The sequence below is a fragment of the Lutjanus erythropterus genome, chromosome 1 (genome assembly GCF_056507025.1).
Source record: "Lutjanus erythropterus isolate fLutEry1 chromosome 1, fLutEry1.hap2, whole genome shotgun sequence".
In the NCBI taxonomy this organism is placed as follows: domain Eukaryota; kingdom Metazoa; phylum Chordata; class Actinopteri; order Lutjaniformes; family Lutjanidae; genus Lutjanus; species Lutjanus erythropterus.
In genome coordinates, this window is record NC_139317.1 from 8,293,373 (window position 1) to 8,354,320 (window position 60,948).

Genomic DNA, 60,948 nt, shown 5'->3' on the forward strand with positions numbered 1-60,948 from the left:
AGTGCTTTAAATGCTCAGATTTTTAGTCTCTTGTCAGGCCTGCAGGTTGAGGCATTTACCTTCCAGTGGCAGGCAGGCTGTACATTTCAGAGCATGCTGCCATTTGATTAACATGTAGATGAATGTGCCTGTTGTCTCTTCTCTTCTAAGCAGTCCCAGACATTATTAAAAGCCAATCATGCCAAAAGCCCAGGAAGTCAAGATCTCCATTCACTCAACCTTGGATTTGGTAATTAAGGGGAAGCACACCAGAGCGCGGAGGCAAAGGATGCAATACGTCTGGGCTCACTGTGACTGGCAGGACACAAAGACTGTGTGCTGTGTTGATTTGATGGGGGGGAGAATTATCACATTTACATTTCCTAGTTGAAAAGCAGGAAGTAGAAAAGGTTATTTGTCACTAAGGCAAAAAGAGGATGAGAGACTATGCAAAAGGGAAAAACAAAGCAGTGGCTTTTGTCCGTCATCACAAATGTTCCCTCTTCAGAGGCAAACCTGGCAAGCCAGTGGGAGTGCTATCTGAATGGAATTATAATTTGTTTACAGCACTTGTACGATCACACTATCGATAGATGTTCTTTGTAGGTATTATTCTAATCTCTTTGAAACCAGATTCTACAGAAACACAAAATCTCTGATGAATACACGGCTGTCATGTACATACAAAGAGCTGTTTCACTCTGTACGGTAAAAAGTGGGTTTTATATGAAGGCAAAACAATTCACACTGTCACATGATGTATACAAAACAGTGATGACTGACAGGGAAATGTGTAAGATGATGCTTAACACAAACGCACACCCTATTTAAAATGGTTATGTAATGATAAAGCTAATAAAAATAGCTGCTCAGGTTTGGGATCACTCTTTCATATTTCAAACAAAGTTGCAAAAGTAGTTGGAATAAACAAAATATGTAGTTCAGTTTAAAATAGAAATGTAATTGCCCCACAGGGAATGTATTATAAAAAAAAAAACTCGAGAAAACAAGATGACAAGACAGAAAACATGAAGAAAATGTGCATACTGTTTGCATGCCATGAAAACACAACTAAGGAGAATGCTATATTGGATGTCATGAGAAAATACTCTAAGCATAAATGCGATCAGCTATACTGCTCACAAAACCACTTATCTGACTGACACAGTTTATTTTCTTTTCCAACATACAGATACATTCAAATTATGCAATTTATCTTTGCTACCAAATAGGAGGAATAAAATAAAAAAAAAAAAAAGCTGTTGTGCGGTTTCTTGCCAAGTCTAGAGCTGGCATGTTGTGTGATTCATATCAGTGTGGCAGGTGGACAACCATCTACTCTGCAGCATATCTTTATGTAATCACTACAATCATGGCGAGGGGGCTTGCATTAATATACATCTGACTGAATCATAATGTACATAATGCTTTTTTTTCCTTTTAGTATATGTAAACCGTCTAAGAAGTGACTGTTCTCACAAGAAAAATTACAGCATTTGTTGTTTGCTCCAATGCCTCTAACAACCTATGTATGTTTACCTAGCAACAACCATGACTGTGTACCATCAAGAACAAAGGCAGAAATAGCACAATGCTGTTATCACTGCCTCACAACCTTTTACACCATGTACAGGACATGTTCCGCTATTTGGCAGGAACATTCACACACTGTATCGCATCTTTATTGTTGACACAGTCCCTGCCATCAGAACATTGTAGTGGAGCAATTTGCTTGATGGAACTGGACAGATCCACCAAAACAACATGGAGGAAAGCCTTACATCAGGTTACCCTGCCTTTTAGGCCAAACAGCAGACACTTATTGCAGCTAAATTGTGAAGATTGTTTTGAGGAGCGTGGTTTTCATTAGCAAAACTAGAGATGCACAATAATAAAGTCACTTCATCATAAAGGATGAGCTTAAAATGACATGCTGGAATGGACCTGAAATTAACATTTTTGCAGATTAGATGATGATTTAATCATGTGCACAAGATGCAAATATGTCTGCAGTGTGGATGTTTTTTGAAGTATCTTAAACAGATAGCAATTCGGAATGATTGCTAAATCGATTTGCGTTTATATAGTGCTTTTCTACTCTATCAACTGGTTACAACTACCAACTACCACCCATTTGCTCACACAATCACTGCCAGGGATTGAACCGCCAATCTTCCGTATAGTGGACGTCCTGCTCTACCACCTCAGCCACACAGGCTGACAGAGTCAGGAGGAGCAGCCAAATCACACTACTTCAACACTAGAAATGTGCACATCGTAAGAGCTGTCACCCCAGTCATTATGACAAATCTGTGAAGAAAAAGAGAAACAGGCAATAGCAAAAAAACAACAGTAGTTTTCTTATTTTTTCCCAGTGAATGTATACATTTTGAAAACAGTGTTTCCTCTACCATTGTTTTGAGAGGGCAAGCCACCCCTTGAACAAGACCCCTTGCCACCAGTGAAAGAAACAAAATATTTTATTTATTTTGCATGGTGAGTTTTTCATATTCAGACTTTTATATTCAGAGTAGGCCAGGGTGATACAGCTGAAAAACCTATCACAATAATCAAGTTTCATATCAGTCAGTAATTTTTGATCATGTAAGTTGTGACAGACTAAATGTATATTCCAACAGGTGGAAGCGTCTAAGGTGACGAAATGAGTAAAAGTATTGTTGATCAAATATCTTGATATTAGGACAATATTGGAGGGATGACTACTGGTGCTTTCACTAAATTTCAACTCACTGAGATGTTTTGAATAATTTCTAACTATTATGACTTAATGGGTGAAGGCAAATAATAGAACAGCTAGAACTGTCTGGTAAGTTCAGAAAATTACTTTACTATCACTTATCACTTAAATGTAATGCAGGCTTTAAAACAAGAAAAGACCATACTTAAGCCATATCATGATATAGCAATATCCAAAATCTATCACATCTAGACTTACATCATGATACAATATAATTCTGATAAATTGCCCAACCGTAGTTCAGAGATTTTTATTTTGAATCTTTACTTTAAAATTACACAAGTGTTTCCGCTTCCTTGTCTCTCTACTCATTCTCTGCTGTTTCTGCTGTCATTAGAAGTCAGTGACGATGTCTTGTCAAGTTCATGTTGCCTCACCAAGTGTTCAGCTTACTTGCTAGCCCAACTAGTTTGCCCTTATTATTTCAAACGTTCACATGGTCAGTGCAACAGTTGTATTCACACAGTCACACAGAGAGCATGCTTAGCTCATTTTGCAGTCTTTAAATGCACAATCTTCTCCTAGCCTTCCCCACATACTCATGCTAACCAAAACCACAATCATTTTATGAGCTTAATAAAATATTTTTGTGCATAAGCTTATTTAACATTAACCATAGCATTTGGCAGATCACAAAATTGTCTTATGAATGATTTTGTTATGATTATTTGTAACAGTTTTGGAAGGCTGTGGCAAATACAGACATCCTGCTGATAGAGGCATCAGATCAGAAAATGCTCATATGGGTTGTTTTGCAAGGCAAAAAATTATTTTCGCATTTTGGTGCAGGTCAAATAGACCATAGACAGGGCCCCAAGTGTCCCAATTCCAAATGTTTAAAAGTAATCAAAGGGCACTTTGAGAAATATCATTTGTCCAGCCAACGAGCTGAGACCACTTTACCTTGGTTGGCCCAATCAGATGTTTGTGCACACAACAACAATCCTTTTAGAGTCACTGAGGCACACAAACCCATCCAGCAGAATGAGACTGCAATTTGTTGCAATGCTATTTTCATTTGAACAAAAAGCTACTTTGATGATGCATAGATCAAGATAAAACACTTTGAAGGGGACCATTCGAAGCTGTGTAAGAGTATATGGTTGTCAAACGTATCGAAATATCAATACCACATGATATAAAACAATACAATATCAGTTACTTATAGTATTAAAAGTACCATATTTATTTAAAAAATGAACTAAATGCTCATTGGGGACATTTTTCTCACAGCAACAAAACCAGGCAGTGTTCAGCAACTTTTCCTATTTATCTTATTTTTTGTGCCTTTGACTTTTTTTTCCCTTTTTGCTGTGGTATCAAAACAGGTATCCAACATTGTTTTGTCTACACTAGTATTGTATTGAAATTTAAAATCCTGGTAAAATTCTGTAATAACTAGGGGGTCTTTTAAATGTTACACCAAATTTCATCTAAAAGTTAGCTGAAACAGACTCTGATGCAGCAATAAGCAGGATACAACACACACTGAATTCAAACTGCAAAATTGTAATCATCAAAATTTTAACTACTGCATATAGCACATAATGACCATACTTTATCTGGCAAAGTATGACAGGGTTGATCAGCATCAATGACTCAATAGATACTTTCCCAGAAGCTGAGATTTTTGGCTTTTAAAGATCCATTTTCAACCTGTACCACATTTAGTTCAAATAAAACTACTGATCGCTGAGGGGTACAAAGGTTGTTAAAATTACAAAACTATAGTGTGGCTAAGGGAATAGAGTCAGAAAGCCACTAGTGGAAAGTAAAACAGTACACTATAGCAAGATGAGTGAAGAAATGTACTATTTCACCATGTTAAAAGATGGGAAAACAATTTTTTCTCATGATAAACACAGTGAAAAGAAAAGGGACAACAATAATAAGTAGCACTGTTTACTAATAAGGCAAACAAGAATTACTAGAGGTGAACTGCAGATAGTGTGAATGCATAAATAAATAGTCTTATCAGTGCACTGTCATTAAGGCACATTGGGTATAGTATTTTATTGGTACAGCACTGTGTCATCACTTTGAAGCTGTAAAGATTTTCTATTTACAAAGTTGGCTCTGTGCTGAGGTAATGGAAATGTTTGCAATCTATTGCTTCAATTTCTCCTGGGAACCCAATGAATGAGTCTCAGCCCACTCAATATGCACCAGTCACTTTCATTCATTACTGGTAACTATAGTAAACTAATGTAAGTTAGCTGCTATTTTCTTTAATATCTCTTTCATGGCCAAATATGGGAAACAGCCTGGAAACACTATAAAGATATATTAGCCCATCTCTCTGATGTAAGAGATATATCACTATATGAGGAAAAGTGACTCTCTAAACAGTACTGCATTCCTTCTCATTTTCTGTAAATTCAACAATGGCTGGGGGGAAGGTTTTTATACTACTTATATGATTCCTTTGACGAAAATGTTTCAAAATTAAGATGTTGCAGTAAAGGCAAAGGTAGGCCTGTATAAGGTAATCCTCTGAGAACAATGACAACATTTGTGGTGATAACGCCAGCTTTTTGGATCATTCCAATGTAGGAATGTTCCTGGCAACGAATCTCCCTGATGATTAAACATAATATTTAATTGAGACTAGTCGACTATTCTAACAGTAAATAAAAACAAGTACAAGTTATTTATTGATAATGTTAAACGCTGTACAAAAATACTGTCTATTAAGAGTCATTTGAAGCCATTAAAGTCTTCAATCGCCAAACTGAATTTTAAATTCTGCTGTAACGTGCCACTTTGCACTGTGCAATAAAAACAATGCACATTAACCTACAAAACATGACAACACACTAAATGCTTCACATTTTTTGACCAAAGAGGATCATAGTGTCTGCGGGTAAACAACCCGGAGCTGCTGCCAGCCTGCCACACAGTGGGGCTAATGTTAGCAGTGCTAGCAGCCACAGCTGCTCTGCTTGAAGGTTAATGTCCGTGTCTGTGCTTAATGTGGGTACACATTGCTCCAGTCGAGTGGTTACATTTATTCTGTTGCAGTCTACATTCAATGTTAATTCATTTTCTAGACTAAAACACTGTCGGACCACGCTGGATTTATGAGCTGTCATCTGTCCAAGTTTGCTGGTAAAATCTGGCATTGCAGGGGCCATCGGGGCATATGCGCTTACAGCATACAGCGAGAGGGGCTTCCATCTGATGTGGCCACAGCCACAACTAATGTCAGGCCGCTGCATAAGTTAACTGACATTGTGCATGAGTAAAATATTGATAGACTAACCCACTAGTATTTCCAGTGCTGACTAGCAAGGGTGGCAATGTTTCATCATGCAGTTGACTAATCATGCACATCCCTATTTCAATGCATCTTGGGGCATGTTAAAATCATTATAGGTTACTTTAACAATGTGCTTAACTCGTTATATCAGTAATATCAAAAATTCAATGGACAAAGACATTTTTTCAATTGGACTTAATGACTCCTTATATGCAGGAAGAGAGTGGCATTTTTTCAATTAATTGATTCATTTATTTTATTTCCTGCAACCATTGTTACTCTCAGTGAAACTGGGAATCTCATATTGAAATTTCAGGCCATCATTACAGATATACTTGCAGCTCACATCATACAAACAGCAGGAGATTGGTGTGTTATGAAATGCAACCTTCACTAAAGCTGCACAGGAACTTTCCCCAGGGAGTAGGAACCTTTGGATGAACTCAGGGTGTTCCCACCAGAGGAACCAGGGTCTATATTAAGTTCTAGCGACATTATTCTACCCCTTAAAAAGTTCTTACTCAGGGGTAATGTTTTCCAAATGTAAAAGCACTTTGGAGGTAGGGCTTGCAGCAGTGAACATTTCTAATTGGTTTAATATTCATTAGGGGTGGGAGAAGTGTGGCATTGTATAGTCCTGCAAAAAAATGACAAGTAAAAAATAAACAATGCTTTTTCATACATCAGAGGACTAATTTGCCTAATCTTTGTGGGTCTTTAGTAAGGTTGCCAAAAGTATCAAATTTTTCAAGACCACGTGTTTAAAAACAATGTAATACTTACTTTTCAAAGTGTCAAGAGTATCAAATCTATAAAAAAAATTATCTAAGTGCTAACCCTCAGACCTCAGACTAGACCTCAGTTGGCTTGGTGTTTGTTGTCTTGCCTGAAATCTGGCTTGCAGCAGCAAAACCAGGCAGCATTCACTGTTTTTTCTTGTACCAGCACTGTGTGCAGGTTGTTTTCTTTTCCTTTTGACATAGTAACAAAAGAGGTATTAAGTATCATTTCTTTTACACTAGTATTGTATCAATATCATTAAAATTCTGGTATCATGACAACTCTAATCGTTAGACTGTGGCAGAAACTCAGACAACAAATGCAGCTCTAGTTAAACCTCCATAACATTCGCTCTGTCTGATTGCAGTCATTGATGCAGACAACAGTAAGCTCCTGAAACAAGTCCAGCTGTGCAATAAAACCTTAAACAACTCAATGCAGACTCTCTTATCAAACCAGCTTCAGGCCAGTGTCTGACCAGCAGTGCAGCAGTGACTTATTCCTCTCACATGAATGAGCCTTTTTTCTCTACTTTCCCACCACGTAAAAACCCTGATGGTTTTCTCTTTCAATCAGTGTCACCTGCTGAGCTGAATCAGACAGTTCCTCCTGACGCATCTCGTCTCATGATCAATTTAGTGACTAGATGATGGTCTACACAGTCTGTTCACTCCTTAAATACGTGGCCTTTGCTGTGTGAACAAGCATCTCTGCCTCTTTTACCTGAAGCTGAATATTTTTTTGAAGCAGTGGAGTGTTATACTATGAAATGCTGCAGGAAATTTAGTTTTTAAAATTTTTTAAAATGAAACGTGTTAAATGATATAGACTCACAACAGGCATCAAAAAACAAGGACTGCCCTTTAAGACTAAATGAACCCACTAATCTGGCTCAATCAGACACAGCTCTGTGGACACTATTTTAACATCTAGTAAGACAAATGAAATAAATCGCAAAACAAATATATTTTATTACAATCTGACAGTTTTTATTGGCCTGATATTGGCATATCACAGCTCTATATCAGTCTTTATCAGTATCGGCGTGTATGTATCTTTTAAAAAAAAAAAAAAAAAAAAACGTGAAATACACTGTAACATATCCTACCATTACATATATCTTTCTCACAAGTGTTAATTTTTTTTTCATCATTAATAAAATTAAATTCCTAGTAGTTATAAAATGGTTACTAATTAATCATTAACATCTGTATTCTGTTCATATTCTGTATAAAGAATATTGCCCAATATATTGATATTAGCCAATACATTGATATCAGGAATTTTTACTCCATCATATTGGTATCAGCATTGGCCCCTAAAATTCAGTATCAGTCAGGCCTTATTTTTTTATCATCTCATTATGAATAACAATGCATTACAGTATTTTTTTCCGGAAATACAACAAATGTTCCTTGTTATGCCTATTCAAGCGAAAGTCTAATTTGCTCTTACATTTTATTTTTAGGAAGAAATTACTCAATTTTGCATTGTCGACACTTAAAAGCACTGTTACAAAATACAAAACATCACAGGAGACTCTTTGATATGTGAACAGAAAAACGATAGTATTAACTAGTAATATGTGACTTCAAAGCAATGTTTCTCGAAGTCTCAAACATTGTTAAAACTTCTGTTCCTTTAAAAATAAATTCCTTTTCAGTTTTTGTTTTTGTTCCACTTACAAGTCTTATAGTCCTATTAGATTGCTTGCCTCTCTCATCTCATCCAGCAAAAAAGAATGGCTGATTGCTTTGGGGCGGACAAAGTCCCACAGAGTAGCTCAATTATTGACTTTGCTAAGTCAACCTTTAACGTACAAATCCTGCTCAGACTCTTGTCCTTGTGGTGGCCGAGGGCCCACTGAAGGCACGCATTCAGCTCACAGTCCAGCAGACATTAATTCCTCTCAATCTTCACACTCAATTTAGTCTTGAATGTTCCTGCCAATATGGCTGAGCCTTGGAATTAGAAGTGGTAAATTATACAAATAACCCCTTAATAGCATGCCGTGCCTGAATGAAGTGAACCCGCCAACGTGGCAGCGATTTGCAGCGTGGCAAGTGAAATGGAAGGGCAAGTCCAATCATGTACGTACATGTGCTCAGTGAGCAGACTATGGTGGGATAATGAGGATTGGTGCCCATAATACCCAAGTATCCACACTGTCTATTTGTTTGTCATTATTTTAGGCTTTTCATCCTCACAAAGCAACACCAAATGTGTCTGTGGCGATGAAAATCAATTCAGCACTTCTGTTTGACCCCATGACTGTGTCAAGAAATAAGAAATATTGTAGTGTGAGAAGACAGATTTTCAAAAGGAAAATAAAATGAGGGTCAAGGTTATACCATTAAGTTGCTATGAATACATAAGAGCAAGTGCATTACAGCACCAGTCAGGGCATCACCAGAATGGCATGCATGAATCAGAAATTTGAGCAGTTGTTGCTTCTGTCATTTTGATTATCCTTCCAATTTGCTAAAGAGGTTTTAAAGGGTCATATGTATTCATTTTTCTAGATATATAACTTTTTCAAGCAGCCAATTCTCATAGAACGGATTTACTACGTGAGTAAAGAGTATGTTCAGAGTTGATATTTGGTGTCAGACTCTAAGCTTGCTATTCCCTGCAAGCAAACACCAACCTAAGCTCAGCAGCAACTGGGGAGTCACGATAATAAACTCCCCTCAGGGGAACTTAGACTGAGTCAGAGCCCACAGGTGGATGCTGGGGTGAAGGTGGGGTTTATGAAATGCTACAAAAGAACAGCAGTTGCAGCAGCGAGGTTTTTGCAGCAGTGTTACAGCAGAGTTACAGTAACGCTGCTGTGAAACTTGCTGCAGTGTCTTTTACTCACTGAAATTTAAATATAGGAGCAAAGTTGACTTTCTAACAGATGTCTGTATTTCAAGAAACTTAAGGTAATGCATAATTGTACATAACGGGATAAAACAAAATATTTGCTCATAAAATATCCTCTCAAAAGTCTCACTGCATCTCACTCTCCAACAGTTTCAGGGAAGAGTTAGTGGATGGAGTTGAAAAATATTACTGCTACATTACTTAACTTTGTTTTACTTTTCTATTACTTGTTACATAAGTTATCAAAAGAATATCACAGAAATGACCCAATGTGTGTGACTTGCTTAAAGAGATAGTTCAGAGATATAGTTTGGGGGAATTTTACTGTTTTCACACTTTCCCAGATGCAGAAACAAAAAAAATGCCTTCGGACATACAATTTTTTTTTGTATACTCTAAAGTAATATCATTTTTTCTACCAGCTAATTTTAGCCTTTCACAGACCAACTCTGCTGTGAAAGGTACAGAAAGATGCTGTATTAACGTTACATAAACAGGGACTTCGTTTTTTTTCTTTGCCAGCAATCACAACACACAACCTTTCAGTAACCATTATATTACAATCTGAGCTGATGCACACACTTTATGGCTGACTGAGGTAAAGTAACTGCCCCTCAGCAGGGACTAGTGGAAACACTGAAAACTCGAATATGACAATATGGTCATCTGCTATGTCGATATATCAGCCCTCAGAGAGAGGCACCTTTTTCTAAGCTTTGCCTGAGGGAGACCCACAGTCTCAGACTTTGAAAATCTCTGTTCTACAGAGTAGTGTCACCTGATCAAAGTGGCAAGTGGCAATGTTTTTAGCCTAGTCACAGAAGAGCAACAAAAGACACACCTATATTCCTATAATATTTCACTCAGGAGCACCTGCGCTTAAATACACCTTCAGACCAATGGAGGTTAGGGCTAACCCTCCCATTTAGCCACCCCGAGTTAAAAATAAACAAATCACCTGATGGTGCTACATCACATATTTCAAAATTAAAAACCACAGAACCAGAACCAAATCGCAACTTTTTTAGAAAGGAAAAATGTATGAGAAAACAGTCTAATGTGGCACTGTAGTGCTAGATAGGTGACCTGACCTAAAATTCTTGTGCTCCTCAAGACCTCAATAAATATCACATCAACGTGATTTTAATAGTTTCTTTTTCAGTGACCATGAAAATGTTGCAAAACTGATCATTTCCACTAATCATATCACATATTGCTATCACAATGTCAGTCAAAATAATCGCAATATGACTTTTTTACCAAATCATGCAGCCTTATTGTCTATCCAGTTGCTATTAGACACATTTTCATCCGTGCCCCTTGGAAATCAAAAATGAAATGAGAGATCCCAGACTAATTCACATTTGTGCATTTTGTGAATTAGTCTGGAAATGCTGAGGTCTGTCCTGTATCTGACTGAACAAATGATGCAGACGTTTCCATGTAAAAAAAAAACAAAACAAAAAAAAAAAAGTTTCCTGCAGCTGAATTTCTCCTGAAATAACAAGCGCCTTCACTGATGTCAGAAAAGATATGTATCTTTATGAAATATATTTAGATTCAGGAAAAACTGGCAGACATGCTAGTTCACACAGAAAAGGTCATGTACTGAAGGACCGAATGTTTAGACTATCACCGAGTAACTAAATTGATCGAGAAAAGATGCGTCCACCTGAGAGCTCAAGGAAAATATACTTTTTAGTGAATGCAGATGTATTTATAAATCAGCAATCTACCGGATATTCTGCAGCAGGCTGAGACACATCAGCTATGCAGCAGATAATTATGAACTTATACATATTAAAATCACAAGACCTCAGGCTTGGAGCAGACAATCTCCTCATATTAAACACAGCGATAAGGAGCAAAATGACCATCAGTACATGGATATAAGGCTGACAATGAGTGTGACTGAATGAAGCAGCAGTGTGTGACATAGAACTGGGGCTCAGCAGTTTAGATGTAATTATGATATGAAGAATAGTACTGGCATTTGTCACGTGAACCCTTTTTACTGAGTTTAAATACTTCTATACTGGTCGCTGAATATGAAATGTGTGGGTAAATTATGAATGACTAGCTAATTTGTGTTTGTGATAAATGCACATTCAGTTTCCCATGAAGCAAATATTAATTATAATAATGAGGTTTGGCTAAGACAACCTTTATAGGTGCATCCTTAAAACCAATGTACAATATTTCTCTCTGTACAGTATCACAGACGTGTGTGGTAAACAAATACACCCTTCAAAAAAAAGGCATTTAGTTGAATTTATTAAATTATATGCCTGATTTTCAATTAGAGCCTAGGTCTTAAAAAATGCAGAGTCTTAATTACTATAAAATATTTTGCAAAGACATGAATACTTCTATTTTTAAATTAATCATCCACTGACTTTTAAGCTGTTAAACTGTCTTGAATCACATATCAGCATTCTTACAATTAGAGACTTGGTTAATTAGAGAAACCCTAAGAAAAGATAACTGGTGACATATTTTTCAAGAACTTCTCCTTATTTTCTTACTTTTAAAGAAGTGATCAATAATGGATATGATTTTTTTCTGACCTTGAGTAAGTACACCATAAATTCTGGAAATATTAAGTTATTACTTAAAATTCTGTCACAAGGGATGTTAATGATCAATCATTAATAGATTAACCACTGTTAAGAATTAAACAGATTGAAAATGTATTAATTGATAATTAATTGCAGTAAAAAATTTGCACCTCATTTGACATTACTTCATCTGGGGGAGGAATTTGTTGAATAAGAAACGATAAAATTAAAACTGTGGGGGGGAAAAAAAGAGAAGAATATGAGAATAAGATAAAGAGATATTATTAAGCGGTTGTTAGCATTTTCAACTATTGGTTAAGGAAAATGTACAAAATCCAACCCTATCTGTCACTGTTTATGTTTTTTTTGCTTTGTGTTTTATATACACATTTATAAACACACATTATGTTCAAAATAAATAAATCAAATCAAATATTTGTTCTGTTGTTATTTTTGTGCTGTTTTGTTTGTTCATTTGCTTTTTTTGCTTGCAATTCTCATGCCAAGCAACAACCAAATGAAAAATAAGCTCAACAACAAGAAATTCCACAATTAAAACCAGAACAAAAGGCTTGCAACAGACAGGTAGCAAAAGAGCTAGCAGATGAAGTGAACTGTGTGAACTGTGATGGAGCCTCCATCAAACCTTTACTAACCAAACGATTCTAGCATTAATGTTAACAAGCACAAAAAAACACACTCGATGTCAGCACAAAAAGACAAACTTACCTTGCAACCCTGAACGCCTGTTCTTGAAGAGCTGTTGCTGATATAAACTCCACAGGATGTAAAGAAAAAAAAACTCCTCTTCAGATTGAAAATTCCGTTAAAACCGACAGTTGACATGACAAACAGCAAGCTACCGGTTGATATCACCAATATAACGGACACCATAAAGAACGTGCAGATTACTGGACGGTTACTAGATTAGTTTGTTTATGAAATGCCACACGAACGACAGCGGTGAGGAACTTTACAGCAGAGCTGACAAGAGCAGCAGGTAGAGGCGGCGCCATGACAGATTAAAAAGCCCGCCATATTGAAAAGGGCCGTTCGATATCTGGCTGCTCATGGTGCATTCAGGTGCTCCTCGGATGGTTCGTTTAGGAGGTCGTCATTCAGATGTTGGTGTGTTCATTAGCTTTTAAATCGTAAAGTGGAAACAACATGGATGCTATTAATAGCAGGGGGTCCCAATCAAGAGTAGGGGACTTGTTAGGGTTAATGTCAATAAATTATATTTCTAATTAATCTTGGTGGACAGCAACTTACGGTCACAAGTTAATACTATATTTCAAAGTACATGTGACCAAAAATGTTATACAATACATGGATTTAAAAAAAAGTTATCAATCAAACATTTACTCTCGTCCACTATATTTCTACATATATGACGTCAACAGACAAGAACTAAGCAACTCCTGTAAAATTTTTTCTCCAACCTTCGAAGTTATTGTTCAGACTTGAGGGGGCATGCACATGAATTTTCACAGTTGAGAATTCATTTTTCCTATTATCTCAAGACCACTGAATGTACATGTAATACCAGCAGGGTAGGCCATCAGGTAAGTGACTAAAAGTTATTTATTAACTCTTCAGAATCATTTATTTAATGAATATTAGGGGAACACAGGGTGACTTGAGCCAGTGGGGAAGTTGTGCCACCCTTTGTTTCTAGGCAACCATGGATAAAATTGGTCATGTGACCTCACATTTTCAAAGCGTCATCAATTTAACTCACCCTGTGATGAAGACAGGCCTGTGGAATAAGCGATAAGCACATGTAAAAAAATATTTTTTTAAAGCCATTCAGAATGACTTTTTTATGTTCAAGGAGTCATGCATGACTTTAGCTTTAAACTGCTTGATGATACAGGTTTGTTGAAATGGCAGTGGTGGGGTAATTTGAGCCAAAAATGCCTTGGGGAAGTTGAGCCAGAGGCAAAGCTGATCCCCACTTATGATTATTATTGAAGTATCATTTTGCTGTAATCCTACATTGCATTCTTAGATTTTACCAAAATTATGTGACATTTTGAATTTTAGCCCAGAGACCAGGACGTGCAAATCAAGTCTGCAATGAAAAAACTGAGACAGAGGTTGCAGAATGAAAAAAATGAATAATATTAATAGCTATTTTCTCAGGAAATGGCCACCATCACCTTTTGGCTAAGCATCCATATGGCTGAACTCACCGGTTATCTGGGAAAAGCTGAGCCAAGAGACCACTTTTTTTTGGAAAGTCATAATTTGAAAACTTTTTAATTCAGATCCAAAGTGGTTATTCCCAGGGATGTATTACAGCCTTAAATATATGCATGTAGTTGGAGACATTACTGTCATGTTTGTCTCAACTCACCACACTCCCCCTACATATGTATATAGTTTAATTGGCTTGTGAGACAAACAGATTGTTTTTTTGTGATGAGTTATTAAATGAAACAGAGACATTATTTGTTATAGGCCAGAGGTTTTCAAAAGGGACACTCAGTGAATGAAAATGAAATAAATTACATCTTATACTACATTAGTTATCAAAAAGAAATCACATAAGAGTCTAGATGTGTGTAATTTGGTTAAAGAGATAGTTTCCCACTTTGCCAGAATCAGGAACTAATGAAAATAACAAAAAGTAAATGAGTCTATCTTGGCTCAGTTGTTGAGTGTCTATGGGATAAAATAACAATGCTTTGTCTAAGGGGAGGCCTACAGTCTCAGACTTTGAAAACCCCTGTTACAGGCTATTGTTTGTTACTTTATGCAACTGAATGTATGCACTCTTCATAGGACTCTTTCCAAAAAAATAAAATTGTCATCCACAGCACAGAGAAAGCACTGTGTCCTAAGCTGCACTCTCACCAATGTAAAATCTGATCCTCTCGTGTCCTTTTTTGTTGCAAAACAATATACCTCAGTGGCCTGGTAGCTCAGCTGGTAGTGTTTTCCCCGTGTACTGAGGCTCTGAGTCCTCTGCAGTGACCAAGGTTTCAACTTCCGCCTGCGTCCCTTTGCTGCATGTCATCCCCCAACTCTCTCTCCCCCTTTCCTGTCCTTGCTTCAGCTGTCCAATCAAATTAAAGGAATAAAAAACAGAAGAAAAATACATTAAAAAAAAAACAATATGCCTGTGACTTTGTGCCCTGTAACTGACACTCTGACAGATTGTTGCCATAGCATCAAAGCTCCCAGCATAGGCTTTTGCCAGGAGAAGAGGCGGCTAACTTTCCTATCTAAAATTAAGTCAGTCTTAATATTTAAGCATCAGTCTTAATTAGTCTAATTAACTGCATGCTACAAACTATGTCTCCAAAGAACAGAAAAAAAACAGACAATTAAGTTTCCTGCCTGGGTCTGGACCTTTGAATCCACCCACACCACTTAGCTGACAGATGGAAACAAAGTGCAACAAGCTGACAGTTCTGTCTGATGTCATGCAAAGCTTATAGACGTGATGTACTGTAAAAACACTAAAACCTTTTGTTGCAATGTCCACACGATAACAAACAGGACATTTGAGGGAATTTCTTCAGACTTTGTACAAACATCCAGTTGGACTCAAAGATGGACTGCTTAGATTTTGGTCGTCAAAGGTCACTGCAACCTCACAAAACGTATAACTCAAGAATTTATATGTTAATCATGACGGAATTTCACACAAATGTCTAATAGGATATGAGCAGTGCTGGGGTATACTTACATGTAACTAGTTACATGTAATTAAATTACAAAAAAAAAATGTAATTGTAATGCATTAATGTAATTAATTTACATTCACTAATCAAAATGTTGGTGATTACAATGTGGGTTAGATCCAAATATTCTTTTTGGTGTTAACTGGAGACCTGCAGTCCACTGAGTGCTCTCTTGTAGTTTCAAACGTTATTTCATGAAATACATACAGAATTTGCATGGGCTGCTAAGCACACTGACACAGTAATATAATAGGTCTGTACCGTTTAAAGATGGACCAGTTGACATTTACAGTCAAAACGACAAAGACAAAGACAAATCATTGTTTGCATGCAACAAACTCTGTTTCTAAAGAACAGAAAAAAAGAAATAATGATTGACACATACAGAGAATATAGTTGCCTGTCTGGGTCCAGACCTTTGAATCCGCCCACTTCACTGAGTTGGCAGATGGAAACAGGGTGTAATGAGTTGACAGCTCTGTCTGATATCAGGCAAAGACTATAACCATGTGACATACTGTAGAGCTAAAACACTAACATCTTTTTCACATAATGTCTGTGCTTGTCATGTCTTTAAACAAATAACTACAAATTTTAAAATCCTATGAAATAGACTTTTCTCAGATTATGACAGTATAAAACAAAGTCCATTTAATTAGTTCTTTTCAGCTCATATAACCTTTTTCTTTATTAACATGTGACTTAAACAACTAAGGGCACGATATGTAAATTCTGCCATTAGGGGTCTCTCTCATATTGAAACAATAGCAAAATACATAGTTTGATGACACTGCAAAGTAGAGTGGGATCACTGCAGTTCTCTGATATGTCTGATGTATTCCATGTTTTCTGTGTTTTTAGCAGTTTGTAGGAAATGCGCTGTAACCTTGAATAAAATGAAGGATTTCTTTGGGGCTGAACATTGTTGGAAGCATTCGGAATCATGCAAACACACAACTCAACAAAATATGTAACATCGGTCTAACGTTTTTAGACATTTTAATTAAAAAATGTTACATATTATCTGTATTACTAGCTTTAGATATTGCATTTTATAGTGATCCTAGTTTGATCTTTGATTGACTGTCAAGATCTCATTATCTTCAAACCAAAATCTAGTACAATTCGGGACAAATATTTGACAAAATCCAGTAAAATCGGGGGGTCTGGGTCCTTGACACGAATAAAATTGGGAACCTCTGTTCTAGCAAGTAGTTAAATTCTGTTAAATAATCATTTTCTCAAAACCTGACAATTGAAAACAAAGCACATATTTTCTTTTTTCTCACATAGTCTTACTCACAAGTGACTTAAATCATTAAATGTGGGAGTAGTTTGCCTACAAAGTGCTATAACAGAGGTCACAAATGTTAGTTTAGAGTATGTTGCTGTTGTTTTTGCTTTCTTGATGAGCAATTATCTCAGAAAATGTAGAAAAACTAGAACATCTGTTACGTTTAGAAAATGACCTGTTTAAGACAGCACAATCATCCCACAGAGCTTCACGGTAAGAGGGATATCCTTGATCAAAAATGAGGTTTTAGCAGTTTTCTAACAGTGCACTAATCTAGGACAGAAAGTTCAAGAAACAGGTTAGTGTGTTTGCAGCTGCAGTGTGTGTGTGTGTGTGTGTGTGTGTGTTTGGGTGCAGTATGCTTCAACTGACAAGTGGAGATTTTGGGTGGCAGGACATCTCAGGACACTGAACAAAAATTCCTCAAGAAATTCTTCAATAAAATCAATATTAGTTTTGTCGCTTTCTAACAAGACTGTCCTGAATTTAAATTCAGCAGCCGCCTCGCGGTGCAGAGTTTGCATGTTCTCTCTGTATTTGTGTGGGTTTCCTCCTCCAACAGGCCAAATAAATGCAGGTCAGCAACTCTAAATTGCCTACAGTTGTCAGTGTAAGTGTGGTTGTCTGTCTGTGTTAGACCTGTAACAGACTGGTGACCTGTCCTGGAACAGACTCCAGCAGCATCATGCTCCTGAATAGAAATATGTGAGTGCAGAGTAGGATGTTTAGAATTGGTGAAAAAATACCACTGCAAGTTATACATAACAAAAAAAACTCTATGACAAACTGAAGGTTACTTGAGGAGATTGTTTCAAATAACTTTTATCTGTGCATCATTGCTTAAACGTTTAGAGGCAGTAACTGTGGTGGAAGAATCCAGGCTTTGGCTTTCAGTAAATATTAACCAAAAGTCTCTTGACTAATTAGTTAAAACGTTATGTAATCTTGTTGAGCAAATATGATTTGTAGAAAAAGTAGGTTTGTTCATTAGTTAATCAAATTTTAATAAGGTGTTTATAAATGATTAAACAAATAGTGGACTGGAGTCTGTTGGACCACACCGAGCTTTGGCAAGAGAAAAACAGCATCAGACTGCAGTGATCAGTGAATTAACTGACGAAAAAACCGAAATGAAAGAGCTGTTGTCTTGCATGCACGTTTTTTTTGAAAAGGCTCCCTCGCAAAGATGCAGATATTTACATAACAACCAAAAATTACACAGGCTGCAGCTGGCATACAGTATCTGTGATTGAATTCATTTATGAAGCAGACATCTGCAGAGCACATTTTTCAAAAATATTTTTGGCTCTTTTCTGAAAATCAGCAAGAAACTGAGAACAAGTAAACCAATACATCCATTCAAGCGAGTGATCTTTTATATCATTGTGGCTGCTTCATGATTGTTTGTTTTTGGCTGGTTCCCAGTAAAGCAAAGTACGCAGCAGGCAATTTTGCATGTAAAAGACATCCGACATCTGTCTTTATGAAAACCTGACTAAAACACAGCTAAATTTTGGCGGTCAGTGAAAGTTTAGTAGATGTCTAAAAGTATAATCTAGCCATCAGTTAGACGGCAACTCCATATATCCCAGTGATACTCAACTTGAGGCCCTGATAGAGTACCGGTTGGCCCTCTGACCAGTTTCCACTTCACAAATAATATAACCTGATTCACACTTTTTTTCTATAAGGAAGGAGCAAAAGACATGCTAGTTTTCTATGAAGGGTTAAATTAGGCTGTTAGTAACAGAGAAGGCTCTTTTTGTGCAGAAGGATCAGGCAGTGAGATGTGCAGGGGAAGACAACCATTAGCTGAAGAGGAGCAGAAGTTACACAGAAATGAGATGAATTCTGATCCCATAACTGTCTATTTCATTCTGCAAGAGCTTAAATATGCTCTTCATTCTGTTCCTGGTAGGAGCAGTTTCCAGCTATATTTAAAGGAACACCTCTGCCCAAAATCAAAAGTACACAATTTTCACCTGTCCTATAGTGCTGTTTAGCCATCTAGATTTTTTTTTTTTTGTGTGTGTGTGAGTTGTAGAGTTTTGGAGATATTGGGCGTACAGATGTCTGCCTTCTCTCAATATAATGGGACTAAATGGCACTAGGCCTGTGGTACTCAAAGTACCAAAAAAACAAACAAAAAACATTTGAACAACTGAAAATCATTGTGTCTTTTTTTAAAAATCATCACCTGGTTACTCAAGATAATCCACAGACCTTGTCATAAGTGGTTTCATGTAGGGTTAGGGTTTCTGTTAGAAAGAAAGTAGTTCCAGTACGTTCTAAAATAGTCCCAGCAGATTCTGCTGTGGAGAGAAAGTAGTTCCTACATGAAAGTGCTCACAACAAGGTCTGTGAATTATCTTGAGTAATGCAGTCATGCAATTTTGAATTTTTCGTATTTTTGGTTCTTTGAGCACCACAAGCCAAGGGCCATTTAGTCTCATTGCATTGGAGTGAAGGCAGACATCCCAACAGCTGATATCTCCAAATCTCTGCTACGCACACCAGAACAGTTTAGATGGATAAATATCACTGCAACCCTGAGGAAAAATATGTTTGTTTTGCTTTTATTTTGGGGTAAATTGTTCCTTTAATGTTGTAAATAAAAATCCAAAGTAGCAGCTTGCAGAACTCACAATCTTAATTAATAAAGTCTACTGGGTGCATGATCATAGCAAGGTTCAAAAACATAGAAAATACTGGCACTTACAGATAAATAGTTTTATTGTTTATTATGGGGGAAAAAATGGCTGTGTTTCAGCTCTAAGCTATCAAACAACACAACTATTAATCAGTTAGTGCTGGTATTTTGTATGCTTTAAATGTTGTATACACTCTTTTAAATGTTACCAGAGCATTAACTAAAATGCTGTTGCAGTTATTAAACACATTAAATATCTTATTCATCTGTTCATACCTGCACCAAGTTAATTGCATTAAGTTAAGTTAATAAGTACATTAATTTAAAAATAAAGAATATCAAACACAGATGAGTTATGGGTCTATTCATGTTTATTTGTTTTATCTAATAAATATTGTTATTATTAATGTTTGTTTATTAACTGGCCCCTGCCGTCCTGTCAGTTTGCAAAAGTGTCCCCTGGGCAAAGGAAGTTGAGTATTTCTGCTCTACAGTGTGTAAATAATGGCCTTTCGTCCCTTTGGACCCTCACTAAGAAACCCAGGGCTCAACCACAAGGACTGCCGGCTTGCCAGGGGCAAGTAAAATGCTGAACTAATGAATAAATATAGCAAATAATTCGGTTGACCGGGCAAGTGGTAAAAAAATATTGAACTACTAAACTATTTTGATTAATGATTAATGGTTTAAGTAACTTTTCATGCAAAAAAGCTGTTTTCAGCCTCTCGAATATGGAGATCGGACATTTTTCTTTATTTCTTAATTTTTCCTTTTCATTTCTTATCAAAATAAACTGAATATCTTTAGTCATGAACTGACAAAAGGCATTCACAGACATGATTTTAGACTTCAACTATTCAATGAGAGACTAGTTTGTCCAGAAATTGTCACAAATGTTAGCTTAAGCTTTCTTAATGACCAGTTATCTCAGGAAATGTAGAGTAACTATAGAATTATTTATGTTTATAGAATGATCTGTTGTAAACAGCACAGAGCTTCACGGTAAGAGGGATATCCTTAATCAAAAATGAGGTTTTAGCAGTTTTCTAACAGTACCTTTATCTGGGACAGAAAGTTCAAGAATCGGGTTAGTGTGTTTTCAGCTGCAGTGTGTGTGTGTGTGTGTGTGTGTGTGTGTGTGTGTGTGTGTGTGTGTGTGTCTGTGCGCAGTGTGCTTCTACTCTCTTAAGAGGAGATTTTGTGTAGCAGGACATCTCAGGACACTGAACAAAGACTCTTTGACAAAAATATAACAACTAACTTGACCAGGCAAGTGGTAAAAAAGAATTTCGCCTCAAAGCTATTTTGATTAGCACAGTAATCAATATTGTCCCTCTTTCAACCTACAAGTGAACTAGTTATGAAAATTATTTAACAAATTTGTGTTTTGTGAAATGCTGCCACATTTTAGCTGGTTGAAAACGGGGTGAAAAATTATCTTAGACTGACCAGTTTTTCAACTAGAAATCAATGTTAAAATCCCAGTCTGTGCTTACTGGGATATTTCAAGACCATTTGGGCTACTGCCTGCTGGGAACAGATTTTAAAATACTGCTTATTAGTTTTTAATCTGTTAATGTGAATACACATTGGATAGATCCCTTAAAAAGTCTCCTCACCATACCTAGAATAAATTCTAAATCACTCTAAACACACACACACATATATGTATGTATGTATGTATGTATGTATGTATGTATTTATGTATATATCATCAGTCAAGCACACATCACCCACATGTCACTCATTAATGGTGGAAACCAGATCTCTCTCACTTTCCCAATCAGCAGAAATTTACTTGCCAAAAGCCACTTTTTACATGCCCCTGTACAAATTGTTTTATTTATTACTGCTTATTCAATAAAAAGAAAGGCTAAAGTTTATTGTCATGTTTAATCCAAGGCTGTGATGTCTGTAAAAGGACAGAAAATTATGAAATATGTCCACCCTAGCTTTTTAAAGTCCAAGGTGGTGTCTTTAAATGTCTTATTTTGTCAGTCTTTTGGACTTCAGATAATCAACTTAATATGATAATAAATGGAGAAATGCAGGAAATTTCTGTGTTTTAGAGGCTAAAAACAGCATTTTTGCAATGGAAGTCTGAAGTTAATCTTATTATTTTGTTGTTATTAGTTTTTATTAGGACTATATTATATTTTATATTATTCATATTTTATATACATTTTATGTTGTTTTTATTTTTATTTTTTACATTGTATCTTATTTAAGATCATCTGAATCTGCATTTCTATTTTATGTGCACTAAGAGTGAAAGATACTCTCTTGTGTGTGTATTCTATAGTTTGTTAACATGGTCCGAATATTTTTTATTACATCTCTAATACATTTCTCTTATGTTGCTCTTTCACATAACTAAATAGAAGTGTAAAAAGACATCCAGGAGGGGTCTCAGTATATTTTCTACCTTGTAAGGAGAGAACCTCTGTGTTTTATAGATATAAAGCACTGTAGCTATAGAGCTTGACTGCAATGATACACAGGGTGACAATTAATTGGCTACAGAAAGACTGATTCAGTAAAAAAGAATAGGAGGCGGGGAAGACTCTGGGTAAAGGGTGAGAGTTTTGTTTGTGTTGCAGGGCCCAGGGAGGGCACTGCACGAGCTGGGGGGATTAATGTGTTGTTGTCGTGTGTTGTGGCCCCATGAGTCATGACTGAATGTGTCTTTTGTTTGTTTTCTCCAAAACAATGCAAGATTCATGGTTCAATTATGTCAGAAATATCAGGGGTAATTTACAGATTGCAGGTGTTAATGTGCAGTTAGGCTGTGTTGAGAAGGAGGGATTGTTGTGTAGTACAGTACAGTTTGTGCTATTTAGCTCAAAAAAGTGTATCAATAGTGCCACCACATGGAAAGGCCTGAAAGATTCTAATGGCTTTCTGTAAGGCAACATTTCCCCTTAAAAACACAGCTTCTAGTGTCAGATTTCAGGCAACATTAACAGGAGCCTTGATGCATAAAGTGTGTTTAAGTTCTCAGCATTAAATTTAACAGATTTTACCTTGATAATAAAGAAGACAGACCACAGAATAAATGTTAGAATATCAGCTTTATATATTAAATTTAAAATCTTTGTAGTAGGCAATATGAACAAGAGAAAGCAATCATGTAAATAATACAACTTGACAAGGTTAAAGTAATGCTTTGCAGAAATTCACTTCACAACAAAGCATATTTACTTTTAAAATATAGATAAAATATGCAAAACAGTGGTTTCCAGCACGTTTTGACTAGCTCTTTGGAGAAGCGCTCCATCATAGTTCTTTAGTCTTGGCTCAGTGCAGACTCATCCGTTGCCATATATGGTGTCCACCAAAATATCACCGCAGACAGTGGTTTTAAGTCAGCACAGTCTGTATCCGTAATACCATTGACATCTGTTGGTCTTCAGACTGGTGGCACTGAAGCCAAATAGGTCAAACACGTCACAGTCACGCTAGAACTTCCTCTGGAGGAGCTCATCTGGTGCTCCTCCTCAGGCTCTCCACGGTCTGCAGGAAGGACCGCTGGGCTTGGTCCTCCTCCAGGGTGGAGCAGTCCTCCTCCTCCTCCTCGATGATGCCACACTGCACGCAGCGGAGGCGGGGCTCGCGCTGTCCCGCCCTGCAGACGCAAGCTGTGGCCAGAGACTGGGGGAACTCCTCCATCACCAAAGGCAGCAGATGGGCAGGGAGCGTGTCCATGCTGGTCGCCATGGTGAACGGTGGCCCAAATGTGAGGATGACGAGCCGCAGAGAGTGGAGCTCTAGAGATGTGGCGTAGGATGGAGGATTTTAAGCCTTTTGTTGGAAATTCTGGTGTGTCTGATCTGCTCTCCACAAGTTGATGCAAAAAAAATGGCAAAGATTTGTCAAAAATATGAACAATACTCAATCAGTGAGAGCTGTTTAATATTCAGTCCTGAGGGCTCTGCTTGATGAGAGTTGATTTGAGAGATCCTGTTTTGCTCTTTTTCCAATCTGCTCTCCGCTCTGAAACTCTGCTGTGAAACCACAGAGTGGGTCTGTGTGTGTGTGTGAGCCTGAGCGAGCCGGTGTGGACTCTGAGCACCAGCAAGCTCCTCTTTATATACATCCCAGCAGCCCACTCGTTTCTTCCTTTGGGCATCCCTCCACACACAGAGCTCCTCTCCCCTCCTACATTCTCAGTGATGACACATTTCCGCAGCTTCCATACCAGTGCACCGGAATAATCTCCCAGAAACTGTTGGCATGGGAACCGGCCGGTGATGTTTGGGAGGGAAGAAGAGGCAGAACATGAAAAAGCAACACTTTAGTGTGGACTGTGAATATGATGAGTAATTGTAAAAATCACCCGGGGATGTTATATGAGCTGACTGATAGGTTGTAAAACAATATAAAATATGGGTATATAGTTTTGTGGACTTTTTACAGTGAATGTTTGGGTGTGATGGTGTCTGACAGAGAGAGGTGAGAGATGTTATTTGCCATATAAAGTGATTTACAGACACAATAATCTTTTTATATGTGATATATTACTCCAGTCTCACTCAAGTTAGAGCTGCAATGATGAGTCAATTAACTGTTTATTTGGCTGAAAGAAGATTAGTTGCCAACTATTTTGCTAATAGATTAATCGTTTGAGTAATTTTTCAAGCAAAAATATCAAACATTTGCTGGTTCCAGCTTCTTAAATGTGAGGATTTGCTTCTTTTGTCTGGGTTTTGGACTGTTTGAATTTGAAGATATCACTTTGGCTCTGGGAAATTGTGATGAGCATTTTTCACTATTTTATTGGGACATTTTGCCAACTAAAAATTGTTTAATCATAAAAACTGTCTGATGATTAATCGATAACGAATCATAACAAATAAACAACAAAAGATTTTAATGATCAACAACCTGCAAACACCGCTATTGCAGAAAACGTCACTGAATACTGTCTGGTGTCGCTATACTGCAAGACAAATTTGAGGCAGGACAATGAAGACAGAGCTGAACTAAGGTCTTCAGGGAGCACTTCAATAATTTTTTTAGTAGTGTCAGTAAATTTGATACTATCAAATGTATTGTTTTTAAATGTGGTTTTTAAAAGTATTGATACTTCAATACTTTTGACGACCTTAGTTGCAGCCCTTATGCATGTTTTATCAAATTACAAAGCTCAGTAAGAAATTTGGACTAGGAAACTTAATGCACTAAGCCAGGCCTATTCAACTCGTAGATGCAGATTCAGCAGAGTTAGATGCAGCCCTTTTAAATTTTAATAGAGGCTGGCTGCAAATCAGGTTGGCATGCGTGTGATATGAAAATAAAACTACTTTAGGACAACTGAACCACACACCGTATGATCTGAACCAATATGATAGTAGTTACATCTTCTTAAAACACCCATATATTGTGGTTGCTGCAATAAGATTATACCTGTTGCACATCAGGCATTTTCTCAGTCAATCCCATTTACAAATATTAGAAATGAGACATGAGAGCTCCCCAAAAGTGAAGCCCAAGTGTCTTGATCGCCCCCTGGTGGTTGGCTGCAGTATAGATAATAAATCCTGCTTCCTAATGTTCATAGATAGGAGGAGGGCCAAACTAAAACATGAAAGTGCACGTTAAATAAATTTTTCCTAACAATGATTTCGGTCATAGTTCTTATCATGCTGATGTTTGTTCAAGTGTTCATTTTCTGATAAGTTTGGCTTTAATTAGTTAGGTTTCATGCCATAATTGACAGCTGAGCTCTCCTCGTGATTGAGTCGGCCGCCTGTGTGGACGGGAACTCAAAAGCACTGCTCCAACCCTGATCACTACTGTGCAGACTCGGGCTCAAAAAGACAACATCACCTTCGCTTGTATCCCCTTTATTTTAATTTCAGTTTTGCACAGTGGGAGGAAGTGGAGACACGACAGCCATCTTCATTTACAGTCATTGGTCAATCTTCATGTTGCGCTCCAGGCTGGTCAACTGCAGAGAAACTCTTGTTGGCTAAGTTAACAACAACCTTCAAAATGTCTCTCTTGAAGCTAAAGAGACATAAAGTTGATTGTGCAAATTGCCAATTCCATAGCAAATGGACTGGCAAGTATTTCTTACTTTCCCAGCTGTAACAAGTAATAAACCGGTGTGTTTATTGTGTATTGAATGCATTTCTGTGATGAAAGAATACAACATGAAGAGGCACTAAAAATCCAATCATGGCCAGTTTTCTGCCAGTTTTCCTGAGGGCTCAGGGGAATGTATCTATTACATTATGCTCTAAGAGTTATTTGTGGCCATTAATTGAAAATATTCTGTGAGGCCCAAGAACCCCCAGTGATTTTCCTATTTAAGTTGTATAGCCCTGCTCTAAATCTTACAGCCAAAACACAAGTGACAAGAAAAGTGAAACTAAGTGGAAGAAGTCAAAGAAGACAGTGACTGGATGAAGTTAGTTGAAATGATATTTATTGATGGCTGAAAGGACAAATGCAATGTAGTTTTCTACAGTTGTTATGTTCTAATGGTATCCAGGTATTCTGGTTTGCTCTGCATTCGTCCCAGACAACATACATCCCAGGTATCAGGAACACATCTAATAACCAGTGCCATTACCCTTGAGAAAAAAAACACTAGCCTTAAGAAGTGAAGTTGGTCCCCGGCTGCTTAACCTCAACAGTCAGTTTGAGTGAAACCAGGTACTTTAATACAGTGTAACTTGAAACTTATAGGCATGGAAGTCCATTTCCGTGAATTTGATGAAAAAAAAGGATCCTATTAAGTCATTATAATTAGAAACATTCTCGAAATAATGACTTAGTCTTGCAAAATAATGGTGTAGTATTGACAAATAATGAAAAGCTTTTTCTAAGTAATGACTTAAAGGATCTTTTTTTTCATCTCATTGGCAGAAATGGGCTTCCATAGATATTTGAGCCAAGACAAGTAGAAGACTACCGCTGACATCCTCTATAAACACATAAACTCAACACACATGGAGTTTTCAAAAGAAAAAAATCGCAGAAATGTACGAGATTTTACACTAGTTCATTGGTCGGTTTCATCTGTACATTTGGTTTGGTTTAACATTTCAGTAAAACTAACAAAACAGGTGAAAACATCAAGATTAATGTCGATTTGACACACTTACTGTTGCACGCAAAAACCAAAGAAACTAAAAATGAGAGAGGGGTCATTACGTACATTGCTAACAAAAACTCCCGCTTTGGTTGGTGCCAGACTTTAGTGGCAGTTCTGCTGAAGCTTATTGGAGATGCATGGAGAAGCATACTGAAACCCGACAACCTCTGATGAAGAAATGCCTCTAAAAGCTGCAAAAATGACGAAACACACTTCAGAGAATAACATGCAGACAGAATTTGTTTATCTGCTGTAATAATAAGCTTCAACAAGGCTGGCACCAAAGTCTGGAGCACAGAAAGTTCATTAGTGATGTAACGACCCTTCCTCCTTTTTTAATTTCACACAAACAAACCACCCTTTCATTAGCTATGCTGGGATTAAAGTTATCTCGAAAGAATTTTCTGGAATTTCACAAGTTATGAAATAGAAAGCTGTGCCAAACAGTAACACCAGTTGTAAGACAGAACTTGAAAATCAATTTAGTCTGTAAACAAAACACACATTTTAATAATCTACCTCACCTTTCCCTCTGTGTTGGATTTTCATCTTAAGAGCCTCCTCTGATTTTTTTTTCTTTAAAGATGAAACATACTTAAGCTAAATTATACATGCGGCCCCTTCACCACCACATCAAACATGTTGAGAAAATCTTAAAATTAAAAAATGAAACAAGTAATCTTTAATGATTTTGAGTTGGCGATCACGAAGAAAAGGTGTAAATCTAAGTGCTTTGAAACTTCTGATATTAAATGAAAACTAAAATCCAAAGAAATGAGGATTTAAGGAAGCCATTATCAGAAAAAAAAAACAATTTTAGCCTTTTAAATCTTGATAACACGTTGTTTAAGTGCTCTAGACAGTGTTAGCAGTAAGGAAGTACCACCTCCAGTGTTCTACTAAATAGCTTTGAGCTAGTTCACATAGCTCAAAGCTGGTCACATACTCACAGGAGGTTCAAACATACAAGAAGCCTCAAACACATCCAAATGATCTATATTCTTCCCGCGACATGCAGATGGATCGTTCAGGGAATTGTTTTTACTTTCCGTGTTAGTGTTCCATTCATTAAAGCTGATCGCTCGATGAAGAGCTCCACTTTGTTCGGTATTTTTCACACAACTGTTTGGATTGATTACATGTAACAGCATCTGTGGCGAGATGCTGCCTCGCTTCATCTACGACTGGGAGTATCAGAGGGAGGGAAACTGAGAGATGTTGCCCAGAAACTGTCACTTTTTCCTCTTCTTGGTCCACGATGATGGTAGTCGGACGAGTCGTTAGCACAGCTGGTCCCCTCTGTCTGTCGCCGCCGCTCCCAGCCGCTGCCGATCTATCCTACCCCTGCTTCTGCTTCTTGAGGTAACGAGCGCGCTGGGACAAACCCATCCCCATCACGTAGCTGTTGAGGATCTTGGCAGGGAGCAGAGCTGTAGTCACCCAGCCCTACAGAGGGAAATTACATGGTCAGCTGGTGGCATTTACAAATAACAGATTAGCATTCATTATTAATTTCCAACCCACAGGAGCAACAGCAACAACTGTGGCAAGCAAGTTTGTGCAAAGGAAAATTCAGGCAATTGTGCTGGTTTAATGTCTGTGCTCTTCTCAAATAATGCCTAAATTACAGCCATTTTGCTCTAAACAGTAGCTGCATATCTCATATATAAATAATAACAAACTTAAATTTCCAGTTCCTGATTTTATCAAAAGCTACAAAGACAATATCTTAGTTTTTTGTAAAAACCTAAAGCTACTACAAGGAGTTTTTCACTGGTTTTTAACTGAAAGTCTCTATTTATTACTGATGTCTCTGTATAACCTTTATTAACAAGACCATCCACAAGAGGATCGGCTATTTCTAGTTATTCTTAATGGTTGCCACAGTGTCGGATCCTTCTTGAAATAGGATGAAACAAGCTTGTGTACTTTTTTTCCACACAGAGTCGCAGTGAGTCATATATTAACCGGTTAAAAAGAAGCAGGAAGAGGTTTTTACTCAGATAATTTTATTTTTTGACTCGATATTCTGTGTTTATTGCAGGGGAAACACGACTGCTTTTGTCCAGGGGGACCTCTAAAAATCATCAAAATGTGAAAGTTCTTTGTAGTAATTTTAAGCCTAGTTCACACTGGACTGGTATTACCTGGGGAGCCCTACAAATTTATAATAATTGCAGAGGTCATCTGTAAGCAATTTGTAAAGTAAAAATTTTACCAGAACACAGAGGTCCTGTGATAATATTAGTCTTGTGTAAATCGGCGTCTTTGTGATTTGGGGTCATTCTTTTAACATCTGTTGTACATCACACAACTGAACAAGTATAAAATCTGATTGTTAATATTTTGTTTAACAGCAGTCAATAGCTGTGCTGTGAGATCAGCTATATTGACATTTATGATGAGTGACGACAGCAGAGAAGGTTAGCTATTTACACTTGTAATAAATGCAGAAAGTGGGTAAAACCACTCTAAACTACATTAATAATGTGGCTACTGAAGTTCAGATGCAAATTGGCATCTCAGTGATTTGGTTGAAATGTTTGTTTTCTGATGTCAAACAACTGAACAAGTACGACATTTGATCGCAGCTCATAATATGTTGAAAAGCAACACCTTTGCTGTGAGATCGGCCATATTGTTGTTTACAATGAGTGATGATGACAGAGAAGGTTAGCTGCAAATATGTGTTTATGCTTGAAATTAATGCAGAATGTGGGCAAAACAACTCTAATCTATGCTATTAATGTGGCTACTGAAGATCAGACGCCCAAGTTCTGAAACGTTGGTGCAGTGCAGAGCCTTGACATCATATCTGGCAGGGAATTTTCCCATTTTTGGTATAAGACCTTGGAGTCATTGAGAGGTCCACACTGACATACTGTCTTCTAGACAGTAGATGCAGCTGTCTTCACCTTTCAGATAAACAAGGGAACAATTTGATAGCAGTGATGTGCCGGCTAAGCTCGGAGAGGTGTTTGTCTTTAGTTTCAGAACAGAGCAGAGACAGCTGTTATCATATCACTGACCCTGCGAGAAATGGGAGGAAAGGGTGCTTAACTGTGGTCTCAGACCTTGAACATTCATACTTTCTGTGTTTGGATTTGCAGACCATTAGGGTAATTCTGTACGCTGTAGATGTGTTGGGTCCTACCTTATTTGGCCATGAGTTCATCACGACCTTATCTGTGAATGTTTAAAGACTATCCCGCAGGACCGAAACTGCAGAACTGAAGGGAACATCAGGGCAGAGCATGTACTGATTATTTCTTCATTCTCCTTGGCCAAGTATTATTAACCCAGTTTCAGCGTAAGACATATTTCTTTTTTGATGTATGGACAAAAGATAAAATTTACAGTATCTGCTAGACAATGTCAGTAATTCTGACTAATAGAGACTTTGCTTATCCTGTGCAAATGTGCTGCACAAAACACAGACTTGGGGGGGTGATATCTAAATCATGACTACCCTTGGTAATACTAGTCCTGTGTTAAAACGGCTAAAGAAAATTGTCATCTCAGTCATTTGGGGTTAAAATTTTTGTTTTCTGATGTCAGACAATTGAACAAGTATGAAACTCTGTTGAAAGGCAGTCAACACCTTTGTTGTGAGATCAGCTATATTGGTATTTACAATTGGCATTTGCAAATGTGTGTTTATGCTCAAACTTAAAGCAAAATGTGGGCAAAACAACTGTAAATTATATTATAAATGTGGCTACTGAAGATAATTAACCCCATGAGAATCTGCCATGTCTCTAATTTGTTAAACAGAAACTCCAGTGCAAATTGCTTACCATATTTTGCCGAGAACAGAGGTCATGTAATAATATCAGTTCTGTGATTTTGGGTTGTGTTGTTCCTTTTTGTTTTCTCTGCACCTTTTTTTCTGCCTCGTTCCCAGCTGAGATTTATGGAGGCTGTGTCGGCAATTATAAATGAAAGTTCAGACAGAACTTTGGGTGCGAATTCAGGGAGCTCATCTCACTACACAGCATGGAGACCCATTTGCAGAAAGGGAAAGCTCAAATTCATCACAAGAGTGAAATCTCAAAAGATGAGATGGATGACATGCGTGCAGGCAGCATGTGGTAGGAACATTTTTCGATCTTTCTTCAGGCTCGACATCATGTCTGGGGGATAATGTCAGTAAATTTGAGTAAAATACAGACTTCGTTCAGGCTGTATGAATGTGCCGCATGAAACACCGAGGTGCTGGGTGGGGTAATTTCTAAATTACATGAGGTCCAAAAGTAATACAAGTACTGTGCAAATAGGGCTTTATTAAAAAGGGACAATCCAATTAATGAACATTGAAATGAATGTAAATGCAACAGAGTTAGCTAAAGGCTAGTTTTCATCTGTAGTCCCTTTATTATGGTAAACTTGTCTCACCGGACAAATTCACCAAGTTTGCATCTGATTTTTATATACTGAGCATTAACAGACAGTTCAGGTTACAGTAATCTGTGTATCTACAGCAGTCTTTCTGCTTTACCGATAATGTCAGGTTTAACTTAACAGACAACAGCATGGTGGTTGGCACCCTACTGTTTTTAATCCTTTATTTTTTAAACTACGGAGAAGTTTTATGAAGCATCAGAAATTGTTCTTTAATTGCCTTACTTACCACATTCAGTGAATTACCTATAGATTTCCTCTTGACTGTACTCTTCATTTCTCAAACCAATTTACTTTACGTCTGAATTTTCTTGTTTTTATAAATGATATATGATTAAGCTGGAGTAGGGTATAATAATGGATAATGAATTTGAATTATGGGTTGAGTTGAAACACTTAAAAAGGGAACATTGACTGTGGTAGAGACGCTCTCCAGACTCTGACGATGATAATGTGATGATGTTCAACTTCATCACTTCATATAATGTTTATGAAAGCTGGTTGGTCAATCTCATTTTCATAGAAGAACATTAATGAATGAAATTTCAAACTAACTTTGTTTGAACTTTTGTTTGAAATGTTTAAAACAGTTAAAACTTAATTGGATTTGAGCTTGCAGTCCAAATCAATTTAGTTTCATTATTGTGGGTTATTTATCATTCCATAGCTTTCCAGAAGCGTTCTTTACGTATTTAAATCTGAATATTGAAATTTTGGTTGAAGTATGAATGTTTTAAGGGTCTAAAGACTGATGTAGGTTTGTGCATGATGACTTCTCAACATATAAACCCTCTAGGCTGAGGGAGCAGAGTGAAGGGCATAAGTGTTCTAACCTTCGTCACTGCTTTTTACTAACAGCTGAATAGGTGTTTCCAATAAAAAAAGAAAAAATAGAAAAGAACACAGATGGAGTTGCCGTTTCATTGTCCATCCATCCGTTTTCTTCCGCATATCTGGGTTTGGGTCTGGTGGCAGCAGGCTGAACAGAGCATTCCAGATATCCCTCTCCCCAAGGTTTCCAGCTCCTCCAGGGGAATCCCTGGGCGTTCTCAGGCCAGATGAGATATGTAATCCCTCCAGCGAGTACTAGGGCTTCCCCTGGAGTTTCCTCCCAGTGGGACGAGCCCGGAAAACCTCCGTAAGGGAGGTTGTCCAGGAGGCCATCCTAATCAGATGCCCAAACCACCTCAGCTGGCTCCTTTAAGTGCCACCCTATGAAGAAAACTCATTTCGGCTGCTTGTGTCCGCAATCTCATTTTTTTTGGTGGAGACTGACTGGTAATTTGAAAGCTTTGCCTCCCAGTTCAACTTCCGCTTCACCATGATGACTCAGCACAAAGCCTACACTACTGCTGATATCGCACCAATCAGCCTGTCGATCCCACACTGCATTTTACTGACAGTTGTGAATACGGACCCAGAGATACTTGAACTCCTTTGCTTGGGGCAGTAACTCATGTTTAATTGTGCACCAAAAATATAAATGAACTATTAAAGAAGGAATCTCTGTCCATATGTACATATGTCCTGTTCAAGAACACTTACTGTGTGTATTACGTAACTGTAGTGTCGAATTTGGTGCAATTTGGTTAGATGGTGGCCAAAGTCCAAAGAAACAAAGTTTTTTTTTCCATGGATTCTCTGAGTCCAGATGAAGCTGTCCATATAAGCCACAGCCATTTGTGTCTGGACTGATTTTCTGCCATTTTGAATTTTGTCCAAATCTGTTTTATAGCCACTCCTCCAACAAATTTTGACCATCTGTCACCAAATTTGGTGCAGAACATCTCTGGACTAAGCAAAGGGTTTCTTTTTCAGACTTTTGATATATAAAGTGTTGTGGAACACTCTGTGACCACATTAGGCAGACATGCGTAGATATGGTCTCTCTCTCATAAGTGACCATGGCAAATTTGATGCCATTTAGCCAATAGATGGTACTGTAACAGCACCATCTAACTATAAAGGAAGAAATCTTGGTCTGTCTGCTGACTGTCCTTCGCATATCTTGATAACTATACATCTAACTGACTTCACATCTGCTAAGAATTCTGCTGTGTCGATCAGATGAGCGATTTTCAACAACACTGTAAGCAGCAACTCTGGGAGCCAAGCAATTGCTCCACTCTAAGTGGGTATGCACTCTGAACGGGGTCTTTGCACAAGTATTAACAAATGAACTATCGCAAAGATGTTTGTGAACATGTATTAGGTTGCAGACTGTAGCTTTATAACAGCCTTGATTATCTACGGGTGAACTGTGGATTATTACTGAGAGATGGACAGAGCTGCACAATTGAAGGGAGAGGGATTATCAGATAATCAGGACAAACACTACTTGTCTGCAGCTTGTGGTTTAGTGACACATAGGGGCCGATGCCAGGAAAGATCCGTGCTGCAGTTATGTTATCTGCACAAAAACACAGCACAGGATCAACAAAGGCTCGTCAATGCTGAATATGATTTATTGAACACCTGTGTCCTGCAATGGACGGTGTTGTTATTTATATGTACATCAATAAACATGATCATTGATATTCAGGTCACCTAGTTCAACAGTATCCAACACGAGATGGAGGAACTGGAAGGTGAAAATGACAGCTGCCCTCTGCAACCTCTGCTAAAAATGAAGACACCGCCTGAGAAATCTGAAGTAAATTTGTGTTTCCGTTTCATTGGTGATGCTCGCGTCTCCACAGAGTAATTACAGCGTTAGGATGCAGACAGTGGAGCATCCCACTCCATTATTTCAGAGGATGTTTACCTTTTGACAGATGCTTTAGCAACTGTTGACACAATATTAATTTAGTGAATGGAGATGAGCAGGTAGGCAGCTCTTTTGTACAAAGTGAAATTGCAGCCTGATGAGGTTTCAGTCCTGTTGCTATGAGAGACCTTGACTATCTTTATCATGACTCTCAGTTTTATTTAATGAGCGTTACACTGTGCCAAATGTTTTATTTCTACAGAGAAACCAGGTCTCTTATCAGTTGTTTTACTCTCATGCGCTCCAGCTGTGTTCACCTACCTGCCAGATACTCAAGGTACATTACGATTGTTCAGCCTGGTTATATAAATGGCCCACAGTATGCGGAGGAAGATTTGGCCTGCGGAGTGATTTTAAGTTCCAACTGGCTGAAGCACTTTCAGCAGATCTTGAGTCATCCTGAGTGGTCAGTGTCGTGTACACGCAGATGACAAAACAGTGAAGGTTTTCACTTACCATCCAATGCAGCCTCCATAACATACAAACATTGTTACTTACTGCCAGGCAGTGAATAAAAAGCCACAACTTCTAGAAAGATAGTAACGTAACTGTACTTGTCTCTCTTCAGCAGCCTGAAATGTGTTTCACTTTGTCTTACAACTAACATATAAGATAGATTGTGGTTCCTTTTAAATTAATTTTAGGTTCAAAGGAAAATTCACCACTTTTTACTTAGATGTCCAGCCACTATTGATTGCAAATGTAGTCAACTGAAGAAACCTCACACTGTGTCCTAACTAGGGCTGCACGTTAGGGGTAAAAGAGTCATACTGCAATTATTTTGACTGAAATTGCAATTGCGATATACAATACAATTATTGGAAGTGATCATTTTTGTATAACAAGTTTTATTTTATTTAAAAAGGAAATATTTTTACTTAAAAAAAACATATATTAAAATCATAACGATGAGAAATTTGTTGGGGACTGTAACAAACAAACATTTCATCTTTCATGTGGAGAACAGGATTTTTAGGCCAAGCTATCTATGCAGCACGATAATACTTTATAAAGCATTATAATACTTTTTTCCACACATTTTTGCTCCTTCAAAAAAAATGGGAGTTTGTTCTGGTTCTACGATTTCGATAATGCACTTAACAACATTGCAATTTTTTTGTGCAGCCCTAGTCCTAACTAAGACTGTCAATTTTTATTTGAAATTCAAATATTTGTTCAAACATGAGGAAAAAAGTTGAGTCAAGTTCAAATTCAAAATTTACAGTCTTTAAGCGGATCGTTTGAGGTAATTTGTCTCACTGTTGGTCTGCTGTATCTATTTATCACTACACCAAGGAAGTTATGTTGTTTGCTACAAAAGTGGAGGACACTAGCAATGAAAGCCTGTCTTGAGCGGACATTTGCGACACCAAAGCAGCTAAGAAACAGGGCAGAAGTAGTTTTAAGTATATAACTAACAAAGCAGTTGCATGACTTTGTACAAAGCAGCTGTTTTACTCCACAACAATAACAAATCTAGTCTCTAGATAGCTTGCCACCCATGTAATGTTAGATATTGTTGGATCAGTGTAACAAGGTTAATAAAAAAAAGAAAATAATGTTTTCAACAGCATTCAAATTAATTTGAAATTCCATTCCTAACTGAATGCAACACAAGCCAGCTGGACTTTTGTCAGAAGCAATATTTCTACGTAGTCCTGCTGCTCTTGTTGTGAGTGCTGCAAAATGGTTCCTTCGTGAAATTAAAATGAGGAGTTATCTGTATGATACCTCCTCATTTAACTACAAAAACTTAGATAAGATGGCAGCCGGCTGAAGGGAGATAGCTTATCAAGATAAATGACTATCAGTAATACCCCCCTTAGCTCTATTGTAAGTCATTGCCAGTAAAGAAACATCTAAATATCATGATATAAAATGTATGTTTCCTGTTTTAAAAGTACAGACGTAGGAAGATATCAAATACTCGCCCATCTTTCACTTTAGAGGTTATATCTCTAGTCTGATCTTAAGCACGCAGTTAATCGGTATATAGTTTGACTAGATAAATGTATTTAACAGATTCAGTGTTGACACAGAGCGTTCAATGGTACGCAGTGCAACACAACAGCCGGACACTCGCACTCAGTTAGGATACGGTGTTCGTGCTGCGATGTTGACAGAGGAAGTTGAGCTCTCCTGCTGCAGAATCTGTTGTTTGTTTTGGATCCAGTGATGTCACAGTGATGTTGCTGGTCTCATGGAGGAACTACAGGCTATTTCAGCTTGGTAGTAAGTATAGCTATAGGGTTGGGTAAGGATACACAGCAACTTGGGCATCAGAGGCTTGTGCGCACTGTTCAAACCAGCTTTGCTTTTTTAAGTCAGCAGCTGTTTTTTTTGTGAACACCTTTACATACTCAGACTCACCATGATGGCGTGGGGCAGGTAACCGTTGGTTTGGGTCTGTAGCCCCACAGTGTTGAGCTCAGCTGCAACGTAGCGCTCTGGACTGGGCTTGTCCAGCGTAGCCCGCCGGATTTTACTGAGCTTGGTTGCAACAAAAAATGGCAGAACGCTCTAAGAAAAGAGAGGGAAACATATTGAGTGTAGAACATTGATGTGTCAACTCTCATAGCTTGTTTTTGTTGCTGTTGTTTTTATTACATTTTTTTTCTTAAATTGGAGACATTACAGTTAAATAGGGCAAAAATAAAAACTATCCCCAATAAATATCATGATGACACTTCCCAACTTCATTACTTACATTAATTTATTTAATTTTTTGTTTTACAACTTCTCTGAAATGATTTGCTTAGAAATGCAAACAAGGTATAATTTAATTAAAGATGTGGTAATTTGCATACATTTCCAGAACAGAAATCTGGACATCATTGGATAAAGCCAGACTCAAAATTCTTGTTTCATTTTGAGTATTAGAGTCGGAGTTTTGTACAGAGTGAGTTTCTGATTTTTCTTTTTATCACTTCATAAATCATAAAATACTGTCAACAGCCATAAAAAAATGTTTTGAGGAATAAAATGTTATGTAAATCAGGTTATGAATGATATATGAACAAATCCCTCTGTAAAAAACCCCTCAGAATACAGATCAAAATAACACTGCAAAGTTTGGTGTGTAAGTGCTAGTGAAGTGGAGACTTTTGGCTCAGAATAGGAGTCATTTTTTAAAAAAATGGCCCTTAGAGATATGCATGATAAAATTCCTTAATTTTGCAAGAAACTACAGGTTATTATGGTTATAAAAACTTCCCCAGTTGATAGACAAAGTTTAATAAACACCTGAATGTGTATTTTGGACGTTTTCTTTCCACTAACTTGAACTAAGACACATTACTGTAGCACAATAGACCAATATCCTGTGGTGTCCTACAAAAGCATTTTTGTTTAAACTGTATTTTTAACTATAGGTATAGGTATTGGTTCATGATTTACCTGGATGATGATGCCTTTGGCCTTGTATTCAGCTTGCAGCCCTCGTGAAAAGAAGTCCACAAACGCCTATATAAGATAAAGGCAGTCAAAACCACAGTTCCAATAAGAAAAGTAATTGCACCAAACATGAAGAAGCCATGAGATTTTGAAAAAAAAAAAAATCTGTCATGCACAAACTAGCGAAGAAGAAATATGTGCACAAACTTCACGTACAATGAATTTTAACAATATTAATGGCTGTTGTAATGAACTGAGATGATCGTTAAATTGAGCATTAAACTAAAGATTCACCCTGGATGGATTTTTAGATTTATCACTTTTAAACATGCATTGCAGAAACCAGGATTTAGTAGATAAACATGACCCAGTATTTAGACACCAGCAAATTAATCAGCTGAAACTGTGAACAGCAGGCTGTTTTTAAGCTAACAAACACACATGAGACGGTTATAAAACATTATGACGCCACATGCTCCTATAAACATTTTTAATTGGTACACTACCTCGGGACCTGAGTTAGTCAGCGACTTATTTATATTCAACAATTAAAACAGCAAATGTGAAAAAAGGCGATCCCTCCCTTTATCCCTGCATCCAAACAAGTGTTAAACCAACAGCTATCGTCATCAGCAGATACATTTTGCCCTAATGTACGATGGTACATTACACAGAATAATTCATAACATGAGAACAAAGAAGGATTTGTCCTCGTGGACCACAGCATATGGAGAGATGTAAACTGTTTATGATGCTGGGATGTCTTTATAGATAACACTCCAGTTAACACTTGAAGAAAAGGTCATAAACCACGTATTCAATTACCTTGGAGGCAGAGTAGACGGTAAGGAGAGGAACAGGGTACATCCCACTGGCAGAGGAGATGTTGAGGATGGCCCCCTTCTTCCTGGAATCACAGCAATATAAGTAAAGGCTATTTTATGCTGAAAAGAAACAGGGAATATAACAGAAAGGGGTGACATGCAATAAACACTTCAAGCTGAGATCAATCCTAGAATGATAAGAGAACATGAAGAACTACGTGTGCTCGCAAGCGGAACCAAAACTGCCTGTTGTACATCAAAGAAGAGCTGTAGATAATGATGATGATGATCAAAGCTACAGTAACATCAGCACCTAAATGTTTACAGCCGGATGATATTTCAGCTCCATCCTGTGCTGCTCTCACAACATAATTAATCTGAACTAGAAATCGAGAATGTTTTGAGACAGAAAAGAAATGTATTTGTATATGATGGCCAACTGAGTGAAGGCTTTCAGACTTCAGACAACATTACCACCAACAGAGGACCATTTGTTAATGTTTAACAGGTGGGAAGGACCTCGTTCATTTCATTCACTAGCAACTAGCTAACTGACTCATAAACGATTCTTTTGGTCCCTTAGATATATTCGATCCAAAAAAAACCCTCCAAACTCCAAAAAAAGTGGTCATATCACATCTATAAATCCGTCTTCTACCTCAGCACCACGGACAGTATTAGTCAAAGCTGCTGATATTTCAGAGCCATGGTCGGGGCTATAGATTCTAACTTGAGGAAACCTCAGTCAGACGGGGATGGAGAAGTGGGACGGCATGTTAACAACGGGGACAGCATCCCCCCCCATCCCTCCTCAAATCACCTACTGACGACCAAAATGACAGATCAGGGTTGTTGCGATATATTGGTATTGACGATGAGTCAAATTAATATCATGTTAATTATACATATGATAATGTAATTGCAAAAAGTAAGAATCCTATCAATTAAAACAATTCGCTAGAACAAAACATATTTAAAATTCAAATAATAATAATTTATACATTTGATGCCACATATTTCAGTGTGATTTGCATATAAGCTTAGCTTGTTTTTAGTTTTTTTTTCCTCTAAACTGGTCAGCTCCTTTACAATCAACTGCTGCTGTGACTGCCAATATGCATTTAATTGCATGCATATAATTAAATCAGGGGTTTTCAAAGTCTGAGACTGCAGGCCTCCCCTCAGGCAAAACTTGGAAATAGGCATCCCCCTCAGTTTATTTGCTTAGTTTTACTCGACTCCTGGATATCTCTGGAATCATGATGGTATTTTATCCCACAGACACCAAACGGTTGAGCCAATATCGCCTAATATTGCTTTGGATAACTCTTGGCAACACCAAACACATGAAAGAGATCTGTCCAAAGGCATTTATTGGTTTCTGACTCTGAGAAAGTGGGGAAAAAAAACAAACATTCCCCAAACTACATCTCTGAACCATCTCTTCAACCAAATCACACACATTTAGGCTTTTTCGATGTGATCTCCTTTGATAACTAATTTAAAGCTGCTAGAAGAAACTTTCATATTGTGTTGATTCTGGAGGCCCCTGTGGACAAATGCAGTAGTGTTTCCACCATAATAACCACAAAATATAATCTCAATAGAAAGCTCCTCTTGCTACTACTCACTGTAACATTGGCTGGAAAAATTCCATTGCTTCAGCAATAACTGCTTCATAATCAGTTAAAAACTTAGTTTACAATAAAAGGGTCAAAATGAGTGTAATTAAAAAAAAATAGTTTCAAATGCCGGGAAACAGTATTATTTGCTTCTTCTGTTCCAGGGAATTACGACTACAGGTACAGAATAACACCCAAAACCACAAGGTATTGTCATTATACTTCTGTTTTTGTGTGAATGAAACAAACAAAATATGTGTTGATCAGCTGGTTAATTAGTTAGTTTTAGTGTGTTGGTACACAGATTTTTTTTTTAAACAACTTGGAGTTAGGGAACCAGGCTAGCTGTTTCCCCTGTTTCCAGTCTTGTGCTGAGCGAAGTGTTTCCCGGCTTCAGTTTCATATTTAAAACACAGATATGACAGCAGAATCAATTTTCTCATCAAACTCTCGAGGACGAAGGATGAGGATGAATCAGCGCATTTCCCAAAATTTCGAACACTTCCTTTAAACATTTTTTTTTTTATTCATTTGCTTTCGATTACATGAAATGCTTCACACATAAAATTAAATTAAAATTTAGACCAGAAGTGGGAGGCAGGCCACTCCAGGGAGGCCTCAAATAGTTTCAGGGGAGGCTCAGTTAATGGAAATGAAAAAATAACATTAGTTATTACATTATTTATCAAAAAGAGATCACACAGAAAAGCCTAAATGTGTGTGATTTGATTAGAGAGATATTTTGGAGATACAGTTTGGGGGGATTTTACTGTTCTTCCCAGAGTCAGAAACAAATAAATGTCTCAGGACAGACCTTTTTATGTATTTTGTGAAGTTTTGCAGGGGGAAAAAAACTGTGGGAAAAAAATCTGTCTGGAGCCACAACTGTAAAATTCTCTATTTTCCTATTTTATTTTTATTTTTGCAGGGGATTTGGCATCCATACTCAGCCTCGGGCAACTTGTGACTAGCCACTGGTAAAATTCAAAGAAAAAGATGGTGAACTGTAGATGTAGGCTATGATGCACCTTTAGTTAAAGAAACATTTTAACATTTCTTTTTATTTAGTGTATAGACTACACATTTTACAATTGGAGATTGTAAGAATCACTTTAGGCAAACAACGATGATAAATGAATATGTTAAAAAAAAAAAAAACATATAGTTTTGTGACAGAGCCACAGGGAACCACTGGAGAGGGGCAAAAGAGCCGCTTGCAGCTCCGGAGCCGCAGGTTGCAGAACCCTGGGATCAAATAACACGATCATGACACAGACATCCAGGAACTGAGCAAAACAAGCAAGTAAATAAAAAGGGGGGCATCTTTTATCAAGCTTTGTTTGAGGCGAGGCTCACAGTCTCAGACTTGGTAAAACCCAATTTAAATCAATGTCGCAGTATTCTTTTTTGTCAAAATTGGTGTATATCAAAATATGGTAAATTTTAAAAAATAATATAGTTAAAGACATAGTTTGACAACTTGGAAAGTGTGCTTATTTCAGGAAGTGACTGCACCCTGTGCAGAAAAAACATCAAACCCAAAGAATGTTATTATACTTATAATATACTATACTTAAGTTGAATAGAGCCAGGCCAGCTGTTTCCCCCAGTTTCCAGTCTTTGTGAGCGTCTCCTGGCTCCAGTTTCATTTTTAACAGACAGATATGACAGCAGCAGCAATTTTCTCATCCAACTCTTGGCCAGATAGTGAATAAGCATATTTCCCAAAATACTGAACTGTTTTCGACCATCATGCATTGCATTACATGAAATTCTTCACGTGTAAAATGAAAGAATTATTAAGATTAGCAGGGAGTTATTCACTTAGACAACACAATTTTATAAAACACTGACATGATATAATCACAATACTATTTCAACTCATTATCACTTATTTATTATCCAGGCACCCTGCCTGCTGCTTAATGCATCTGAGCTGATTCACAGACATCAGTCATGTATTAAATCACTCACCTCTCCACCATTTGAGGCAAAACAAGACGTGTCATCTGGAGAAAACAAAGCAAAGAAACAGAGAGGAGGTGACAAGTGTGAGAAACAGCAAAAGCATCAGACAGACAAAAAGTCTATAAATGTGTGTGGGCTGTGGACGAGTGTGTGAAGAGGTGTGCATCCACATTTGTAAACGTGTGTGTGGGCTGTGTGTGGAGAGGTGATCGGGGAGGGAAGACAGAGAGAAAGGAAATGATAATGATAGCAGAGGGAGCAGTTTAAAGAAATATTGAATGACATAAATTAAGTGCTAAGAGAGTGGGTGGACTTTAGCTGCTGCTGTGGGAACTGACGAACATGGAGACTGGCAACGGAAGTGCCTTACTATGGTTTATGCCACTGAGTTGTGTTTGTGTGGGAGAGTGTGTGGGTGGGTGTTTTTACTGGTCTGTGGGACTGCTGGACAGTGGAACTCAAACTGCATCTGCCATTTGACTCTACTTCGAGTTCCATTTAAGAACTCAAAGGAAACCCAGACGTCATAGGGAGACACACATGTCCACGTCTACAGACTCCCTGTCTGCCTGGTGTCTCCAAATTGACGTCATTTGAAAGCATTTCATCCTTTAAATGTTGCAATTTTAAATTATTGTGAAATTGAGCAGCTTTTAAAGGCAAATTTAATAAACCCGCAGTGCTCATAAGTGCAAAGCAGATCCATCATCTACATCGACACGAGGCTGCAATCACTGCCAAAGGTTCCTCGACTCAATATCAACTTGAAGGGGAAATACTTAAGCAATTATTAAGTTTGATTTGTTTTCTCTTTGACATTAAAACGGTCAGTTTCTGTTGATCAGAGTCAAAAAGCCTTAATCATGTCAATGTTTTAAAATACCGACACTCACCTGGCACACTGACATAATGTTAATGTTGACCATGGTATCGATGAACTGAAACAAGAAGAACAGCAGCATAAGTGCAACTTGAATCGTGTGTTTGCTTGGCCTGGGTGATATGGACAAAATCAAATACCACAATATTTTGTACAAAACACCTTGATATCAATATTGCAGAGGTGACTAATGGTGGTTTCATCAAATATTATCGCAATGGGATTTTTGATAAATAATCACCGGTATTGTGGATTTAATGACTAAGAGGGTAAGGGAAAAAAGTAGAATAGCTAGAAAACAAAAACAACATTTGCACCAGATATTCAAGTCTCATCTGCAGATATTAAGTACGTTATCTTTGGATTTGTTAAAGCATAAGATATTTGCTGAAATGCCAAAGGCTGTTCACCTTAAAGCAAAAATATGCGACTTTTGAAAGATGAAATAGCGCATATTCTTTTACAAACGAAAACGTGAAGTCTTATGTCACCATTAGCTCAAACAAAGCCCAATTAAGTTTTGCTGCTACAGCCTCACTTGGTCTGTTATGACCAGCAGAGTCCTGCACGAGATCGTGTCATGGGTCGCCGGTAACCCGCAAAAAAATGTGCAACAGGCAAAAAAGATATTTCTATAAATTCATGGGTACGGGTGTGGGTAAAAATAAACCAATGGTGGGCGGGCAGCAGATGAGAACAGTATTATAGAACGGAACAGAAATGACTGACAAGTGAGACTTTGTATGTGTTTAATTGTGGGTTTGGGCCGGGTCGCAGGAGTTATATTAGCAGGTCCAGGCGGGTTCAAATTTGACAAGATAATTGTGTGTAATGGTTCGGTTCTGATACTCAGCTTTGTGGGTGCAGACAGATTTCTAAAACTGGACCTGTGCATGACTCAGGCTTATGGTGGCTAATGTGAGGAAACTTAAGTAGATATTGCTGTGCTGCTGTCAGAGAATTAATGAGTAAAGACAACTATTATTAACTTTTATAAGTGTCTGATATATAATTATGCCTGACATATGTTGACCTGTTTCATGTTTTGTGTGTCAGCTGGTCCAGCACACAGATATCTCAGGCCTTGGATAAAGTCTGAACAGCTTCACATTGTTTATATTATCTGGTGCCCTTCTGTCTGGTGTCATAATGATATGTGATTCTGTATAACATGATACATACTGAATAAGTGAGTGTTTTTTATTGTATCTTTAGGTTGGTATTAACTGTGCCCATGTGTACACATCACTTCCTAACTGGAGGCGGTGCAAACTAGCGAGCAATCAGCTGATTGCTTTAGTTTTCCTAAATGAGGACGTCCTAACCTGCTCCGTGTGTCAGCGAACAGGCTGAGTGACGTGTAGCTTGCTTGAAAAATCATTCGCCCTGACTCTCTTTCAGCAAAGTTTCATGCACCTCTGAACTATTTTATCTGCGTAAAATCGATGTGACATCCTTGACGTGTCTGTTTCCCCTCATCAAAGCAGTCAAAAGGGAGGATGAGAGACTAATTAATGAGGTTGAGAAGAAGCAGCACCTTTTATATGATACACAGCAGCCTTTTTATAGGAACATCCTCAAAAAGGACTGGGTGTGGAAGGAAACAAATTTAACTTTTGGGAGTTACAATTAAGTATACTGACCTCACAAAGCTGGCTCATCTACAGGAGGAGGAATCTCAAGTGCCCTGCTGCAACACTGCTCGCATTATATGTGGACAGTTGTTCACCTGCATCGCTTCTAGCTAGGAAGCAGTGTTACTCGTTATCAACTGTGGCAAGCCAGCCGATTTTGGTTGTAAAAGAGACTAGAATTATTCCTCATCATGACAACAGTAAGCTCTTGCTTCATAACTTTCGATTGTGAGTGCAAAACTTTCACCAAAAAAAAATCTATGAATGCTTTTGTTTCATATTGTTTAAAAATCACCATGGCATAAGTGGGATAATAAATTGTAGGTGTGCGTTAAGCAGTTTGAAGTCACTTTACACACGCTCCTCAAATTATTCTTTTGTTCATCAAAGTGAAGACTGACCAGAAGTAACAGAACTTTTCTTAATCAGTAGCAGACATCACTGAGTCAGTTTGCTGCCTTAATGACTCTCTGCTCTCTTCTTGTGCTACTGTTACAATAAATCTTAACTGTGTAACATTTGATGAGATCTTGATATACTTGATACACTGTATGATATAATCATTTATACATTCATGGAAATTATTAGAATAATAAAATTTTGACTTACAGTGTCGAGGTTGGGGACGTTGAGGAAGAACTCAGGGTAAGAATAGGATATTCCAACATTGTTCACTGTTAAGAGGAGAAAAATAACAGCACTGCGACATTCAAAACACTCCATAATGTTGACAAACTGATGAAGAAAAGAAGGTTACATTTCTGTATTATGGAGTTCAGGGTGTGATTCCTGTTTCCAATCTTAGGAGGGCAGCAAAGGGCTGAAGAAGCCTGGATAAATTAACCTTTATGATTATTTATCATAGTGGATTATACAGCATTCCTGATGTCTGCAGGCCATGATTCAGATTGAATTTGCCATCTCATCTGACCGACTAATTAAATTTTATGAAAAGTGAGGTGGCCTAAGCACCTGCTGTAGTCTTACCCAAAACTCCAATCTCTAGTCCTGCGAGTCCTTCTTCAATCTTCGGGTAGATATCTACAGCACTGAAGTCTGCTGCGATCGTCTTGGTCTCCACGCCACATTTACTCGCTGAGGGCACAAATATAAACATTCAGTTTTATACATATTCATGATTAAGCAGTTAAAGACACCAGGAAAGCATTCATGAATGACCACACTGCTAACAAACAGCCACTCAGAAAGGGAAGAGCACAGCAGAGAGAGAGAAAAAAAAAATTAAACCGTGAAATAATCCTTCATCATCAATGAGGATATCCCTCCCTTAAGATAAAGCTTTCATTTAATTGGACAGATTCACTTTCAGCTCCAGCAGGAGGCTTTACTGCCTCATAACCAAAAGCAGAGGAGTCCTGCTGAATCTCACTCAATAAAGGGTCGCTTGTGAAAAACACGCAATTCAATGCAATACAATTTAGTCGTTAGTCATTTAGCCCTGTTGGACTATCACACAGTGCAATATGGATGCAACATTTCAGGTTCGGGGATAAATGAGGCCACATAACTGCATGGATCATTAAGACTGAACTTCAGTCTAGCAGCTGTCATACTTAACACTATATTAGTCTTGTGCCTTTGGACCACAGGTACTGGTGATTTCCCTCGACTCGAAAATGTGGGATTAGTTCGGGTGATGGATTAACTAGAAGAATATTGAGCTACATACTGTATCAAAGTGATTTAAATGGAACCAGTCAACAAAAAATCCTCACGTTCCATTAATTGTTTGTGTCTGATACCATTTAAAAAAAAAAAAATACAGATAAAATAAAATAAACACGCAAATGACTCACAGATTGTCTTTGATACGTCATCCAGCTTCTCCTGAGAGCGGCTGATCAGCACGATGGCGAAGCCTCTGCGGGCAAGCTGCAAACACACCAGACATGTCAACAAAGACGACACACGTGCGCTTTAACACATACTGCATACAGGCAACACACTAACAGAGTTGTAGTTTTTATTTTTATTTAATTTTTAAGTTTATTTTTAAATAATAGTGATTTTCTCCCACCCCCCCCCCCAAGATTTTATTTTCATTGCAGTTAACTAAAATGTTTTTTCACACCTAGTTTTAGTTTAGTTTTTTATTAGCTACAATAACCTTACACAGTGATGAAAGTCATTTCTTTGTGCCTGTAGAGATGATCACCCTGCGATTGATCTAAAATCTTCTTGAAACAACTTTTATATTAACAATAATGTCAGTATCTGTAATTTCAAAGAGCGTGTTTGACAAAACAGTTTGAACATTTGTCTGTTCAGGTCATTGCATACTTCATTGTATACTGCATGGTAATGTTTTCTGCACAGTGTTGGTGTTTTTCATTACACTAACATGTCTCCTCGCCTCCTTCACTTGCATTTCTTCCTTGTGTCTTAGCTCCTTCCAGCAAGGATGTCAGAGAGAGAGAGAAATGCGAGGATGAGACATGAGGATGGAGCACTCAAAGCTGACAAATGAGAAATCTGAAGCGACGTTACTTCGGTGTGGCACTCATACATCACACCACTTGTCAAAAGACTTCTGCGTAGGATACACCTGTGTTTCCTCCCTTTAAGCTCCTCCAGGAGCCTCCTCTCTCCTCAAGGTGCATTTAAGGAAGGAGGAAGAGAGTGTCACAAAAGGTGGCATTTTCCACTTCTGACCAATCCGTGTCTTTGGAATCGGTACGAACAACAGAACTGGCGAGAAGACAACACCATCAATCATCTACGGCTCCCAGCTCACCCAGCGTCCAGTAGGTCGTTAGGTGAGTTATTCAGGCAAATGAGCAATCATGGATTCTTCAAGGCCACTGCCAGCAAGTCAGCAAGACACATAAACTCATCTCAGATCATTCTTCTGTCCAGTGTCAAATGAAAAATCGGGGCTATCCTAGTTAGGCAGGGATCAATCGGCCAGTGAACAGAATCAGACAGTTTTCGGCTTGAAAACTTGGCTATGACTGGCTGATCAGTGTCAGATATATTAGATTCAGTGCTGGTCAAATTTACATGCACGTGTTGCACACAGTGACAGTAACCATATTCAACAGCGTTGGTCACGGCCATGCACGTCGTCAGCATTAAGAGGAGCAACAGACTCAAAGAACAGTATAAAAAGAGGAGTTAAATAGACTTATTTATTTGTACTTTTGGAAATTGGAGGTAAATAAGAGGGAGAAATAGAAGACAGGACATGAGCGGAGAGGACAAGAAAACATATGTGAAGACAGAAACACAGAAGAGAGGAGAAGAAAGTTTGGAAAAAGGAAAGGTGGCGAGGGAGAGAGAAAAGAGGACAAGGCCTGAAAATGTAAAAGTTATTTAATCGTCAGTGTTTTATTAAAATCTGAATCGGCCAAGAAAATTGGAATCGGTGCGTCTCTAAATGTTAGCTATCATTTCTAAATGGTTAGTTCGAAATTAAATAAAAAATAAGCTTCAAGGCACGGATCTGAATGCACAAATACACAAACAGAAGCCTTAATATTCAGACTCAAGAAAATAAACCTGCAAGCAATTACCCGAATATACAAATGTTCTATAACAAAGATTACAAATGCAAACTTAAATAATCAAGTTTACAAAACCAACATTACAGGTATTAAACTTTTTAATGCACACATTTATGAATGACTTAATATTACATAAGCGTTTGACAGAGACAGAGAGAAATTCCACCCAACACCCTCCCCTCCTCTTTCACTGTGTTGTTTTAGGTTAGGAAACTGAAAATGTCCAGAATTCGGGGAATCTTACCTCCTCCGCATAAGCTTTCCCAATCCCATCTGTGGCTCCTGTCACAACTAAAAGAGAAAGAGAGGACAGAGACTAAATTAGCAGGACAACGTATATACTGTTCTAAATCATATATGAAAACAAAGAATTTAATAAGGCGAGATCCCCATATTCTCTGTCTATTCCAACGGTTTCTTTCGAAATTGGACGGTTCATTAAAACAGACAAAGAGAAGGTACGCTGTCTTTGTGAGTATTCCTTTACTGGAGACGAGGAACTTTTCCGAAACCGTGAAAAACCCCGATCCAAAATTTGACAAATGTACTTGGACAGGGGTTTCTAAAAACCATCACCTGAATGCCATAAAGGAGTAGGTCATCATTAACCGATCAATCGCAGTTACGAATTTAACCGATTAAAAATGAATAAATTGATAATTAATCAATAAAGTAGAAATGTCAGTAATTTCACCTCATCTGACATTGTTTTGTCTGGTCAAGCCATTTGTTGAATAAGGAAACAAAAACTTAAAATGAGAAAAAAAAAATCAGAAAAAAAAAACATGAATGACTGATCGATTAACCAATTGTCAGAGTTTTTAACTGCCTTTTTAACATGTTTAGTGTATGTGTATTTAGCCTTAAACTTATGTGCAGTTTAAACACATTTAATTGCTGTGTGAACATAAAACTGGGGCTGAGTCGGTTGGTTCATTAAAACTGAGAAAAAAGAGAAAAGTTAAGCTGTCCATGTATATTTTCCTTTATTGAAAACAAGAAACCTTTCCAAAACCATGGATATTTTCAGTATAACAGAAAGCAGTCGACATGTTCAATGTATAATCTGTATTTAGCCTTAAACTTGAGGCCTTGAGCGCAGTTTAAACAGACTTTCCTGCTGTGTGTTAGCTCAGTGTCGGACCACACCTTCACAAGCAGAGATCACTGTAGTCTGAAATGTGCTCTGTTCACTTGAGCTGTGTCTGCGCTGAAATATTTCCACAGAAGAAAATATTTTAAAATTTGAAGCCAGAGATGTTTTGCCTCTCCAGCTGTCAAATCATGAGTACAGATTTGTTTTCTTTATCTTCCTTGGTGTGACATCAAGATGATGACAGAAGACTAGGGGAGACCAAGCCACTTTAAATGAACAGACGAAGAGCGCCACCTCCAGGAACTTTATCACCACAAAAATCCGATGATGAAGATGTCAGTTATGGACTGTTTGACTGACAAGTGATCCCTGAAAAGTGCAGCGCAAAACCACCAAGGATGGCCAAGCACAAAAAGCTTTAGAAAAATAAAATAAATTGACTTTCAAGGGTAAAAAGGGCTGAGTGTCAGTGTAGACAGATGTACTGCGGGATGGGGTACATGGAGAGCAGCCGAGGTGAATAAGGAGGACAAAGAGAGAGGGAGGGAGAGGGAAAGTTAGGTCCTCTCTGTCATCGGTGGCAGTCGAGCGAACGGATGCCCTGGAACTGCCTGGCACAAACAGCAGCAGCAGCAGGGGCCTATTTTTAGCAATTCCCATCTTTCAGAAGGAACTATTCATCACACCTCTGGCTAAATATAACAAAAAGTAGAAAGGGAGTGGGATGGAGAGTCAGGGCGTTACAATATGTCCCTGTTTAACCTGAAAAGCTCGACTTACAGAGCAACCATTACATTATCTTTATGTAAACTCACGAATTGTCTTCATCTTTAGGTGTCAACTGTGTCTAAGTATTATTCTGTCCTTATTTTGTATTATTTGTTTTTTTCCAACATTGTGGTTTAGACCTACTTGTGAGAGTGAAGTGCACATCAGATGGGAATATTGGTTTCTTGGTTAGGTCAAACCACATCAGTCTGGCTGGTTGCACTGAGTAGCACAGCCTCCAGGGTCCGCTAACAGGGCTTTAAAACTCTTTGACTCATTAAATACTACATGCAAGGTGCACCACTGTAAGTTCAGTCCCTATTCAGAACAAATGTCAGCGCCTGAGACCTGTCTTACTCAATTTAAGTTCAGAACACCATTGACAAAAAAATCGCTCATTGTGGTTTGGTGTTATTTTGGTTATCCGTGGTCCGCAGGAAGGCTCAGTAACATTTAAGGACTCATTGTTTTATACTGATGCTTCATCTATTGTGTTTAATATGCTGGAATAGGTAATTAAAGACGATGAAATATATCTAGTAGACATTAAACATCAGTAGACGCACCGTGGGGAAAAAAAACGCATCTCCAATCAGAAGACAGCAATGTGAAAAATATGCACGGCTCTTCTGGTAACGATGTTGAACCTGGCTAGACTTTCTCGACATCTGCTGCAAGACGACCAATTAGGCTACTTAAACCAACCTTCATGGATCATATTTAATTGTTCATCGTCTAAGTACCTGAAACCGCACACTAGTCTGTTTTCTGTTGATAAAGCCACAGAGTCTGAAATCATATCAGAAATACTTTACTGGGGAACTGGGTCAGATTACAGTTACCATATTCTGGAACAGAAGTAGGCATTAAGAAATATACAAAATAAGAAAAAATATGCATGTAAAAATGTGTGCATTATACCACAATATAAACAAAAATATACTGTATATACAAGAAGAAAAAATATAAAAATGAGAAATATGTAAAATATGTGAATTCGGCTCATTTGGTGCCACAACAAGATATAGCAGTTTATAAAAAAGACTAGGGATGTTCCTGACAACTAATTTTCCTGTAAATTAAACAAAACTTTTACTTTAGACTAGTTTTACAGTAAGAAAACAGTTCAAATTTAACACAATTTATTACCTGATAATGTTAAACATGGTCTGTAAAAATGTTCCACGTAATAAGAGCCATTTGAAGCTGTTAATGACTTTTTTCAATAACCAAATTGTCCTACAACTGAAATATGTCCTACAATATATCCTGCAAAACATGATAACTAATGCGTTTTCTTTTCAGATCGAGCAGGATCACAGCGTCTGTGAGTAAATTACGTTGTTTATCCGGAGTTGATGTTGGCTGCCACACAGTGTTGGCTAATGTTAGCATTGCTGGTGCCAACAGCTTGGTCTCCTTGCAGGTTAGCGTTCATATGGCTGTGCTGAATGTACTTGCGAATTGCTCCAGTTATATGCCACTTTATTCTGACACAGCCTACATTCAACCTCTTTTTCTAGATCAAAATACTGACGCTGTTTAAAAGCTGTTATCTGTTCTAGGGGAGAAGGGGAGCACTGTACGCCGGAGGTGCAGCTTCCTAGAGAGTGTTGGGCTGCGTAACATCTTAGAGACTACAGTTAACTGCTGTTGCACATCAATTAAATATTAATAACTAGTTTGATGGACTTGTATTTACTCACCAATGTGCACTTAACTCAAAAGTGAGCTGGTCTTCCATATGTGTTCGTCACGTCACGTGTTAATGTGAAAAACCATTCTGCGCATAATTTCCACTCATCTTCTCTTTTGAAGTGGACATGTGGAAGTCATACTCTTCATCCCCAAAGAAATGGGAAAGAAAGCTTTTAGATTTTTGGCATCTAATGAATGGAAAAATTTACAGGCTGAAAATCTAGTAACCTTGAACGAGTCTAAAGCACTGGTGTAAACTCTTGAGCCTGTGTGCAAGTGTTTCATATGAACAAGTTTTAATGTTGTCAGTCTGTGTTTATTTGTTAATTACTGTAACTGAAGCTGTGTTGCTGCCATCTTCTCCCTTGTAAAAGAGATTCTTGATCTTGATGGGACTAACTACTAAAACAAAAAAAAGTATTTCTTGTGCTGACTGGTGAGGGTGAGGACATTTAATCGACTGGACGACTAATCACTCACTTCTCTAAAAAGAACAAGACAGGATTATCCAACTCTGGAAAGTTGAATAGTAGAATTACACTGAAAAAAAAAAAATCAATCACAAAAAAATTACACACACAAAAAAAAAACAGTAACAATGATAGGGGAAGCAACAACTAAAAAGGTATTTAGATGACACTGCACCTACACATCCTTTAAACCAGGGATGCACCTATACAACTTTTTTCTCTCCCAGCACCACAAATGCTCAACACCGAGCACAAATCTGGTCCCAGTCGTCTTTTTCTTCAGAAAGCATGAACTTCTTAAACATTTTTTCTTAACATTTTAAACATGTTCAACATTTTAAATCAATGATGCAAGCTTGATTACATTGACAGACATACACATATTTGTGTTCAGCGGTGACACAGTTTGTATTTGTACTGCATTATAAATTTATTGGAATAAAAGTATTTAAAAAATAAACATGGTAAACCTTACTGCATACATCTAGGCTATTTCTAAGTGAGGTTAAATGAGGCCAGGGATTGCAGTGGCACTAAAAACTGAGTTGGCTGCCCGTCATGACAGACTTAATAAGGTCAGTATCAGCGTTGTTATCGATCTGGCGTATCATCTTAGTGTGTGCCTAAACAGATCAATTTTTTATTACACAGCATATTTTTTTTAATTTGAGAATTATAAACATTTAACAGACAAAGTCATGATTAATGTGGGATGTCTATATAATGATAAAACTTAGCCATATTGCTAAGCAGTGCACACCTGATCGTTGCTGTTGTCTGTACTTTTGCCGCAATGTCTAATACAAATATCCCTGCAGAGACAATGGAGTTTATTTTAAGCAAATATTTTGTTATTTTGACAATACTATCCACTCCCTCTCTTACTCATCTGTCTATCTGCCCTTTGCTGTACCCATCTCCCCTTTGTGTGATCTTCCTGAGTACAGATGATGCTGAGGTGCCAAGCATCCTCCAGGGCTGCAGCAGAGCCAAACAGAAGGGAGTGGGGGAGGAAAGAGGAGAGAAAATGACAAACACGAACATGGGGGATCCTGGGGGCAACTAAAAATAGCACAGAGAAGAGGAGGGGAGAGTGATGGAGAGTCTGCAGGCACAATGATGAGGGAAACATAGGCCGGGTTATTTTTAGTTGTTTTAAGAATGAAATGTTTTGCAGTCAGAAAAGGGAAAAAAAAAGCTTTTACAGCTGAGTGCATGTTCCCTTCAGTCAAATAAAACAGGGGCTATTTTAGGAACTGCTGTCTTCTACAAAAGTAGGTTAGACTGGCTAGGTGTTCTGATGATAGTGCTACTATGTGTCCCAATTTGGGCGTTTGGTTTGATAGTTATTTAATTGTTTAAGGACTGGGAATACATCACCTTTTTACCCCTGCTGCACTTAAAAAGAGACATATTTGGCCAACATATCCCATTTTGTGACCAGCTGAAGTCCTGCCCTACTTCCAGACTCCCCCTCTGTTTCTTTCAACTGGGCTAGTAACAGTGCATGTATTTATAACAAACCATTTTGTGCAAACATAATTGGAGGACATTTTTTATATTTTATATAAAGGTTTTGGTCTGTTAGCAAAACTCTACTGGCAAGATTAGCCCATAAACATTATCCTTTTTTAAGAACTGATCTAGAAAATTAATCAGCGACAATTCTGGAAATCAATTATTCATGTCAATCAAATGTAAATAAATGTCTGGTACCAACGTTGTGAATGTGAGAATTTACCGTTTCTTTCCTCTGCTCTGTATCATGGCAATCTGAATATCTTTGGGTTGTGGACTATTAGAAATTATACTGGAGCATGTTAGAAGACTTAATATATAAACATATATACACATCAGTAAGAAGAAAGCAAAATAAAGGTTACCAATAAAATCAACAGCAAGCTTGTAAGACAAATTCTCAAGAAAAAAACACAAATAAGCTGAAGCTACAGCTTAATGCTTCGATTTTAACCATACATATTGTTTACTCACAACTAGTTTTTGTGATTTTATTAGGGGTGTCTTGATTCTTCAAGTCCACAATTCAATTTGACCTTCGATTTTAAGGTCATGATTCAATCAGATTTTTCGATTTAAGCATTTTTTTTTTTTAGCACTGATAGCTAGGCCATTTTTAGACTATTGAATCTACAGATCATCAGTTTTATGTCCTTACAACTGGTGTCCAGTGTTATATAAGCTACTCTGTGCCGTCTTTGAAGAGTTCTTTGGACACACTCTGGACTATGCAAGTAGGTGACGGGGGAGAGGAAGAAAAATGGAGGAGAATTGCCAATTCTGCCTGTTCACTTTGACTCTTGAAATTGAGAGCTAATTTTGTTCAACTTATTTCAATACTGAAATTGTGACACCCCTACTATCTGTGGATACGTGAGAAGAAAATTAACTTAAGTGAACCAATAAAATTGCTTACACCAAACAACAAATTCTCAAGAATCAGCCTACATAGTCTGCAGGTTTGATGCCTACCCTTTTAACAATACATCTTGATTATTTTTCTCTAATCATATACTACAAAGCAATTATTTGCATATTAACCAATTATGAAAAACATCATTAGTTGCATACAATATAACACTGCAAGAAGCACTACCAGAACAATTGAAATAAAATAATTTACTACCATATCTAAAACAACATTAAGGACTATTATTATAACAAAGGTAACCACTGTGTGCTTATGTTGGATACACTGCAAAGTCTGAGCCCTGATGAGTGAGACAGATGTTATTCGTGCCACCAACAGGCTTGTATTCATTTACTGACCATTTAAATGGAGGAACCTAGCACCAAATCCTTCCAGGTTTTGCTTTATGGCTTATATAAGATGTAGCTATGTTTATTAGATTGTTATCTATGTAAAAAGGAAGTATAATAACTAAAGAAATCAGCTTTGTATTTTCCACATATCTGCATTGTTTAAGGGGGGAGGCTGTGGCTCAGGAGGTAGAGCGTGCTGTCTTCTGCCTGCAGGGTTGACGGTTTGATCCCCAGCTCCTCCTCTCCACACCCCAATGAGGATGCACAAGCGAGCATATTCTTAATTGCCAGCCCAGATAAAATGGGGAGGGTTGCATCAGTAAAGGCACCCAGCGTGAAAGGCCCACGTCAAATCAAATATGCGGATCATAAAATCAGATACACATGCCTGGTTGGGCAGTGCCGGGTTTACCAGCGTCCAGTTTGTAGAAATGATCCACTGGGGCAAACCCTACTCAGGCGATGCTGAAAGAAGAAGATGTATCTGCATGTTTGAGGGTTTAAAATGAATTTCTAACACATGAGACTGGTTGATTATAGAAGCACTGACTGACAGATTGTGAGGAATTAACACTTAGCTGTAAATGTCTTTTTACATGCATGTCACTGTCTTATGAACTTCATTTACAAACCAGCTGCCTTATTATTATAATATAATGAGGCATGTATATTATTAATAATTGAAGCATCGTCTCAGATAACAAGGCGCTATTCGATTAGGACGCCACTACAATGGTTCTCTGTAATACTGCCACAGACTCTGCCTTTCTTACACACACACAAAGTGAGCTGAGGGTACCAGTGAACCAGAATCCCGAGGATCATGCGTCTCTCATTTATGAATGGCTCTCGTCCTCCGGTTACATAATCAGGCCGTCCTCTCAATCAAGTCCACTTCACTGAGACAAAGTTTGTGAATGAAAGCAGCAGCCGAGGCCAACGGGCTCCTTTGCCTCATTGGATATTCTGAATCACTTTGCATGTGTAATCCAAAAATAAAAACCCATCTGACGCGTTTCAATTTTTAGCAGCACACAAAAAGATCAAAGGCAACTTCAGCTCGCATCCTCAAAACATTTGGGTTTCTCAAGCAGGCCGATGTGACTGTGACTGCACAGGCTGGAGAAGACTTTGATGAAATACTGAGGAGCCAAGTGTCACACAAGGATACAAGGAAGGAGTGTCCAAGTAAAAAGAAAAATACACACATAAAATAATTTAGGAGTAAGAAATATATACATGCAAATGCCTATATAGGACCCCACTGACACCTGGTATTAAAATGTTAATGAAAATGTTAATAATCTGTATCTACCGTGGGGTTTAGCTCATTGTCATCATCACTGTACATTTATTTTGTAGGATCAATCTCATGTTGAGATCAGAGCATGGATCTAAGAATCAGCACTGTCATACACAAGTCTGGAACACAGCCATCGATTGGTTGACAAGTCAGGAAGACAGGCTCTGATTGGTCGACAGACTCAACCCAAGGCATCTTGGGATGGCCAGTGGGCAGCTAACAATATGTCAACAACAACAACAACAACTGTTTTCCAGAAGGAACACTTGAGTTTAAGGCTGGATTACAAACCTTCCGAAAGGGATACAATCACACCAGAGCCGATGTTGAAAAGGAGCAATGCTAGTGTTAGCATTAGCTTAACGTTAGCATTTCCTGGTCAGCTTAATTGGAGGCTAACCCCATCACTTTTCTAACAGTTGTCAAATAAAAGACAAGACTTTTCTTGGTCTTGAGAAGCTGCAAAGTATATTAACTGACACACTGTAACCTGAACTGTACATTTACTGCCAGTTTGACAACTTACTGCTAACTTTAATTTTCTGTTCCACAATGAGCAATACTGGCCAGTCTGCCACTTGCTCTGCCTCACTTGCATGCTGCAAAAACTCATGCACCACCCTATTCCTTAAAGGAGCTATGCTATGCTAATGACAGTATGCTTCAATAAAGTCCAGTAAAACTTTTTTAAAGGCAGACACAGTTGCTAAATTGTTGGAATATGTTGCACTGCCACCACAGTCAGAAAAACAATCCATATTGTCATCCTAGTTGTATGTGATCGGATCTGCCTGACCACATCTGGAGGTAGTCATTTTGCTATTTTTTTAAAATATTGTGATAAATATATCATGGCCTTTATAATGTGGCATTATTGTACCTTGAATTTTTGGTATCGTTACATTCATAAAATGCAGGTTACAGGTCAAATATTAGAGAGCAAGCAAACAAAGGCTGAAAGATACATAGCTCTATTATTAACTATACGTCTATACTGTGCTATGAAAGCACCAAAAGATGTGTTATTCAACAGAACTGCATGAAACACGAAGGCAGTATGGAGTAGGAAAATATTTATATACAGGAAGATCTGCTGCTAATGAGGTATATAATTTTTATAGTCACAGAGATATTTGCTGAATTTCCAAGAGAGGACAAAGAATTGAGAATTTGTCATAGACATCGTTTCAAAAAGTAATGAGGTTTCCTCTGACTCAACAACTCACAAAACTCTGATTTTTTTTAAGGGAGTCTGGGACAGATTTTCCACAACCTCGAATTACTCACACAGAGGTTTTGTTCTGTAGGACAGAAATCCGATCCTAATGAGGATGATGAGAATGCACTAAAATAGCAGATGTAAACGCAAAGGCAAGGTCAGATACAGATCCCACTTTAATACCAAGTGTAACTGTGGTGTAATATAACCTAAATCTATAAAAGCTATTTCTTTCCAAACTGCTGTATAATTGGTTTTGAGCTCTTCTGACAGGCTTTTATTAATCATTATTCAGAAAACCTGCGGTTTTTGTATTATGATGTGAACCTTGAACACCAGACTCGCCAACATTAATGCAATCCCAGCAGTCTGTTCAAAGGTTCAGTCAGTGAGCAGCCTGGACAGATGGACAGTATTCAGTCTGATTTGATAATCCCCTCGAGCTGTAATCCAGTCACAAGATTTACTACACTTTACACCCGATTACTTAAGGCTGATCATTCCCTGCCCATTCCTTATTTCATGTGAAAAGCAGAGAGACCTTCATGTGTAATCTGTATGTGCTGAAGTCATATCAGTAGACTGGAGACTTCACAATCCCCACTGTGAGCTATTAAACACTCACCGTTGACTTATTACGCAAGAAGACAACACCAGCTGTACAAGCTGTACATGACATGTTTAGATAAAGATGCAAAAGTGATGCCGAAGTAATTTATAATGTTCAGCCTTTTAATGCCATTGTCTGAAATATGTAAATTCATCTGTATCTGTATTTCTGAGATCATATAAGTCAAAGATGGTGCTCTCCTGGACTATTACTAAGATTGTAATGCTACAGATAATAGACTGTAAATATTTTTTATAGATATTCATATTATAAGCAGTAAGTGTTTGTTAAATGCAATCCAAAGCTTGCTGGTTTTCATTGCTTAACAGCCTGTTATCTACAGCTGATAATCTGAAAAAGATGAAGATTTGTTGGTCAGTCTACGATCATGGAAGACTTAAGTTAAATACTACATTGAAAAGCAATTTAATGCAAAGATGAGGTTTGCTGCTCCAACAAATAATCAAGCACTAAATCAAAGTTAAATAAGTTTAATAACTATTGCATGCACCACCTGTATAATAATGATGATGGATATGGTCAAATCTGCAACAGACTATCACTGTCAGCCAGAAGAGGTCAGTGAACGGAGCTTTTAAAGCTTCATGTTCAGTTACTCTTTAACAGAAACGCAAAATGATTCAGGCTAAGTTTTAAAAATGTGATGATCGATGAATAATCAGAAAGTTAAAAGAGGTGAGGTGTGATTTAATAGTAAAAAAGAAGTTATTATGTTGTAGGCCAATAGTAATGGATTTGGAGAAGTTCATTTGGACACAAAATATAACCATTAAAACATGTGTTGGAGAATTTTTGATTTGTTAATGAACACACAGCAGCATCATCAAGAACTACAGCCATCCAGCACACAGGCTGTTCTTCTTGTTAACATGTGGCAGATGGTACAAGAGCATGGCTGCACGTACATCAGACTGACATACCAAGAGACAGTTTTACCATCAGGCTTCTCAATTCATTAACCTAAAACAACCATGGCTGCTCCTATTGTACCACAACTGATACATATACAATTTACAAAACTCTGTACAGCGTTTATAGTTGGCACATTAGGTATGTATCAGTTAATTTTGCATATAGGCCTAGATAAAGAAAATAACACTAAAAACTAATGTGCAGTACTTTGTATGCTGTCACACAATCCTCATCTTAACATAGTGTTATTTTCTACCCATATGAAAAGGACTAATACGCCTAAATAACATTACATACAATATTATCATGATAACAAGTCTACAATTTGATATTGATCACAATATTTAAAAAAACAAGGGAAAAATGTCCTTTAATAAATAGTAGATCTGCTATGTACAGCACTGTTCATTCATATAAAACCATGTAATATCACAGTGTATAATGTCACAGTCCGGTACGGTATTGCCATTTTTGATATCTGACATATCGTTACATCTCCAATTAGTAGTAATATAATCCTAGTATTAGTGTAGTTTTTTTTTTTATATTTACCTAATTCAATCTTTATGTATTTTTTATTTTTTTTTAATTTTATCTCAGTTTAGTGCTTTTATCGCTGAGCTCATCCACACAAGTTCTGTGGATTACAGACAGAAAGCAGTTTGTTATGTTTTCTTACATTTTGTCAGTTTTTATTTGTTTTGAGAGAAACAATGGCTGATCAATACAACCACAAGGGAGACACATCTCCCACAGTTTCCCAAGAGACTCTAAGACCAGCTACAATACATAGGAAACTGCAGAAATTATACTACTAATAAACATTTACTTGGCTGAGAACAAAGAGACTGACTCCTATAACAATTTTGGTCATTTCTGTCGCATATGATATTTTGATATGGCATTTTATCTTCAGTTTTATCAGTGGGAATGTTTTGTTTCTTTGCAAATGGTGCTTATACAGTATAAACAATGAACAAAAACTTAAAGCCACAATAACCAAAGACAGTAAGGTTATTTATTGTTAGGTATCGTTAGTTTCTCACCTGCCCATTTGCCCAGTTTGGCGGGTGACACGAGTCGTCCGTTGCCCAGCACCCACACCTTGATCCCGGTCAGCAGCCGGTACACGGAGCACAGAGACAGCCAGGCCGCGGTCAGAGCACCGAGCCAGAACAGAGGCGTCTCCACCGCCCGTAACACGACTTCTCCGCTGGACGACATACCTGCTGCACACACTCCTCTGTCTGCGGTGTCTGTTAACACTAACGTCAGGGCTTATTATCGCTGAGTTTATGAAGTAACAAGTGCTCAAAGTGCAAGTGCATGCGTCAACTAGGACTCAGGAGGATACTTCCGTGTTGGACACTTCCGCATGTCCGCTAGGCTGTCTGTGATTGGTTTATGTTCTTCTTCTCTTTCCAGTTTTGATAACCAATTGGAGCAAATCAGAGTAGTACTACCACCTACTGTTATATTACTGTCGTCTCTACAAATGTAAAATATGAAATATGTTATTTAGGGAGCTGCTGGTTTTTTATTTTTATTCCCAATTTTCTCTTCAAGCTCATTGTGTAGTAGGCTTACTTGTGTTTTGTTTCTAATTTAAAAACAATAATATCATGATTCACAGTCATCCGGTTTCGCCCAGAGAAGGATTATGAGACAATGAGCCCCTGAGCACAAACACGTAAAAACCTCGACACACACACACACACAAGACATCCCAACCGAAAAAAGACAATGCCATGGTTTCACATTTTCTTTGTCACTTTGTGTCTCTTTCTGGACATTTTGTGTGATGCTGTGGTTGTTTTGCACCTCTTTGTCGTCATTTTGCATCTCTTTGTGGTTGTTTTGCATCTTTGTAGTTGTTGGTTGTTTATCCATCTCTTTTTTGTCTCTTCATGGTTGTTTAATATTTAATTATTATTTAATATATTTTTTCTTTGTATTCTTTTTGCATCTTTTTTTTTGTTTGTCATTTTGCATTTTTGCAGTCATTTTGTTTCTTTGTTGTTTTTTGTTTCTCTGTACTTATTTTGCATCTATTTGTTGTCATTTTGGGTTTTGGTCGTTTTTTTGTGTTTCTCTGTACTTATTTTGCATCTATTTGTAGT

At 37.7% G+C, this 60,948-nt stretch overlaps 1 protein-coding gene across 1 annotated transcript; it reads right to left on the bottom strand.

Annotated features, from left to right (window-relative positions):
• Positions 1–26,825: 26,825 nt before the first annotated feature.
• hsd17b12b (hydroxysteroid (17-beta) dehydrogenase 12b) lies at positions 26,826–60,200 on the bottom strand. Its single transcript, XM_084733539.1, has 11 exons — positions 59,875–60,200; positions 48,195–48,241; positions 46,244–46,319; positions 45,414–45,521; positions 45,036–45,100; positions 42,806–42,850; positions 41,919–41,953; positions 38,324–38,405; positions 37,502–37,567; positions 36,476–36,625; positions 26,826–28,383 (listed from the first exon to the last, which is right to left on the bottom strand). The coding sequence occupies exons 1-11, from the start codon at positions 60,050–60,052 to the stop codon at positions 28,276–28,278; spliced, it is 960 nt and encodes a 319-aa protein (XP_084589665.1). The 5' UTR covers positions 60,053–60,200; the 3' UTR covers positions 26,826–28,275.
• Positions 60,201–60,948: the final 748 nt, after the last annotated feature.

Excerpts from the sequence above, each read along its gene's own strand:
- hsd17b12b (XM_084733539.1), bottom strand. The coding sequence starts at position 60,052 with ATGTCGTCCAGCGGAGAAGTCGTGTTACGGGCGGTGGAGACGCCTCTG. Across the intron at positions 48,242-59,874 it reads CAAACTGGGCAAATGGGCAG|TTGTGACAGGAGCCACAGAT; the intron begins GTGAGAAACTAA and ends TTTCTCTTTTAG. Across the intron at positions 36,626-37,501 it reads CCAAAGGCATCATCATCCAG|AGCGTTCTGCCATTTTTTGT; the intron begins GTAAATCATGAA and ends CTCTTTTCTTAG.